The following is a 72,089-nucleotide window of genomic DNA, read 5'->3' as shown; positions in this document are numbered from 1 at the left end:
AGACCAAAATAAATCATGGGTTTTATTTGGTTTAGCTTAACTAATACACTAACCTGTAAAAAAAATGATCAAAAAGTTCAAAACTCCATGAAAAATTTGAAAAACAAGACAAAATAAATAATGGGTTTTTTTTTGGGGTTTTGCATAAGTAATCAACACAAACCTGTAATCTTTATCTGAATAAGATGCAGAGTTCAGAAAAAGCTGAGGGGTAGAACTGGAAGAGGAGGAAGAATAAGGATAATTAAGGAAAGGGTAGAGAGATGAATTTGACTGGTGGGTTTGTTGAGTGGAGATTGATGAGGAGAGTGGAGTGAGAGTGTAGGAAGAAGAGGAGGTTTTGCAGAGGTTTCTGTGGAGGGAAGATGATGGTGAGGTGGCAGAAGGAGAAGAAAGGTGCTCAGCTGTTGCTGTGGATGCTGCAGTAGGAGATGATAATGCAGAAGAAGAAGAGGAAACTTCCACAGGCTTTCTTGAACGGTTTCTGCCTCTGTGCATGTGCCTCTCGCAGTACTTGGAATCCGGATATGCTTCCTTTGAACACCTCCATTTTTTGCCATCTGTTCTTCTGCACCTCCCTGGCTCTGGGTCTACTTTTCTGCCAAATCCCATCTCATAACACCCCCATCCCACTGCACACACCCACACAGTTACCTTAGACACCCAAAATTACAAAAAAAATGTAATATAAATTACAAGAGTCAACTTTTTATTTAAAAATCAAGTAAAAAACTTACTGGGGTGATGGGGGAAGAGTCTTGAGGAAATGGAGGAGTCCAACCTTCTTTTGAAAGAGTAGACAAGGTCATTGGGGATGGGGACTCCTGAGGCCATGTACTTGAAGATTAGGGCTTGATGTTCTAGCTCTTGCCACTGAGTTGCTGTGAAGGGATACCTATTTCTTGCTGCACTACTTGGATTTCCATTCATCATTTTCACTTTTTGAAAAGGAAAAAAACCAACAAAAATAAAGGACTAAACCCCTAAAATGTTACCAAGATGAAGAAAAACAAGGCAAAAAAGGCAGAGTAATAACAAAGGTTTGGAGATTTTGGAGACAAAGTAAAAATTGTGTGTTTATGTAGAGTTGAAGATTTTGGTTAATCCATTGGTTTTTGCAGGGTGTTTATATGCATGGGGCGAAAGTAATCCAATGGCTGTGATGATGTGTGATGACACACTTTCTCTCTCTTCTTTCTCTCTCTACCCTCTGAGTGTTCTGACGGAGTTTTCTGCTCTTTATTATGACTGCAACTCTGTTGCTGCTACTGGCTCTGCAGCTCTACAGAAGCTGCCTCTGCGCAATACTCACATGAGTGTGGGCCCACGTATGACCTCTATATGGTCCCACGTGCGTAGTGTAGGCCTAACGGGGGAAGGACCTCACTGTGTCTCCACTGGGGTCCGTATAGCTGCTCCTTCTTGCCGCTCCTGTCTCTCAATCTCTACCCGACAGAAAAATTCATTAAAACAAAAACATGAGTAATAGACTAAATTTATGAAATAAATTTGCAAATTAAATAATATCACAAATAAAATGTAAAGACGTCAATTAACATTTATATAATAATCTAATTAAATTTAATCTACGAACTTTTATGTTAATTAATTTACAAAATTTCATTTATCAATATTATTCCATATATACAGAAACAAAAAAGTCAGAAAAAAAAATTTAAAATTTAAGAAAGATGCAGCTTTGGATTTGCTGTCTCCACAATATATGATACGTTTTCCTAGAAAAGTGTGCCTTTTTTTTTTTTTTTTTAATATGTGAGGCTGCAAAATTAAATATCAAATCAGTTTTGTAATGTGCCTATGTGTGTTTACAGGGACTCACATCCTCTCCTGAGCAGTTGCCAACGGGGCCTAGGGATCAATTGATCTCAACCCTTCAAATTCATCCTGCGGCCAAATAGGAGACAGGGTTGGAAATAGAGAGAGAGAGAGAGAGAGAGAGGCAGTGGGAGGTGGAAGAAGATAAGCGAAAGCTGAGATCTTTGGGTGTGGGAATAACCTTGTGAGAGAGATTGTCGTTGACGGGATTGGGAGTCAGAGCATGCAAATCCGGCCCGGCGGGTTTGACTAAATTTTCCGGCAAATTATGGTGGGTTTCCGGTGATGAGATATGGGATTAGAGTCGTGTGTGTAGTGTAGCTGATTTGTTTGCAGTTAATATTAGTAGATATGGATTCGTCGGAAGCTGGAGATTAGAGGTTAGGGGAGCGGGAACTGTAGGGAAGGCAAACAAAATTGCCTTGGGTTGCGTGAAAAAAATTTGAAAGCTGCTTGGCCGTTCTTGGCCGCAGGATGAATTTGAAGGGCTGGGATCAATTGATCCTTAGGCCCCGTTGGCAACGGCTCAGGAGAGGATCTGAGTCCTTTGTTAATGGCATTGAGTAGTAAGAGAAGGTGTTTTTGTTTACATGTCATTGTCTCAGTGGGGGACATAGTGGCCATGGCCTTTAGCTTCGGGAGCTGCCTCGTGGTACGGATGGGTGATTTTTCCTCTTCTACTTTTCTTGTTTTCCCCTGCATCTTTCTTCCTTACCATATTTACTTCATTTGACTTTCAATGTGAGAATTAGGGGGAGAACTACAACTTTTGGTTGAGGAAGAAATCTGTGTTATGCATTATCATGCAACAATAGGATGCCTTTGAGATACACTCACAACATCTTGTTACAAAGGACCCGCAGTTAAATTTAGGAGATTACCTTCCTAGTTTGTATTGTATAGGTGACTGTTCCTTCTACACTTTAGATTTTTCTTTTGGGTGTATTGATTACCTTTCTTTTTGGTGTCCGTTCTTATTAGATCTGACAATTCCTAATACGACCCGATAACCCGACACGACATGACACGAAATTAACAGGTGTTCGGATCAACACGATAACGAATCGAGTGTTATCGGGTAACCCGATAAGCACCTGTTAAAATAACGGGTTGATTCAGGTATACACGTGGATAACACGATAAGCAGAATATTAATTTAATAATTTTATAACCCTAAAAAATACTATAATAATTATATATATTAATCTAACAATTTTATACCCCTAAAAAGTTTAAAACTATAATAATTATATATATATATATATATTAAATTAACTATAATAATTATATATACTATAATAATTATACCCCCAAAATATTAACTAAAATAATTATACCCCCAGAATATTAACTAAAATAATTATAATAATTATATATACTATAATAATTATACCCCCAAAATATTAACTATAATATATATATATATATATATATATATATATATATATATTAAGTTTTAAATTAAATTTATACCCCTTAAAACTAGAATAATTATACATACAAAATAAATAGATTTGAATCTACATAATATATATGTATATATACACACACCATTGAACTTGATGGGATACATGAAACTAATTTCAATGATCTAACCGTTAAACTTGTTTGTATATGCTTCGAGATTGCATCAGCAAAAAATCGCAAAAAAAAAAAAATTCAGAGATTAAGTAACGGGACAAAACTTTTCGACAGTTATAAAACAAAAAATCACGATTTAATGGTTATTTTAACTCCGATTTTGATGCTTTTTTACAGCTACACTCGTTGACCCTATATGAATACAATGAATGAATTCGATTTTCAATTTAAAATATTTACACTAGTGGATACCACAAAATCTTATGTTATACTTAATGAAAGTATAAATAAACTCTAAATGTTAGTGAATCTTTCCTTTTGATGAGATACAAATTCTAACGATCCAACCGTCAAACTTGTTTGTATATGCTTCGAGATTGCATATGCCAAAAATCACAAAAAACAAACATTCAGAGATCAAGTAATGAGACAAAACTTTTCGACGGTTATAAAACAAAATATCACGATTTAACGGTTATTTTAACTCCGATTTTGATGATTGTTTACAATTACACTCCTTGACCCTATACGAATACAATGAATGAATTTGATCGTCAATTTAAAATATTTACACAAGTGGATACCACAAAATATTATGTTATACTTAATGAAAGTATAAATAAACTCTAAGTGTTAGTGAATCTATCGTTTTGATGGGATACGAATTCTATGAAACTAATTTTAACGATCAAACCGTCAAACTTGTTTGTATATACTTCGAGATCGCATACACCAAAAATCACAAAAACAAACATTCAGAGATAGAGAAATGAGACAAAACTTTTCGACGGTTATAAAACAAAAAATCACGATTTTACGGTTATTTTAACTCCGATTTTGATGATGTTTTACAACTACACTCCTTGACCCTATACGAATACAATGAATGAATTTGATCATCAATTTAAAATATTTACACAAGTGGATACCACAAAATCTTATGTTATACTTAATGAAAGTATAAATAAACTCTAAGTGTTAGTGAATCTATCGTTTTGATGGGATACGAATTCTATGAAACTAATTTTAATGATCCAACCGTCAAACTTGTTTGTATATGCTTCAAGATCACATATGCCAAAAATCACAAAAAACAAATATTCAGAAATCAAGAAATGAGACAAAACTTTTCGACAGTTATAAAACAAAAAATCACGATTTAACGGTTATTTTAACTCCGATTTTGATGATTTTTTACAACTACACTCTTTGACCCTATACAAATACAATGAATGAATTTGATCATTAATTTAAAATATTTACACAAGTGGATACCACAAAATCTTATGTTATACTTAATGAAAGTATAAATAAACTCCAAGTGTTAGTGAATTTATCGTTTTGATGAGATACGAATTCTATGAAACTAATTCTAATGATCCAACCGTCAAACTTGTTTGTATATGATTCAAGATCGCATACGCCAAAAATCACAAAAAACAAACATTCAAAGATCAAGAATGAGACAAAACTTTTCGACGGTTATAAAACAAAATATCACGATTTAACAGTTATTTTAACTCCGATTTTGATGATTTTTTACAACTACACTCCTTGACAATATACGAATACAATGAATGAATTTGATCGTCAATTTAAAATATTTACATAAGTGGATACCACAAAATCTTATGTTATACTTAATGAAAGTATAAATAAACTTTAAGTGTTAGTGAATCTATCATTTTGATGGGATACGAATTCTATGAAACTAATTTTAACGATCCAACCGTCAAACTTGTTTTTTATTAGGCTCTTATTTTCGAGTGTAGATGTAGTACTTAAATGACAAATATGTTTTACTGTTTGGAAGTAATATTTATGTGGTAATGTGTGGTATGTGCAAATTTAAGAAAAAAAAATATTTTTCTTAACGGGTCATAACGGGTCGGGTCACTTTACCTGTTGGGTAAAGTGACCAGACCTGTTAAGGACCCGTTAAGATAACAGGTGTGACACGACACGACCTGTTAAGATAACAGCTGTTTCACGAAAACGACACGAACATGACAGACACGATCCGTTTGCCAGACCTAACTTCTTATCTTATTTAACTCTTATTCAAACGCTTTAAGTTTTATACCTTATAAACAAATTTCGTTGTGATTTCTAATTCAAAGAATTCCGTTGAGATTTCTAATTCAGATGATTCGTTGCATTGTGATTTCTAATTTATCTAATTTAGAGGATTATTTTGCATTGTGATTTCTAATTCAAATAATTATGTTGCGATTTCTAAATCAAAAGAAAATTCCTAATCCAAAGAAAACGCGTACACGAACTCTTTCTCACAAAAGATTTTCATCACTAGGAATGAAAATTTGTTTCTTATTCAAAGAAAACTCTTATTGGAGGATAAAGTCTCATATCGAAAATATAACAAAATAATACACAATTTATATGTGGGAGGTTAACTTCTAATATCACCAACGACTTTTATTATAAAACTCCAAATCTAGTAATATGTGGTTAAGTTGGAGACAACATAGATAATGTTAGTGGTGGGTCATGTTGAGCTTAAAAGCAGGTTATTCTTTGGTACATCATGGCCCTAATTTACAAAGCTTGAATATGCTTCCGTAAGTTGAAAAGTTACGCTAACTTCAGTTTAGGGGGTTGAATAATGATTGGACCTTCAAAAAGTTGTGTTCGATCTAGTGAATGACCAGACTCTTGAAAAGTTATGTTAGCTTTGTATAATGAATTAAGTAGTTCCTGATGTGGGAACATGTTTCGGTGTGACCCTGTGTTGGATCATTCATGAGGGGGTGTTGGAGTATAGAGTCCCACATTAAAAATATAATAAAATAATATACAACTTACATTTAGGAGGTTAAATTTTAAAAAACCCAAGTCTAGTAATATATGGTTAAATTGAGAACAATATCAGTGATGTTGGTAGTGGTTCATATTGAGAAATTTGAAACGTTTCCTTCTGAGAGGTTCAAAATTTTAGAATTTAAAATTTTTTTACATGTGAAAATGACTTAGTTGGCCCTATATAGCTATTTGCATTCAAGCTCCATGGTTGCTCGAGAACAACTCGAGCTCGCCTTGTGAACCACTCGAGCCGATATCGAGTGTTTGTCGAGCAATCTCTTTCATCTAAAGTGTTATATTTGATTGCTGCCATATTTATTTGAGGGGTGCCGAGATGAGTTCGAGCTGTTCTTGATGAGATCTCGAACAATAAGAATTACGCAATCCAATTAAACTATAACGTCATTTAAATCTTCTTATAAGTAAAGAATAAACAATTCTAGACTTTTAAAAAATGGGTAAATTCTTTTTAAGCCTTTAAAACATGCAGCCTTCAAAGAAAATTTGATTTAAGTCAAATTTGTAAGTTATTATTAGGAAATGCCTCTTTTATTGAAATAGGTCTAATCTCTTAAGTTTCTAAAGCACTTCTTTAAGTTTCAATTTTTGAAAGATACAAGGATAAATAAAAAGACCAACCAATTGAAAGGATAAGTTCAATTGAAAATATTTGATTCATCAATATTATAGACAATGCTAACAAAAATAGAGTAACATAAGTAAGAAATCAATTCATCATTTGTGAAATTTACCCATCCCATGGTTTTAAATCAATAGATTCATCGGTCAACTCAATAGTTGACAGAATTAATATTTGTATATATAGAATATTAGAAATTATAAATAAAGCTCTAAACCTCATGCATAGAATTTTTATTTATTTTTATTTTTTATTTTTTATAATCAACCTTTAGTTTCTTTGTTGAAAATAAGCCAGTGTTCAAATATTGAAAAAAAAAGAAAAAAAAATACAAATAGAAAGATGCATAAAATTTGAAAATTTTAATTTATCTATAATATATTTAAAAACATGTAAAATGAATATTAAAAAAAATACTAGTCTAAAAAGGTAAAACTGGACTGAACCTAATAGCACGTTGATTTTTTTACTCAAATCTATATGGCCATTTTCCAAAATTTCCATTGTGTGTTGTGATAAACTGTATGCTTTTGTTTTGTTTTCGACTCAAGTCACGTCGAATTTTTTTTATTTTATCGTAAATGGAATGGATGATAAAGGATTAACCAAATTTAGCTATACAGATGGCTTGATCATTGGTCTACCATAGTAGACTTACTCTCTAAACTCGCACAAGATGGTTAGAAAAAATCAAGACCCCAAGATTTAGCCATCAATTACAAAGTAGGCTACTTCCTTCCCACTTAGAGCAATTAGAGAGTGTTTACTCCTCGATAGAACAACCCCATGTCCCCTATCTATGTAATTTTATTAAATAAAAAGAGCTATTAAAATAAATGTGAAGTCTAGATTTATTGTTTAGCTTCTTTTGTCAAAGGTTGTAAATTGTATGACCATGCTTTAGTTAGATTTAGGGTAAAATGCTAATTTGGGATCTTGCTGATGGAAATATCACTTCAAGAGCTTAGCTTCATACATCAAAGGTTTGTTCATGAAAATGCATTTCATGCCATTATTTTTAATTCATTTTGTCTAGTGGTTCTGTCTAGTCAAAACTTCTCGCTACTTTCACGCGAGCTAGGCACACTTTAAGACAACCTACATAGGTCATCTGACTGTTTTTTCCCGAAAATGATTTTTTAACCTTAGATCTTTCCAGATTGATTTTGCACATGACACATGGCTTTTCTGGTCACCTTTCTTGTATGAACATCAAGCCTCTTTATAAAGATCAAGCTAGGGTTCATTTGGTTTTTGGGGTTTAAGATTGAAAAGTTTTTAAAGCTTTATTTTTCATCTACATCTCAAACCTCCTAGGAGTATCAAGCTATTTTATGGGTAATGTTTTTCATCGAATATTTCTAAATCTATCTGAAATTTGTTTTATATGCTCACTTGTTTGGCTAGGAGTTTTACATTTTTCAAAAAAGAGTTGATTTTAGCTTTGAGCTACCTCTTGTGTTCTTCATTGAAACCCTAGCCACAAAACCATGTTCATGCATCAAACACCAAATCACTGCATATTAAGGTAGCATTGACTTCATGGTTTTGTTTTAATTTGGTGGTCAAGTTCTTCAAGTTTCAAATCTTTAAATTGACCCCATTCTTTAGATTCTCGTCAATTTCTTCCTTTAACAGTTTGACTCGAGAAACTGACTAGACATTTGAATTTAGATCTGCATATCATTGCCTTATCATCATATGCATAGTTTGTGTGTTGGTCTCGGTGCCACAAGGTAAAGAGCTCTGGAGGAGCTACAAATTCATGAAGACCGAAGGATCCATTTCGTGTAAGGCAAGGTTGCACAAAAGGTAAAGCTGCTTCGTAGACTAGGTCTAGGAATTGAGCTTTGCATGGTACTTTGTAAGAATGTTGATTATACTAATCGATTGGACTCAGTGGAGAGTCATCGGTTTTTTAACCCATATGTGTGTTTTGCCGGCCAAAAACTTCTTGTGTTCTTTGTCACTTAAACTTGTCCACATATCTTATTTACTTGCATATGCTTCATGCATCTTATGAATTGTTATTTGATATGTGTTAAGAGACTAAGTTTATACTGCATATTATGAGCAATGAATTGAATTGTCGTTGACTAGGATAACTTATAGTGAACTAAGTTTGTTTTGCAGATTTGCGTTTGATTAATTGACGAATCTGTACTTAGTTGACTGGTGAGCTTGACTAGTCAATCCAACATAATCTAATTCATAATTGTTTTGTCATTGCTATTTGCATAATGAATTGATATGTAAATGTGTTCATGTTTATGAATTATTAATGTGAAACTAATATGGGTAGACTCTGACTAGTTGAACATATTGGTCAGTTAGGTTTTGTTCTTGCAACTGCAATTTTTGTGACTGACTAACTTGTAACTAGTTGACTAGCTCATTTGACTAGTCTAATGCGCAAAGTTAAATCTTTATTTGTAGGATATTCGGCCTAGGTATATAGTGATGCTCTTGATACAGATATAATGATCTATGAGATTTATTGGTATTGAGTGAAATCTCACCATGGATCGTGATCGTGTTACTAGCTCTTGTAAGTCTCCTTCATTCTTTGATGGGACGTATTATGCCACATGAATGAGAAGTTTCAAATCTTTCTAGATGCTTGGGATCCAATCACACTGTTGATTATCTCCTCACTGACATAGAAGATGTACACTAAAAAAAAAGGGGAGGATGTTGCTTTCCATGGGGTTCCAAAAGCTAAAGCTACTAAGAGATCAAATGATCTATCTCTTGAAGAGGATTTGGCTTTATTTGCCAAACAATTTAAAAGAATTCTCAAGAACAAAGGAAGTGATGTCAAAATGAGCGGTGACCTATTCTTCGGAAGGAAATGTTTTCAATCGAAGAAATACATCATAAGGAATGAAGTCTTTTGGCAAGAAACAAGGGAATGTTTTCAATCGTAGAAATACGTCATCTTGAGTATGCCTGGAATGTGTTTAAGTTGTTATGGAGTTGGTCATTGTGTTGTTACCTGTGCTAGTAACATGAAAAGACCAATTTACACAAGTGATAAAGCTAAGACAGAACCATCAAGTGATAGTGATATTGAGCACTCTCAACTATCGACTAGTCATCAGATGATGAAGTATAAGTGTTGCTCATATTGCTTCAAAGGAAAAAGGTCATCTCATTGATGATAAACTTGTGTTGGATAATTCTGAAGACTTAACTGATGAGAAACTGTGTCTTGAGTAGGGCTCATTCTTTGATATGACTTGTGTTGCACAATTGGATAATATTGGGTTAACTAAGAAGGTTTCTATGATGGAAGAAGAAAATGAGTCTCTCTGACCAGTCAGAGTGAAACTGAGTGAAAAAGTTGTTTCTCTTAAGGCTTAAGTCAAGATTCAAAATGAAAAGAGCTGTGTATATGTTGGTGAAGATGAAAGAAACAATCTTATTGCTACTTTTGAAGCTCATGTTTCAGATTTGATGATTTCTTAAGAAAATTTGTTAAATGAAATTCATATATTGGGGGCCGAAAATGAAATGTATTGTGAGACAATCTTGAAGCTATTGTTCGAGCTAAATAAGGCAACTGATATGGTAGATTGCCTATCTTTTGGTATTGGAAGATTTGTTGAAAATATGTTTGTTGGAAAACAAGTGTGTGACAAAATAGGCCTTGTGTGAAAAAGAAAAGGTTCGTGCTTTTTGGACACAACTGCACAAGTTATGATGAATCATTACATGAGACTCCTAAGGAAAGTCCTTTCTCAGATAGTAGTTTCGTTCCCATGTGTCATTACTGTGATGGACTTGATCATATTTAACTCAAGTGTAGGAAACCCTTCTCAGACAAGAATGATGACTCAAAGGATCAGGTAGATCGACTAGCCGTGGAAGTCAACAGAATGGCTCAAATTGTTAATTCCTTTAGAGTTAACAATATCAAGTCTTGTTTAAGATGGTTTCAAAAAGGCTCTGACAAATGTTTGATTGCTTATTGTGCTCCCTTGATCCTAAAACCAGATGTATGATACTTTGATAGTGGATGCTCCTATCATATGTCTAGGATCAAAGATACCTTCTTTCACTTGTACCTTCTAGTGGAGATGATATTATGCTTAGTGGTGGGTACAAGTCTCAAATTACTGAAAGACGGCTGTCAAGATGTTTGGTTTTCCTTAACTTGAAAATTTCATTTATGTGGAAGGTTTGAAGATAAATCTCATCAGTATTTAGTCAGTTATGTGATGACATGACTGAAGAATTTTGCTTCTTAAAAAGGGGTTGCAAGTTTGCTAATAAGGGTGGGAAGAACATTCTGGTTGTTCATAGGTCAGATGAAAATTGCTACATTAATGTTGGTCCTAAAGATGGTGAATGGTTCAGATTGAGCAATGAAACTAATAAACCAACGGTTCTAAGAAGGTAGCCACATCTCTACTTCTCTAAATGCTATATTTATGAATCTTGCAATATGGGAAATCACTCTGTAATGTCTCACATTAGAGTCTGCTTCACTAGAATTTTCAAAGCTCCTTATCTGGTAGAAATGATCTCAAATAGTCAAACTCTACTGTTATTTCATGGAAAAATATGACAATCTAGATTGTTGGATGCATTGAAGATTAAAGGTACGTTTTTCTCTCTTGTGCAAATGCAAATTGTGACCTTGTCTTAATTACTTATGATTTATTGGTGGGGGTGTTGTAGCTGCTAAACAACCTTGGTGTGAAACTATTGGCTATTCGTTTTTGTTATGACTTTGTGTGCGAAATTGACTTTTGGAAGAATCTTTTTCAGCAATTAACAACCAATTGTTTTGGAATGCAATCTCATCTCGTTAACGGGTGTAGGGAAAGAATTTGTATCTCAGTGCCTTTTGAGAAATAACTAGTTGACTATCTCACGAGTATTTTGGACAATCAAAGGCTTAAAAATCTTCAATGGTCTATTATACTCTATGCCGTCAGTAGAACAAGTTATGCTTCCAATTTCTTGTTACCTGTTTTAATGTATGTCGTGTCAAACATTTCATCAATTAATCCTATTTTTCTCTATATGCATATCTTAAATGTCATACTTTGCTAGTATTTTGTGGATTAACCTTGGATAATCTTTCCACTGTGATGTCAAAGGTTCTCCCTACTGTGGCTGATAGCCTTTGAAGAATCATCATTTCATTTAACAAAAACTTGTGTTGATTTAGAGGTTAGACTCACTTTGGTCTTAATTAAGGCGTAGTGGCACTACTTACTTTATAAATTGAACTTAGTATTAATTCCAGTGCAAAACACTACCTATTTATCTCTTAGTTTTGTGTCAGTGCTCCTTAAAATAAAATTATAAGTATGAGCCTCAAAATCGTCAATTATGAGCAACTTTCTAAAAAATTTCAAAAAAGGGAATCTCAATATCTCGTTCCTTCTAAAGTGTTATCCACTGCAATGTCATGGGTCGTCAAATTATTTCCACTTGCCATACAAGCTCAAAATGTTATTGGGATGATTCGAATACTTTTTGCACTAACCATGTCAAATGACTCGTGTACCTTATTGCCATATGCCATCTTAAAGTTTCATATGGCTTTGGCTTTTTCCCTTGTACGTACTTTTGTGTTTTGCTCCTTGTTCGATTTATGTGTAAGATTTATGTATAAGTGTTGTTTCTTAAACTCAATGGATTATTAAAAGTTTGGTTAACCACTGAATTAATATTGAGTTTAGTGGTTTAGAGTTTTGATTTAAAGATGGTTATCACCAATCCTATTCTCGTACCTTAACACATCATAGTTGCACTATGAGCTTGTGTTAATCTATGCTTTACTGTCCATGTGTGACCATAAAGACATGCTATTTGAGAATTGCATTGCATGTTTAATTTTAAGTCGATACTTATTTTTTTATTCCCTGTCATGGAAGCTTAGATATTGGAATTGTTCATTCACTTCTCTTCTTTGTGGATTGTTTGGTTAGCTGCAGCTTATTGGTGCTAAAATCATGTTGTTCTCCTATGATCTATCATGGTTTTTGTGTGGTGTCTGAATTAATTGATTTTATTGTTGTAAGATCTTGCACTATCTGTTTTCAAAATGGACACTTTCCTCTTCTGACGAGTTATTGGTTCTTGTTAGAAAAGTGAAGATTTTTAAGGGCATGTACGTCATTGCATTTTATGTTTTTAATCTCCTCATCCCAACCGTTCATGTCCCTTCTACAATTCAAATTTCTTCTTGGTATCTTAGGCATTTACCTTCTCTAACATATCTAGGGTTTCACTTTCATCTCCACTGCTAGTATGCACCCTTATGAGTTGTTCACTTGTCGCTATGACATATAAGCCTGCCACAAATCCTATCGGGACCCCACTGTTTTTTTGTCCAAAGGTGTCATCATGTTCTCCATCTTTTTATGTGTTTGCACAAATATGTTTAGGTACATTGTTTTTTGCTTTTGCACAAAACTGTTTGTAATTGGACATCTCCCTCTTCTGCTGAGTCACTGTCCCTCGTAAAAAAATGTGAAATCTTTTAAGGTTTTCACTATTAATGTTTGTTTCAAGTCATGGTCTTGGTTTCTGGGGAAGTTTATTTGTATCACATGCATCCTTTATGGGGGAGTTGGTTCACTTACCTGTGCTTAATCATTTCTTCACTTTGCTTTGATATGCTTATATGATCTATTGCTAATTCTTTATCTGCTGTGCTTTTGCTATCCTTGCATTGTGTATTTTTTGCAAATTTTGATATTTTCGATCTGTTGCCACCACTTAGTATGTAGACTTCTAGGTTTATGGGGGAGTTATTGTCTAGGAGAGTACAAATTATGGGGGAGTTCAAATTTTCATTAGGCAAACTTGATTATTTTGGCTTTATTATTTTTGAACCTCTCTTATGATGTACCTTGATTGAGTTATTCCTAATGTAAGGCTTTGTTGTGGTTGTTTTTGAACAATTTACTTGCTTTAAATGTCTTGGCACCGAGAATTGTACCTTTATGGTTTGCGTTGTCTATCTTGCTCATATTGTACTTATGTTCTTGGATTGTTCTAATTATTATTGCAAAATCATCTATTAGTCTTGCTTGTGTTGCCATGCTATATTTTAAATCCTTTGTCTTTGCCATGACAAAATGGGGAAAAAAAAATCATGTCGCAATCAATTTACATTCCTTGCAATTTCTGTAACCTTGATAACTTTCACTTGTTCTTGTCAAGAGTACTTATTTGTAGGATTCGTTCTTTGGGTTCTCTTGAGTGTGGGGGAGTGAATTTAGTTATAGGTTTGAGTTATTTTGTCAAGGAAAGCCAAAGGGGGAGATTGTGAAGTCTAGTTTTATTGTTTGGCTTCCCTTGTCAAAGGTTGTAAATTGGACTACCATGCTCTAGTTAGATTTAGGATTAAAATGCTACTTTGGGATTCTACTGCTGGAAATATCACTTCAAGAGCTTAACTTCGTACATCAAAGTTTTGTTCATATTGTTTATACCATACTTGACCAATCCCGAAACTACTGAGCACCGGTCAACGTTATACCGTCAAGGACCCAGAAGAGTTTCCCTCCAACCAGGAGGCCAATCATAGCGCGACACGTGTCGACATCAGAAGCTAATCATAGTGCAACACGTGTCAACATCAGAAGCCAATCACAACATGACACGTGTCAATGTTAGAATGAAACTAGAAACTCTCTTTTATAAATAGAGATCATTCTCTCACAATATTTCCGAATGTCATTTGTACTAAATCATTCACTAGTACTCATTAAAGGAGAGCTTGAACCTATGTACTTGTGTAAACCCTTCACAATTAATGAGAACTCATCTACTCCGTGGACGTAGCCAATCTGGGTGAACCACGTACATCTTGTGTTTGATTCCCTGTCTCTATCCATTTGCATACTTATCCACACTAGTGACCGGAGCAATCTAGCGAAGGTCACAAACTTAACACTTTCTGTTGTACCAAAGTCCTCACTGATTTTGTGCATCAACATTTGGCGCCATCTGTGGGAACGACACTTATTCCCACTCTCTTCAGCTTTGTTATGTTGGTTTCCACCATTCGTACACTCTCTTTTGACCAGGCATCATTCTCCAACATGGGGAGCGAAGGAAGCCACATCACACAGAATGACACCCATCTTGCATCTAGTACAAAACAACGAAAGAAGGAAAAAAGAAGGGTTGCTTTTCAAGCTAAAGTCGATGAGCTAGAAGCTCAGAACAACAAGATAGCAATGAAGAATGAGGTCCTCCAAGAGTAGTATGAGAAGCTCTTTGAGATGCTCCACGAAACTAGGCGTACTCAAACACGCGAGCTCGTTGCCCTTGTGGACATCAACCATCATCTGAGTGCCCCCCAACACAGAGGGTCACCTTTCTTCGACATGGGTATCCCTGATGAGGAGCGAGCTAATCATGAAAACATTGATCAACATGAGACTTCTCTCAACCCAGCTGCTTCGACCCGAAGTATGAGAAGTGGAGGAAGACACCTCCTTACAGAAGGAGTGGAAGGATCGAAAGCCGTCTTTCGCTAATGTCGAGATTTCCTAAAGCAACGTCGAGACAATCCCATCCATGTAAGCTTGAAGATTAATAACCCAAGGGTCTCTGAAAGACTTGGTCCTCTCCTGTTTCACAGGCCGATTACCAATTTGGAGAATGGGCGACAGGTCCCAGAAGAACATGAAGGTACAAGGGACTCTGAGGTATTCTGACAGACTCGCCCTAAAAGTTAGTACGGCGAGTCCAAGGAAAAATCACACGCCTTTGCTCAAACTTTCCTACTTCCAAGAGGCAATGGAGACTTACGAAAGAAAATCCCAGTGGTACATGACTCTACTCAGGACCCCCTTGTCCTACAACTCCTTGAGGAAGTAAACAAGTTGAAGGCCGAACATCAGGCCGAGATACCTGACTGGAACCAACCCAGGCCTGGCCCTCTCACAAGGAGGATCCTCGACACCCCCTTCAAGCGAAGACAAAACAAAAGCTTGGTTTACAACTCTATACTAGAAGGGAGGACTCAATTGAACACTTTAACCTCTTTGAGTCCACCATGGCATATCGGATACACACCGACAAAGAGCGATGTCTTCTCTTCCCCTCCACCCTCTATGGTGGAGCTCTAAACTGGTATTGCCGTCTTCCACCTGAGACAGTAGACTCATTTGAGGAATTGAGGAAACTATTTGTTTCTCAACACATTTTCCAGACCGATCGCTTACACTCTGCGAATGACTTGTACACTATTCCCCAGAAGCCAGACGAGTCATTACGTATGTATGTTGGCCACTTCAGCCATGAGTATTCCCGTTGTGCCGAGGCAGATGACAAGATTGCCCTCAAAGCCTTCACGGTAAGCCTACGTGATTGTTTCTTCAAGTACATGATCAATACCAACACTTGGAAGACTTACTCTGAGGTGATGGCACAGGCTTACAACCATGCCTCCGCCGAGGTAAGGACATATCAAGGGAAACCCCCAACAGCCACCCCTTATCAACAAGTAGGGAGTGGAAGCCAGATCCAACCAAATGAGAATACCTCGACCTTCCAAATGGCAGCGGTGCCTCCCCCTGCCTTACTTAATACTTCGCTAAGTCAACATACATATCAACCTCAGGGCAAAAGGAAAGATTTCCATCATCACCAGTCTTATTTTAGTAGAAGGAGTAAGGGACATTACCACGATAACCAAGGGTATCACCATGATAATCCCCAACCCCAGGCAGTCAACACAATGGGTTAAACACGTGTCAAGACAACCCATATCCCGAGGTATGAGGCATACACACCTTTGAACGCCACATGCATGGCTATTTACCCCAGCATAGCACACCTGATATTGAAGCCAAAGCTGAGGCACCCGGATTATAAGCCCACGAAGAACACGGCACGTTTTACTGCTACCACGAGCATAACGGCCATGATGGCGAGAAATGTATCACTCTTCATGATCTTATTGAAGCTTTGGCACATGAAGGAAAAATTGATCAATTCATCATCCACCCTCCAAGTGGTAACCGTAACCAACGGCAGGTGAATGTGATATATTCCATAAGTGGTGGCACACCCATATCTAAATCTTCCAACAAGGCCATGAAAAATAGTGAACGAGCTTTAAGGTCTGGCCACTAAGTGTTTCACATGGAAGACGTCGGGGGAGGTAAGTATCAAAAGCCTAACTGGGATCTAATATGTTTCTACCCTGAGGAAGAAAGAGGTATCATTTACCCTCACAACGACCCACTGATCGTGGAAGCTCACATAGCCAACTTTGAAGTACGACGAATCCTGGTAAACACGGGGGTTTCGGTCAATATCATGTTTGCTAAAGCTTTCAGGGCACTTAATGTAGCTGAACACTTGCTTAATCGCTCGATTTCCCCTCTGATAAGCTTCTCCGGTGATATCGTGCAACCTTTGGGGAGCATACACTTACCTTTCACCATTGGTACAGACCCTTACACAGCTACCATTACCATTAACTTCTTGGTGGTTGAGTGCCCAAGAAAACCCTTTCTATACATGACTAAGTCATAAAGACCAGCCTAGACGAAGCCAACTTGGATCTTCACGGTAGCAATAGTCAACCCGACGATCCTCGAGATGACTCTTTCACCCAACAAGCACAACTCGCTGAAGAGTTGGAAAAAGTCTTTATCTCAAAAGATTATCCGGATCGCATGGTGAAGATTGTCACCACCTTGTCACCACCCATTCGGTTGACATTGATTTCTTTTTTGCAAGAGAACACTGAGGTCTTCGCCTGGTTATACGAGGACATGCCAGGCATCTCTCCCGATATCATCTGTCATCGCTTAAGTATTGACCCCAAGACCAAGCTAGTGAGAAAGAAGCGAAGATCTTATAACGCTGAACGGTACGAGGTAACGAAGGCTGAAGTTGAAAAACTCAAAGGCATAGGCTTCGTCCGCGAAGTCAATTATCTAACGTGGGTAGCAAATGTTGTCTTTGTTAAGAAGAATCCGACCAAGGAAAGTCTCATACTCCAAAAGGTCTTGTGGAGGGTGTGTTGATTACACCGACCTAAACAAAGGATGCCCGAAAGTTAGCTTTCCTCTTCCTCTCATAGACAGACTTATAGACTTTACGGCAGGGTGTGAACTTCTAAGCTTCATGGATGCTTACTCAGGATATAACCAAATCCTCATGAACCCTCCGGACCAAGAGCACACAACCTTTACTACTGATAGGTGACTATATTGCTATAAAGTCATGCCCTTCGGCCAAAAAAATGCAGGAGTAACTTATTAGAGACTTGTCAATTCAATGTTCGCCGAACAGATTAGGAAGAGCATGAAAGTTTACGTTGATGATTGCTAGTCAAGAGCAAACATGCTGACCAACACATCACCAACCTATCTAAAACTTTCATTATTCTGAAGAGGTATCGAATGAGGTTGAACCCCAACAAATGTGCCTTCGGCGTAGGCTTTGGAAAATTCTTAGGCTTCATGATAAGCCAACGAGGCATTGAGGCTAATCCGCAGAAGATCAAAGCAATTTTCGACATGAAGGAACCGGTAACTTCAAAAGACATCCAGAGCCTTACTGGCAAGGTGGCAGCTTTAACTAGGTTCATCTCTAAGGCCACAGACAGATGTTTTCCTTTTTTCAAAGCATTTAAGGGAAGTAAGAAATACATTACATAGACTGATGAATGTGCTGAGGCATTCAACAACCTCAAAGACTACATGAGTAAAGCTCATCTGCTCTCCAAACTTGAGGTTGGTGACACTCTCATTATCTATCTGTCAGTATCGGCTTCAGCAGTAAGTTCCATTCTCATTCGAAATGATAGTAATGTCGAACGGCCTGTCTACTACGCTAGCAAGGCCTTACAAGATGCAAAGACACGATACTCCAACATTGAGAAATTGGCTCTAGCATTTGTCATGTCTGCTCGAAAACTTTGCCCTTACTTCCAAGCACACTCCATCATCGTGCTTACCAATCATCATCTTCAACAGATACTCTAAAGTTTTGATACTTTCGGGTGAATGATCAAATGGGCGATAGCATTGGGTAAGTTTGACATCTCCTACCAACCAAAGCCAGCGGAGAAGGGCCAAGCAGTGGCAGACTTCATCGCCGACTTCACATATCCTGTTGACATTGTTTCTACGCCTAAAGAAGTGGTTTCATTACCCTCGGAAGCTTAGAAAATAGAACCAACAACCCCAGCATAGAGTCTATATGTTGATGGCTCGTCAAACTAACAGGGTTGTGGAGCAGGACTAGTCCTTACGACCCTTGACAAAGTGGCTACAGAGTATGCTCTTAAATTCAAGGTGTCGAACAATGAGGCTGAATATGAAGCCCTCCTAGTAGGCTTACGTTTGGCCAAACACCTTGGGGTTAAACAAATTGATATCTTCAGTGACTCCCAATTGGTGGTTAACGAGGTCACTAAAAACTTTGACGCTAAAGATAGCTCCATAGCAACATATCTGCCATAAACACAATTGTTGCTCAAGCACTTCCACTACCAGATCAACCAAATTCCTCGAGTTGCAAACAATCATGCAGATGCTTTGACTCGCCTCGCCTCAGCGGTGGAAGACAAGATTGGGAGACAAATTCAGGTCGAATTGTTGGCAGCACTAAGCACCATGGCTGCTGAAGTGTGCAACTTACAACAGGGGATAGTTTGATTACCCCGATTTATAGATTCCTTGCTCATAGCACCCTTCAAAATGACAAAGTCCAAGCTAAGCAAATTCGATACAAGGCTACCTGTTACTTGATCATTAATGACCAACTCTACAAGCGGGGTTTTAACCTACCATACCTAAGATGCTTTATGCCCGCAGAGGATGAAACTGTCATTCGAGAAATACATGAAGGAGTCTGCGAAGATCATGCTAGATCTTAATCCCGAGCACACAAGGCTTTTCGCCAAGGATATTACTGGTCAACACTCTACCAAGATGCCATTAGAATATCCCGCTCATGTGATAAGTGTCAACGCTACGTAACTATTCCTCACTCCCATCCCGAGCCGCTCACTCCTATGATCAACCCTTAGCCCTTGGCCCAATGAGGACTTAATTTGATTGGCCCAATGCCTGCAGGGAAGGGCAAGGTTCGCTATGCAATCGTTGCAGTTGACTACCTCACAAAGTAGGCCGAAGTAGAACCCTTGGCAACCATTACTGAGGTAAAAATAGAAGACTTCGTATGAAAGAACATCCTTTGCAGATTCGACATTCCCAATGCGATAGTCACTGACAATGAGCAACAGTTCGACAACAATAAGTTCAGAATGTTCTGCTCTAAGTTCAACATCAACTTATGTTTTGCCTCCCCAGCTCATCCCCAATCTAATGGACAAGTTGAAGCCATCAACAAAATAATCAAGCGAACTTTGAAAACTAGCTTGGACAAGGCTAAAGGTTGTTGGCCAGAATTTGTACCCTAAGTTCTTTGGTTATACCGTACTTCGTATCGGACATCAACAGGAGAAACCCCATTCTCACTTGCCTTTGGTACAAAGGTAGTTGTCCCAGTTGAGATTGAGCAAGCAACGTTGCGAGTCCAGAACTACGTGCAAAGTGAAAATGATAAACAACTTACCCTCAACTTATATCTAGTCGAGGAACACAGAAACCAGGCTCACTTAAGGAATGTCACCTATAAGAAGCGCATCTCCAACTACTATGACTCAAGGGTCAAACATCGTTCTTTCAAAGTTGGGGACTGGGTATTGAAGAAAAGATTACTCTGCGACAGAGTCCTAAGTGAAGGAACACTTAGTCTAAGCTGGGATGGACTCTTTGAAGTTGTTGGCATCAGTTGCCCTGGCTCTTACAAGCTTAGGAGCTCCGATGGCAAGACCTTTAGCCATCTATGAAATGCTAATCACTTGAAGTACTATTACAAGTAAACTCACATTGTACAAGTGTTAAGCTTCAACCGTTCGGCATCCTATGTAACAAAGACTATTTGGCATGAATTGAATAAAAAGGTGATTTAGACAACTCAGTCCTAATCCTCTTACATTCCTATAAATGAAACATTCGGGTTCAAAGCTTTAACATGAATGCTTCCAACATGAAACAAAGTCTAAGTATATGTCAACAAGACTATACAAATAAACGAATAACTTCACAGTATATTCGTTCAATCATACATTCCAACACATTCATACATAAGCCAACTGTGCTTTGAAAGGGTTCAACATACTTTGTGTCATTCGACACTTGTTACAATGTGCCTAGACACCTTGCCTTTATTCTCACAAACCAGGTGATAAAATGTGAAGAAGGAACTCATCTTCATGCCACCAACCAGGTGATGAAATGTACGACCCATACCCTTCTTCATGCCACTAACCAGGTGATGAAATGTATAGCCCGTACTCTCATTCATGCCACCAACCAGGTGATGAAATGTACAACTCGTACTCTAATATCATTTGGCAACTTGCCATTCATGCCACCAACTAGGTGATGAAATGTATAACCCGTACTCTCTTTCATGCCACCAACCAGGTGATGAATTGTACAACCCGTATTTTAATATCATTTGGCAACTTGCCACTCATGCCACTAACCAGGTGATGAAATGTACAACCCGTACTCTAATATCATTTGGCAAATTGCCATTCATGCCACCAACCAGGTGAAGAAGGAACTCATCCTCGTGTCACCAACCAGGTGATGAAATATGATGAAAGGTGATGAAGGAACTCACCTTCGTACCACCAACCAAGTGATGAGAACAACTTACCATTCATTCCACCTACCAGAAGACGAGTGGTACAACTTGTACATGTGAACTCCTAGCATTCACAAATAATGAAAAACCCTCAAGCTTGACAACTCAACTAGGGGAGCACTTATGCCCAACAAGAGTTATAGTCACCAACAAAGTCTTATTGCAAGCCAACAACAACTTCAGTGCATGGCATACGAAGATCAAGCTATTCAGCCCTCTTGCATCTGCTTTAGACATTTCCCCTTTGTAACAATGCAAACACTACAATTCGTAGAAAGCTTCACACACTCTTGATCAAGACAGTGTGAAGTAAAACCAATTTATGGTGCAAACAAGAGCTTCATCAAAGGAGTTCACTGATAGGAGCATATTTATACGACTTAGTTAGCCTGTTTCTTGGCATTTATGTTGTTAGTTCGTAGTTATTTTAGTATTTTAAGCTATTTTCGTGTGTTTGTAGGTCCAAAGGGTTAATGTGGCAAAGAAGTGCATTTTGGAGCATTTTTGAGCATTTTTGGGCATGAAATGGATAGCATATGCTTAGAGCAAAAGGAATGGGCGAAATTTGAAGTTTATGCATCATCCTCTCCCTATAAATAACCATTTTAGCACACTCATTTCACCCAACACATCCACTCATTACAACCACCCAAGACATTCACCTACCACTACATCCACTCATTTCACCCAACACATCCACTCATTACAACCACCCAAGACATTCACCTACCACTACATCCACTCATTTCACCCAACACATCCACTCATTTCAACCACCCAACACATTTACCTACCACTACATCCACTCATTACCACCACCCACTGCATCCTCTCCCTAGCCTATAAATATATCCATCCAAAGACACATTCGGGGGGACAGTTTAGGGAGACGGGAGGAAGACACATTCTGCCGCAAGGCAGAGTCTTTTCTTCTTAACCATTCTTCACATTCCCACAACAAAAACACAATTCCATGCACCTTCATTTCCCTTTCCTTGTCGTGACCTCCATCCAACCTAAACACATTCAGCCATTCCCTTCCATATATCCATATGCATCCATCAAACCACACCTTGTGCCGCAACAAAGAGAAGAAGGAAGACCATTGGATGTGCTTGCCATTCAAGTTGGATTGTTGGAGCGTTTTTAGGTGTTTTCATTCTTTTGTTTTCAATGTCTAGATTTGTTTATCTTTGCTTTGTGAGTATGAGGAACTAAACCCCCCTTAGCTATGGGGGAATTCAAAGCCATGAACATACTTGCAATATGAATTGATTACCCTTAGTTGTGATTTCATAAGTTGTGAATTCAATTTGTTTAACTGCTTGATTGATAACTTATTCGTGTATGTTTATTAAGAGTGCACACTTAGTTTGCATGCATGAATATGATGCTAGAGTATAAGGGAGTTTCACCTAATAGTTACAAACTTATATTCACAAGTAGTGGAGGTCGCTTATAAACGATCACGTTAAATGAATTCTTGGCAGGAGTTTCATGCTCATCATAGTAACGAATGCCTCGTCAATACTTATAGTTTTCATAATGCTTAATGATCTTTGATTGTATCTTTATTGTGCTGTTCACGAAAAGGACCTTTGAAGAATGCTTGAAATGTTGTATGCGTTTTCCCATCCAATTCAATAACTTAAGGAGAACTTAAAGGTTAATTTAAGCGGACTTAATTAACCTGGGATGTTGAGTTTCATGATTTATCGAAAGAACAACTGAAAATTGGTTTATGTGCAAGTGTGTCATGTGTGGAGAAGAACCCTCTAGCTAGCCCATCATCCATAGTTTACCCAAATTCGTCCAAAATCTGTTTTAGTTTACAATCTGTTTGTTTTGTTTTCAAATTCGTCAAAATCAAATCCCCATTCACTTTAAAGTGTTTTATTAGTCAAAATCTGTTTTGATTTGTGTTTTTAAATGTCTTGAGTCAAGTTAGAACCTAATTTCGTCCAAAACCATCCCTAGAGTCAGTTTAGAGTCTAATTCATTATTTTAAGCTGTTTTGAGTGTTTTAAACTAGTTTTGAGTCTTTTTAGTTTGTATTGCATCTTTTGAGTCTAGTTTGGTGTTTTAAACTTAATTTTAAGTTTTTAAGTCAGTTTAGAGGTTATTAGCAAGCCCTCCTAATCCTCAGTCCAGAACGATCCCTACTTACATTCTTTACTACAATTGATACAAGAGGGTTTAATTTGTGTGTAAAGTAATTTTCGCATCATTCACCCACAATTCTCAAAAGCTTCACATACTCTTGATCAAGACAGTGTGAAGCAAAACCAATTTATGGTGCCAACAAATGCTTCATCAATGGAAAGCAACCATAATTCTCAAAAGCTTCACACACTCTTGATCAAGACAATGTGAAGCAAAACCAATTTTTGGTGCCAATAAAAGCTTCATCAAAGGAGTTGAACCACAATTATCAAAAGCTTCACACACTCTTGATCAAGACAGTGTGAAGCAAAACCAATTTATGGTGCCAACAAGAGCTTCATCAATGGAGGGCAACCACAATTCTCAAAAGCTTCACACACTCTTTATCAAGACAGTGTGAAGCAAAACCAATTTATGGTGCCAACAAAAGCTTCATCAAAGTAGTTCAACCACAATTCTCAAAAGCTTTACACACTCTTGATTAAGACAGTGCGAAACAAAACCAATTTATGGTGCCAACAAGAGCTTCATCAATGAAGGGCAACCACAATTCTCAAAAGCTTCACACACTCTTGATCAAGACAGTGTGAAGCAAAACCAATTTATGGTGCCAACAAAGGCTTCATCAAAGTAGTTCAACCACAATTCTCAAAAGCTTCACACACTCTTGATTAAGACAGTGCGAAGCAAAACCAATTTATGGTGCCAACAAGAGCTTCATCAATGAAGGGCAACCACAATTCTCAAAAGCTTCACACACTCTTGATCAAGACAGTATGAAGCAAAACCAATTTATGGTGCCAACAAGAGCTGCATCAATGGAGGGCAACTACAATTCTCAAACCTTCGAAGCAAATTCAAGACTGTTCGAAGCAAATTCAATTTATATGGTTCATCCAAACCTTCGACTACTACAAGGTGTAGCTTGCATCACAATCTCTTGCTCAACAGTGTGGAAGCAAAATTTGTATATGTTGTCTTTCCCACATTTTCAAATTTCTAGTTTCCCAAAAAAAAAAAAAAAAAAAAGGAAATTCAACAAAGCTTTATCAATAGAGGACAACTACAAATTCTCAAAAGCTTCACACTATCTTGATCAAGATAGTGTGAAGCAAAATCAATTCGTGGTACCCAACAAAACTTCACCACAAAAGCTTCACCAACAAAAGCTTCATCAATGGAGGACAACTACAAACTCTCAAAAGCTTCACACTATCTTAATCAAGATAGTGTGAAGTAAAATCAATTCATGGTACCCAACAAAAGCTTCAATTCCAAAGTTTCACCTACAAAAGCTTCACCCACAATAGCTTCACCTACAAAAGCTTTATCAATGGAGGACAATTACAAATTCTCAAAAGCTTCACACTATCTTGATCAAGATAGTGTGAAGCAAAATCAATTCATGGTACCCAACAAAAGATTCAACTCCAAAGTTTCACCTACAAAGCTTCAACTCCAAAGCTTCACTTACAAAATCTTCACCCACAATAGCTTCACCTATAAAAGCTTCACCCAGAAAAGCTTCACCAACAAAAGTTTCACCTGCAAAAGCTTCACGTACCACAAAAGCTTCACCCACAAAAGTTTTCCCTACCACAAAAACTTCACCCACAAAAGCTTCACCTACCACAAAAGCTTTACCCACAAAAGCTTCCCCCACCACAAAAGCTTCACCCACTACAAAGCTTCACCTACAAAGCTTCAACACAAAAACTTCATCTACAAAGCTTCAACACAAAAGCTTCACCTACAAAAGCTTCACACTATCTTGATCAAGATAGTGTGAAGCAAAATCAATTCATGGTACCCAACAAAGCTTCAACCTCAAAGCTTCACCTACAAAGCTTCACCTATAAAGCTTAAAATATATATATATATATTTCAGAAATTCGAAAATTCAAAAATTCGAAAATTCAGAAATTCGAAAATTTGAAAATTCGAAAATTAAAAAAAAAAAATTGCCTAGGCCTCCTCTTCTTTGGGTCTAACAACTTTTATAACAAATATATATGAATGAGGAGTTTTGGGCTACCACTTAGAAAGGAAAATGGTGAAGTTTTGTTACTTTGGAAACTTGGCTACTAGCAAGACACCTCCTTCGTCAACTCCCTCGACCAGAGACTTGGGAGACTCCTACCATATGCTACTGCACCTTGATACTCGGAAGTCTCACGACCACTCAGTGACTTGGATTTTTTCAAGTCTCCAATTGAGAAGTTTTCCTCACTCGGGAAATTAAGGGAGCACTACCTCAACCTACATGCTTCACTCATAAAGCTTTAACATACAAGCTTCAACAAAAGGAAAAAAGAACTTAGTGAAGAAGGCCTTGGTGTATTTAACATAATACGTTGAAATGAAGTAAAGTTTGCTTATTGATATCTCTGATAAGTTACAAATATGTACATATACATGAATCAAAATAAACAAACAAGATGGAGCTTTCACAAAGGTTGTTCGGGAGAAGTCTTAGCAGTCGGCAAAGCCCCAGAAAGAGGAGGCACCAGAGGGTGATTATTCGGAACCTCAGTACTAGGCAGAACCCTAGAAGGATGAGGCACTGAAGGTTGATCATTTGGAGCTTCATTACGTAGTACAGTCTCAGAAGATGAAGGCAATAAATGCCTTTGGAACAAACCCACAAATCTCTGATGGTCAAGTAAAATCTGACCATTAGATTCCTGTAGCTGGTTGAGCTTTTTCTTCATGTTTGTAGCATAGTCATGTGCGAGCATGTGCAACTGTTTATTCTCATGTTTGAGCCCTCTTATCTCCTGTTTGAGACTTATCACTTCAGCCGCCAATGATTCAACTTGACGGGTTCGAGCAAATAGGCGTTGGCCCATATTAGACACAAAACCTGCACACTGAACACTAAGAGCCAGAGAATCCTTAACAACCAACTCATCAGACCGTTTGGAAAGTACTATGTTATCTTTGGGAGTGAAAAGGTTTCTGACCACCACTGCAGCGGTCATATTCATCACAAAGTCCCCAACGGTAAGAGGACCAGTAGGAGATAAGAAGGATGGGCGCCATATGTTGTCTTGAGAAGGCATAGCTGCCTCATCACCAAAGTTCAAGTCAAAACGACGATCGGATGGGCCAGACATTCTCAGAAATGATGAAGGAGAAATGAGGTGCAATAAATCTCTAAAGTAAGGGGAAAATTCCTACAAGCAATAACTATCTGAATGTATTTCTTGCACACAATTGGTGCCCTTATAAAAGAAAGGGCAACAGGACCGTTGGTTCAAAAATCGAAGAGGCACCACTATCCGGATCCGAAGAGGCACCACTTTCCACACGCAACAGCAGTTCCTCGGGTACCACAGATAAATTTGCCAAAGATCTCTGACAAAATTTAGACACATAAATTTTGAAGGTCCAGCTACCCTACTATTACCCACAAAGGTAAAGGAACAGCACCACTGCTTGATAACTAGAAATTCCCTATGTGTGTCAACCTCCGTGCTCCATGGCAAGGCAGACTGGCAAAAATGCCCAACCTTTACTTACATTCGAGAAAACACTCCCAATAAGATTACTTGCTCAAAAATCGAAGAGGCACCACTCTCCGAATCTCAAGAGCCAAACTCCTAACAGGATTACTTGTTAAAAAATCGAAGAGGCACCGCCCTCCGAATCTCGAGAGCCAGACTCCCAACATGATTGCTTTCTCAAAAATCGAAGAGGCACCGTTCTTCAAATCTCAAAAGCCAGATTCACGACAAGATTGCTTGTTTGAAAACCGAAGAGGCACCGCTCTCGGAACATTAAGAGCTATATTTCCTTGGATAAAGCTTGTCTGCAAGCTTCACACGCAACATCAACTTTCCAGATACCACAGACCACTTTTTCAAAGTGCTCTGACAAAGTTAAAACACGTGAATCTTGCAGCTTCTACTACATTGCTATGACCGAGAAGGGTAAAGGAACAGCGTTACCACTCGTTGTTGGGATAATTCCTATATATGTCGACCTTCATCCTCCATAGCCAAGCAGACCTGCAAATAGAAAAAATGCTCAACTTTTCTTCACATATGAGAGGTCACTCTCAGCAAAGTCTCTCGAAATACTCAGCTTCTTTCCCCCCGATAATACCTCTGCAAACAAGCCACACCAGAGAAAAAGTATCTCATATTATCAGGGTTAAAAGCAAGAGTATCCCATATCATGCTTTTTCCCTATCTTTTCCTTTGGCTTTGTTCTTACCTGTAAGACAATGAGAAAGAAAGCAATCAGTCAGCACTTGGAATCAAGCTTCATGTCCGGAACTGACTGCTTGGAACCCCTTGCCTGATTACTTACCTGGCATTGCTCTCGAGTACTCATCGTCAACATCTTATGCTTCCAAAGAAGATACCACATCTGCCTGAGGAACAGATAGGGCAAGTGAGAAGGATACAAGGAAGCATGTGGAGACAAGCGTAACAGAACACGTGCCGATGCATCCACTACTTTGTCAACAACAAAAGTATCCCATATCATCAGGGTCGAACGTACTCTAGATTTAATGGATTTTTTTTTACCCTCAAATTCTTGAGTCGGCCTCATACTCTAGAGGAAACCAAAAAACCCTCCAGCCCAGTTCAAGAATAAGTATGTGGAAAGTTACTTCTTCAAAAGCAAAAGTATCTCATATCATCTCTTCTCCATTTGCTTCTCCTTATCCTTGTTGCTATTTAGGACACAAGGAGAAGGAGAACAATCAACCGGAAGCCGAAGTCGAACCTTCGATCCAGGTTGCTTGCTTAGAAATCTGATTGCTTACCTTGTCTGTTACCTCATTCGGCAAATCTCGTAGCTCGACGACTTGGGGGACTCCTACTATAGGGTTTGTATCGCACTTGACCAAGCCCGAAACTACAAGTAAGCTTCTAGTGAAATTGATACATTACCTTGTCCATCTTTATCAGTTAAAGATACCACCTCTAGATGAAGGAAAAGTACTTCCAGAAAAGATGCCACATCTACGTATAAGACAGATAAGGCAAGTGAAAATGATACCATATTTCGTTATTTAAAAGTTTCGTGATTACTCAATGGCTTGGATCTTGCAAGTCCCTAACCCAGGAGCTTCCCTCACTCGGGAACTTAGGAGAGCACTGTTTATACCATACTTGACCAATCCCGAAACTACTGAGCACCGGTCAACGTTATACTGTCAAGGACCCAGAAGAGTTTCCCTCCAACCAGGAGGCCAATCATAGCGCGACGCGTGTCGACATCAAAAGCCAATCATAATGTGACACGTGTCAACATCAAAAGCCAATCATAACATGACACGTGTCAATGTTAGAATGAAACTAGAAACTCACTTCTATAAATAAAGATCATTCTCTCACAATATTTCCGAATGTCATTTGTACTAAATCATTCACTAGTACTCACTAAAGGAGAGCTTGAACCTATGTACTTGTGTAAACCCTTCACCATTAATGAGAACTCCTCTACTCCGTGGACGTAGCCAATCTAGGTGAACCACGTACATCTTGTGTTTGCTTCCCTGTCTCTATCCATTTGCATACTTATCCACACTAGTGACCGGAGCAATCTAGCGAAGGTCACAAACTTAACACTTTCTGTTGTACCAAAGTCCTCACTGATTTTGTGCATCAACATTTGGCGCCATCTATGGGAACGACACTTATTCTCACTCTCTTCAGCTTTGTTAAGTTGGTTTCCACCATTCGTACACTCTCTTTTGACCAGGCATCCTTCTCATGGGGAGCAAAGGAAGCCACAATACACAGAATGACACCCCTCTTGCACCTAGTGCGAATCAACGAAAGAATAAGGAAATATGGTTGCTTTTCAAGCTAAAGTTGATGAGCTAGAAGCTCAGAACAACAAGACGAGCAAAAGAACCCTATAAAGTAGAAGATAGTAAAACATCCAATCAAAATTAAGCAAAGCCGTCATGTTCAAGGCAGCTAAATCACGAAGGTTAAGACATTTTAAGCGTGCACACCATATTCCATTTAGCAGTTACCAATTTATGGAAAGCAAAACCTCCAGACCAAATAAAGTTCTTTGCACAAGTAGAAATATGCTTCAAAAGGTAAGTCGGCCATTGACATACTGAGAAACTACACAAAAAATAACTTTGATAAACAAATTGCACCAATTGAACTCGTCCTGTCATGCCCCGATCCCGACATACGTCCAAGATCGACATGTAACGTCATCAAGTATCCATATATCTAATATACCCCACCTTCGGAATATGCACAAAGTACATCTCAAGATTTGAATTGCGTACAAATTTTGTATACTTTATGGCTACATCTAGCCTCATCGTTAGACTGCATACGTACCCTAAAAAGGGATTAAGCCATTCGTAGTTCACCATTTGTTAAACTCTAAACTTTTCATAAAATACTTCTAGCAGAAAACATAAAGTACCACACTACACATCAACCATAAGCCAAATAACAATTGTCATCTTGCCATGCACATAGGTACGTCATTCACACACATATGCTTTCCAACACTATTCCACCATCCTATTAATCAATAACATATACTATACAATGCACCAAAATGCAGGACTAAAACGACAAAGTTCGGTCGAAGCCTACATCTCTGAAGAATGGGGTTTCAGACCACTCAACGAATTCCAATAACATCAAGTTCCAGACCACTCAACGGAACTAAAATACCAAGCAGGATTCCGAATCACTTAACGAAATCCAAACCAGGATACAATTCCGGACCACTCAACGGAATCGCGGAGTAGAAGGGATTTCGGACCTCTTAACGGAATCTGAGTAGATACGATTTCGAACCACTTAACAGAATCGTGGAGTACAATTGGTATCAACCACTCAACGAAATCCAGATGGAGCAGGGAACCAGACCACTTAACGGAACCCCAATGGAACCCAGTTCCGGATCACTCAATGGAACCGAGCAAAAGTCCAAGGAATATAATAACGGCTCGAAGAAACAAAACATGAATCAAGTGTTCAATTACAAAGGCTCAATGAAATGAAACAAAGCACATGTACTAAATTTAGAATGGTTCAACGAAACGATAAATGATACAATGAAACTGGATATGAAACAAGCTCCGAAGCAACAAACCCCATGGCAATGGGTTAACGGTCCACTATTAGCCCTCACATTTCATTGCATCATACCAATCATGCAAATCAAACCGCATATCAAATATGCACGTCAATCACATTTCACAAATGTTTTCAATACACAGTCAAATCACATTTAATAAAATCAAGTGATAACCACAAAGAATGCTAAATACAATAGTAGGTAGTAACCATATCACATATATTCAAGCACTTACTAACCAATGTAGGTACATTAGACTTCACTTAGTCTTCCGTAGTACTAATTTTAGTATTTAAAATGATTCAAGACATGTTGACCAAAAGTCAACTCTTAGTTAACAGTGGGGCCCACAACCTTACTTAATTAGATCCAGAAGATTCGCACATCTAATTCCAGATCCGTAACTTTCTTAGGTTCTCATTATGCTCATAGAACAATATACAAAAATTTCATCACAATCCGACGGTCAGATCTCTACCAATCACAAATTCAAGTGGCGATCAACGTTTGGTTTTACAAACTTAAAAATTCAATTCGGGAAGATCTGTATGTTGGATTCCCAATCCGTCAGTTTCTAATGTCCTCAAATATTACATACTATAATACATAAAAGTTTGCTGACGATCCAACGGTCGGATCATCGATTCAAATAATGATCAAGTGGCGTATTATAATAAAAATAGGTTCAAACAATCAAATCACATCAAGCGGATATCGAATCTGAAATGAGGACATCTAATTTATCTTAAAATAGCATTGTCGGTCCACATGCCACGTGTCGCCGCCGGTGGCAGTTTCCTATGAATGAAGGCCCAATTTTCTGACTAACTCTAAAAATTACCAAATTTTATAAAAATGTACAACTCGATGATAGAAATATTTTTCATACCTAGGCCGAAGTCCAGTTCGGTCGGGAATTGGCCGAAACATCCCTTGAACAGTCAGAAACCCCGAAAAGGGGTGAACCTCGATCTGTCGAATTCAAAGCTCCGCTGCCCCTAAACTTGTTTGGGGTTTGTTCCTGGGTTCAAGAGACACCTGAGGGTGGTGGTGGTGGTTGACAGAGAACATTTCAAAAATGGTGGATCAAAGGCTAGGATTTCACGGCACCCGTACGGGTGTCCTTCGTGAAATCAAGATGAAAACTTGTTAATTTTGTCTCTAATTGGATGTTGGGATGTCGTGGTGAGGTTTGGTGGTGATGGGAGGTTGAAGAAAGTTGGAAAAATTGATGGAAAACCCGCTAGAACAGTCATAGGGAACCGGGTTTGTGTTCGGGTTGTCGGGTTAAAACCAGGTCAAAACTTGAGATCTGGTTGGGTGGTTTTTCTCTCCCTCCTTTCCCCTCCTCATTCTCCTTTCTGATTGGGTAGTTTCCCCCCCTCTCTTCTCTCCTTTCTCTACTATTTTTTCCATCACAGCCACACAAGTGGCTTCATCCCAGCAATTCATGCTCCAACAAATCTGGAGCTTTCCAGATTAATAACTAAATGACCATTTTGTCATCAACTTCAATCGTTTATAACTCCTTCGTTATAACTTCAAATTAAGTTCCGTTTGCGTCTACGCGTTCGTATTGCCACGTACTATCCAAATATGTGAAGAAATCCTAGAAAATCATGTAAGGATCAAATACATCCGCGAAGAATCTGTTTAATACAATAAGGGCAATTTTGTCCTTTTGCTTATCGAAAAAAATATACTACGTAAATATGAAAGCGTCGAAATTATGAATATGAATACGAAATACGAGATACATAATTTTAAATAGTAAAATCCGGGGACGAGATTTCACATGTTCAGCCATCAAAAGAAATTTTCCTTTTCGACCTAAGAGATGTGCCTTAGTTTTGTCAACCAAATATTAAAAGTGAATTTTCCTTGTCTTACTACAAAAAATTAGGATACCAAGAAACGTGAGGGGAACAACACCCAAACGAAACACAAGATGTCTAGAGACAGAAGTCATACGATGTGAAATGGTGACCCAATATAAAAGGTGCTTTTATTTGCATTAACAAATTGTCCAGAAGCATGACCATACATGTTTAGGAAATCCCGAAGAGAACAAAGAGATCAAACACCCATGTAACAAAAAATAAGAAGGTTCTCTGCACATAACACATGAGTGAGAGGACAGCAACCCTGCATAACTGGGATAGAAGTTATTTGTCCAACAGAATAAAGCAAATTTAAATTCCTATTGAAAGCTTCCTCTGTAATACAAAGAAGTGGAGAAAGAAGGTTTTCCTGACAAACACCCTATGAGCAAGAGAAAAACTCATGTAGAGTACAATTCAGCAAAATTGAAAGCCGAGTTGACTATAATAGAACATGCACCCAATCTACAAAAGTAAGAGAAAATCTAAAGCGAAAAAGCACATAAAGAAGAAAATTGCAGTTTAAAATATCAAAAGGCCTTAGTAATATCTACATTAATACCCACATTACCACTCAAAGATTTTTTGTCCATAAAATTGAACTGTTCTGAAACCAAACCATGCAATAAAAAATACGTTTTTTTTCTTTCAAAAACGGTGTCTGTTGGGGAGAGATAATATGTGTGACAATAGGACTGAGCCGATCAGCAAGAATCTTTGGAATAATCCTTGACAAAAAGTGAGCAAGTGCAATGAGTCGATACTGAAAGATAGTGGTGGTCCTTTCGACTTTAAGGATAAGTACCACAAAGTTGCAATTAGCATTCAGATATAATCATCCATGCTTAAAGGAATCTTGTACAAAAACATTAGTATCCAATCCAATAATATCCCAACATAACTGATAAAAAGAACTAGGAACATTGTCAAGTCCCAGATCATTTGAATGATTCATAGAAAAATAGCATTTCTAATTTCATCAACTGAAGGCAAATAAGAAAGAGCAGAATTTTCATGTTCACTAACCATAGGTGGAATCCACCACAAACATCCTCAATTCTACTTAGAGTGAATGAAGAATTATATAAAGATCGATAAAAGTTTACCACATGATCAACAATCTTAACAAGAGAAGAGAGCGCACTATCACCATCTAAAAGAATAGTAATTCTAGAAAAGGAATGCCTACTCGGCATAAGCATGAAAATAGCAGTATTACGATCACCCTCAGTTAGCTATATAACCAGAGCACGATCTCACCAAAAAGCTTCTTGCATACAAAGAGTATCAAGGACAACCGCCTTGGCCACAATTTCTTCATTAAACTTAGAGTTCCCATCAGAAGAAATAATATTTTAAAGTGCTCATAGAGATGAAAATTGTTGTTTTTCCTACAACAAATGGTGTATGGAGAAGTTTGAGGTAAGGCTTTGTTGATTGATAGATTCCATGTCTCCAGGGTTGATGACACGATTAAAAATACGGGATGCCGTATAAAATGCCTTTTATGGTGGATTTGTTGTCCCAAATCTACGATTTGGACAAGAAGGCGTTCACGATGAAACAAGACGGAAGGAGATCACCGTAGTCCTCCCAACAGAAAACATCCATATGATGTTGATTATTTCCGGACGGGGATCAATCAAATTTCGGGTTAATATATTTCTTGCCGATCCTAAATTTGATCGAGTCAGTGGTAAGATTTTGCGTAAGGAATCGAAATCGGATCTCGACAGTAGTTTTACCTATGTTCGTCGTGATGCACATAAAAAATTGACTATAAATGCTCTTGTAAAGTGAATGCAATCGACAAGGTATATGCAATATTCTGCATTGGCTTCTACAGTTCGTTATTTTCTTTTGTGGTCATGAAGTAGTGTTTTCTTTGTTGCTAACTTGCTATGTCCCAAGACCGTTTCCATGAGTATGAAAATTATGGTTAATACAATTCTATCCTAGCGGAGGTTTTTACTTATAATTCTCACGCTTTACTTTGAGGTGACTTGGTAGGCCATCTCATCTATGGTTGAGCAGAAAGTTTTGGAGAAGCAAAATTATGCATTCGGGTGACAAAGAAAAAGAAATGGAGAAGAAATAGACAAAGATGGATAATAATATTTCGAGAAGAGAGAAGTAAAAAAAAATTGTTAACTATAATAATTGAGGAAAAGGAAAATGAAGATTTTGTTATAAAAGTGGATGATCCACATGAAGAATTAGTCACCGTACCGCTTCTTGTCATCCAATAAATGTTGTAGCTCTTGTCATCCAATAAATGTTGAAGGTGTGCTACTGCTCTCATGTAGCATGTGCTACTTTTAGATTTTTTGGTCTTAGCAGAGAATTATATGTTTTCCTGTATAAATGCCTATTAGCTCATAAATGATCTAGAGAAGAAGATATACAATCTATTGTTTCTATTACTTTGTAATTTCAGTATGATAAGGAGAGAGATCACTATACTGCACCGATGACATAAACACACTTGCTGAACCTCATAAAAATTATGTTTTATTTACTTTACATTTCACTGCATAAGTATCCTCAAGTTCACAATAGATCTTAATTGTCAATGTCATAGTCGTTGACCATGTTATCTCGGTGAAGTTCGAAATACAATATCACGATGGATGATGTGAATTTAAGGAGGTATTTCTAGTTTGGGATTTCAGGGGGTTTCGTGCGAGAGAGAAAAAGGGCCTTTAACTTCAAGTACGTATCCCGGTAATATAATACTTCTTAATCTACTATTAGTTTTTCTTTTCCTCTTAAAAGGTTAGTCATTTGTTGTAAATGAATCAAATCAAACTTGTGAAGTCAATATATTGAACTCAACAATCAGAATTATTCTCATAATAAAACTCAAAATTTTTTAATCTATTGTAGGAGTTTGATTCTTATAAAATTGAAATCAAACTTAAATTTTTGGCCTACCCTAAAAGGCCTAATTTAATTATTTTTTTTTTCTTTTTGGTAGAAGCCTAGTATAACACTAAAATGTGCAGTTGAGAATTGCTGACATTTTGCAAAAACCCCACAAGACAACAAAACAATCTTCTCTTCTGTGTGATTACTGTTCACACCTGTTACTCTGCGGCAAAACACATGCCTCCGTCTTATTCTGCTTTATCATGCATCAAAGAGTCAGCCTTTGGTCGATGAATCCAATATTTCCTTAATTACATCTCTTTGAACACACCTCTTTCCATATTTCAGAGTGACTAGAGCTCCTGTTCAGGATGCTTTTGACTTCAACTGAGTTACAGAGACTTTGTGGGTCCATGAACCACATTTATACGACATCGTCGGCTTTGGCATAAGAAATAAGAATACGAACAACGATGTGTTCAGTGGTTTATGCACGATTAGTCGTTCATGCATGTTTGCACGTTGATCTTGCTGAGTTCACATTTTACTAGTGGTGAGAAATTACGCATGCACGATGACTGATCTTACTAGAATCTTAACATTAATTAGACAAATTCAAACATTTATTTGTAGTTAAAAAAAATTGAAAAATATATTCTACAAAGAAACTCTAAATCCTTAATTTAACAGTCATATGATTTTAGATTTGGGTGATTTTTTTGATAAACATAACATTTGAGGGAATACTTAAAATTTTGACAATTCGAATCGTTAATGAGCTAAAAAAATGTGTCTAAAGTTGTATAAAAAAGTTGTGTAACGAACCCGCCTCTTATATCCGGGCCTACTGTTTTTGGATGCCTAATTTGTCTAGGTAGGATTTGCTACGTTTTCTGCAGGTTCGCTTTCATCTTTATACCTATGTGTACCCTATCTCACCATCTAGAAGAAACCAGAGAGAGTAGTTCAAACTGAAACGCCACCACTTTAATATTTCTAGTTGCATGTAAATTTTCATACCCACCACAAGTGTACGCTGGCGTATTTCCTGCACTTTCTAATTAATTTCAGTGCAATTGCAATGTCGGAAGTTGTACCAACCAGACAACCAGTGGACCAACTTTGGATGATTTGGCTTTATGTTTAGCCGCTCCAATATTTATTACGGAATTAACAACCCAGATAAATTGTAGAAGACAATAACTTCGTGAACCTTCTGGAGAGATTCGCGAGAAAAAAAGGAAGCAGGGTTGAAGAAGAAGTTATGGCACGTTTTACCGTTTTAGGAGGTTGATTAATTTTCACCGTCTGCTATTTTCTTGTTTATTAATTGTTATTAATTCTCTTCGTCTGCATTTTTCTTGTTTATTAATTGTTATTGAAGTTAAGCTGAAAACAAAATCTTGAATTACAAATGGGTTTAGGGTTTCAGACTGATAGGACTGATCTTTCTGCAGCTGCTACACTATTTTTGTTTCTTTAGGATCATCATCAGCTGCAGCTTTGGTTTTGCTTAGATATGGTATCGGGTGGTCTGACATATTCCACTGCGAATCTGCAATTAAGGGAACTCCCAGAATCTCTATAGCCCAATAAATCCAAGACCCTTTCCAGTTTCCACTCAGAAGGGAGGTACAAATTTGGAAATATAATTAAAGATGGCACAGCTTTTTGCCTAGTATCCTGCCATAGACAGACTAATTGAAATATCAAATAGGATTCTTTGTTGATAATGTTTATGTTTATGTTATGTTCAGAACAATTTCATTTTGTAATTTAATATAGTGATAATTTTTAATAATGTTTTAAATTCGAATCTTGTTAAGACCATCTCCAACATTTGAAGTAAAATTTAAAATATTTAGGTTTTAACAAAAAAAAATAGTTTTTCTACTCCGACCTTCTAGCTTAAAATTTTAGCCCCAGATTATAAAAGAATAAATTTAGACTATTTTTTTTTAAATTAACTTAAAAAAATTATGTAGACTATCCTAAATTAATTTTATGAACATTTTAACCTAAAAATATTTAATTCCGATAAATATTGAAAAATCACTAAATCGACATATGAAACTCGTGAAATATTATGGAAGATTATGAAACACACGATAGAGATGTATAAACACAAAATACATGAAACACACAAGACACAAAACACATATAAAACACAAACAAAACACATGATAGAGATGTATAACACATCAAAAATCTGAAACACATGACACACACGAAACACATACTAAATACATACAAAACACATGAAACGCATGAAACACAAACCTACACACATGAAACGCAAACCTTCAATCATCCTCTATATAAGCATAGGTTGAATATCTAACCATCACACAACATATTCACCAATCATCCAACTTTCATAGTTTTTTGTTTCCCCAAAATCATCAATATCTCATCAATGGGTGATAGAAGAAGGTGTAGCTTGGCAATGCAGATGGCACAATATCAAGCAAGCCTTGCAACTGGGGATACATAAATGAACAATGAAGAAGCTAAATTTGCAAACTCGCTTATACAATATGAGCACCATGCCGAATTTAGCTATCTTGGTTCTGTCACGGGGCATTCATTTGTGCAGTGTGATAGAGAAAAGTGTCATGACTGGATGATGAAAGATTATTTCATCGAACGTCCAAGATATCATCCTCATGATTTTTGGAGGAGGTATCGGATGAGGAGAGCTTTTTGAAAGCATCTTGAACACAGTTGTTCATCATGACCACTACTTTGCAAGGAAGATAAATGTCGTAGGTCGACAAAGTCTATCACCTCATCAGAAGCTCACATTTGCATTTCGGATGCTACCTAATGGGTGCTCTGTAGACTCAACTGACGAATATTGTCGATTTGCTGAAAGTACTGCTATTGAGAACCTCAAGCGCTTTTGTAAGGCAATTGAAGCTATATATGGAGCCACATACCTCCGAAAGCCAAATAGTGAAGACTTGAAGAGGCTTCTACGCAAGGCAAACAAACAGCCTAGTTGATTCAAGCCATTAGATCAACCAACGACCCAGTTGATTCAAGCCGTTGGATTAGAAAACTAGCCATTAGGGCCATGCCGGATGCCGGGCTTCGCGCGTGGGTCGAGTGTGCGCGTATGGGCCTAGCGTCTGGCCTTCATGCGCCGACTTCCACTCTCACTTATGTGGCCTATCGATTTCTTTGGCCTTTTTTTTTTTTTTTTTTTTGGTCAGAATCTGGCCTTGGTTTGAGTTCTAGCACTTAACTACATTTTAGAACTAGGGTTGGAATGGAATGAGGGGGGAAGAATATGAGGAAAATTATAGGACTTACTCTAAAGATTGGAGTTGATCTAATGACGAAATGGGAGCATTTTTGCTCACCACCATAAACTATGGTGTATGCTCACCATACATTTAATCAATTGACACGTATTCTTTCACCTAACTCTAGTTAACTTTCACATCAAATGTTAGTTTTTCAATTTTGAAAAAAATTAACCAAGATTAAGTGAAATGACAATTGTCAATTGATTAGGTGTATGGTGAGCATACACCATAGTTTATGATGGTGAGCAAAAATGATCCCATGACGAAATTGATAAAAAAAAAACTTCTTACCATTGAATGTAAATATCATTGTATTAAAAGAAACAAAATAAAAACCTCAATGTAGTTTTAAAAGTTTACACAAATACAGCAACATAGGAGAAACCAATAGTTAAACACTGAGGGCGTGTTTGTTTACCCTCGCTAACTTGGACTAAATTGGATTGGACAACTTATTAAAGTAGTCTCGTGTTCGTTATAAGGTCTTAGTGAGAGCCCCGAAAAGCACTGGACTAGCTAAGACCGTGCTTTACTTCGACCTGGGATTCGTCTGCTTCACTTCAGCCTCATCACCTCAATTCATCTGTTTCGCTTCGACCTCGACTCATCTACTTCGTTTTGACCTCGACTCGTCTACTTCGCACGATTGACAACAAACATGCATCACCACTGTTGAAACCCATATCCCCAAAGGACGGGATCTTTGTGAACCCAGTGGTAGGTGAGGAAGGAATATGGAGACGAGAACGCCATCTAAGATGCTGGGATGCCGGCGATGAAAACGGGAGCAGTGGCTGAGACGCTTGGACAAGTTGCCTTCAAAAGAGAGGAAGAGATTTTTAGAATTGGCTTTGATTTGGGAGATCTACAATTGTTGCTTTCGGTGGAATTAAGAGTTGATTGTGATATTTATCTCAAATTGTTGAATTAGTTTTCGAGAAAGGCGAAGAGTTTTAAGAAAAAATGAAAAGGAAAGAATTAATAAAATAAATAAATAAATATATATATATATATATATTAAATAATATAATATTAGAATTTGTTAGTTATCTTGTTTTTTAATCCGACACTGTACCAAACGCTTCACTAAGTTAGTCTAGCTTAGTCTATTTTAAGCTAGTCCAGCTTAATCTATAAAGTTAGTCCAGTTTGAGATAGTTTGGTGCAATAAACGCACCCTGAATGAATATCTTGTTTTCTGTGTATTGTTTAATTTCTTTTTATAGAATAGTTGATGGTGGACAACCATATAATAGGCTAGCAATAACTTAATATCAAACTCGTCATTGAACTTAAGATCTCATACTCACGAGTAGAGAAGCTCACCACAAGACCATAATACTAGCAGCAACATTGTTCAATATTATATTTCTTTTACAGATACTATTTAGACCACTTTATACACCATGTATGAACTATAAGTTGAAAATAAAATGTTTAGGATAAATTTAAGAATTCTCTATAATCTCACAATTCTCAAACAGAACTTCAATACTTTATTCTTCTCCATAATGAGGTACTTATAAGAATACAATGGAGCAATGCTAGAAAATAAATCAAAACAATTCTTTGTCCACAAAACAAGAAAACCTAGACCAAGTCAAATAAAACCAACTCCCTAATTAAGTCAATCTCTAAAACATTTTCCTTTATATTTTTCAATACTATATAAAGGAGAGTATAGTTTTGCCGGACAATGAATTTGAACTACACATTCGAGACATAATTCGACCTAATTAATGTCCTTAATTCACAGTCTAACTACATAACTTGCATTGACACCAAACGGTTCAATCTCTTAAATTCTACATTTTATTAATTAAACATTAGTTGGTTTATAGTTTTTTATTAAAGCACTCTAAATTTTGATTAAATTAGTTTAGTTTTATCCATGTTCTTTTCTTAAGTTCCAACTCAATATATGATATGAATTTTAAAGAAAATAAGAGCTTTATTATTATTAATACTGAAATCTAAAGTTTGAATCGTATTTTGCGAGTCTATTGTGAAGTTTAACCCATTCCACACCTCTTTAGTGTAAATAATATCGTTTGTTAAAAACGAAAAGTCCCTAATTTCATGAAAATTGTTTTCTAAGACTTCAATTTTTTTTCTTTTCAGAAACATGAACTAAATTCGATTCATGGAAAAAGATCTAGTCAGTCTCGTTTTTCTTTTCTTAAAATAAGTACGAGTGATTATTTCAATAATTAATTTAGGGTTAATCTTAGTTTACTTGTCACATCCCGGTCCGGACCCCCACCACATCTCGGGCTCGACTCCACCGTAGCATGATATTGTCTGCTTTGGGCCCTGACCATGCCCTCATGGTTTTGTTTTTGGGAACTCACACGAAAACTTCTCAGTGGATCACCCATCCTGGGATTGCTCTTGCGCGAACTCGCTTAACTTCAGAGTTCCTAAGGAACCCGAAGCCAGTGAGCTCCCAAAAAGCCTCATGCTAGGTAGAGATGGGAATATACATATAAGGCTTAGAGGATCCACTCTCCTGGGCGATGTGGGATGTTACATTACTACCCTCAAGTTTCATGGTTTTCAACATTTAGTTCATGAAGTTTATTTCGTCCCAGAGTCATACCTAAAGTGTTAATATTGGGAATGTCTCATACATCCGTTAGCTTGGCTATTAAGTCTCCCATTAACCAATGACGTGGCGCCCACGTGGACAATGACTGGACATCACGTGTCAATAAGGGCCCCACGTGGATATTAAAAACAAAAAAAATTAAACATTAAAAAATTAAAAAATTACAAAAAAAAAGTATCTTCTTCCTCAACCATCGACCCTCCTCCCCTTCTCCTTCCATTCTCAGCCTCCACCCATATGTGCAAATCCAAAATGTCAGTTGACATCGCTCATCCAGTCTTCACCCCTCACTACACCCCACGCACCCAGCAATCCGCTCAATCCACCCACCCAACTTCCGTCGCATCCTCCTCCTTTGAACAGCCTTCCACCTCTACCCCCTCTTAGCGCTGCAAACTATGTGGAAAAGATGCCATCATTTTCCAACGCAAGTTCCGCGTCAAGCTCTCCGTCACCAAACTCAAAAACCAACTCTCCACCCTCTGTCGCAGCCACCACACTTCCATAATCAAGCTCCTCGGCCCGAGCATCTCCACCGACCATACATTCCTTGTCTACGAATTCGTCCACGGCACCAGCCTGGCTGCTTGCCTGCGGAACCCCAACAACCTGAATTTCATGGTTCTGTCCACGGACCTCATGTATGCAGATTGCCACCGATCTCGGTCCTATCCTCGATCCGTTGCTTTTCTCCAAATTTGTGCTCGATTTCTTGAGATTTTCTGTCAAACCTAGTAGGTGGGGCACTCTCATTCAAGCTCACAGGGCCGTCAAAGAGGATGAGGGTTGAATGGATGGAGTCGAAGAAGGAGTGGGAATGTGGATGTGCATAGGTTGGGTAGGTGCATAAGAGAGAAAGAAGGGATAAGGGAATGAGGGTCGAGGGTTGAGGAAGAACCAAAGAAGACATTTTTTTTTTGTAATTTTTTTAATGTTTAATTTTTAATTATTTTTATTTTTAATATCCACATGGGACTCTTATTGACATGTGGCGCCAATCATTGTCCACGTAAACACCACGTCATCAGTTAACGGGAGACTTAACAGCCAGAATAACGGATGTATGAGACTGTCTCGAAATTAATACTTTAGGTATGACTCTAAGACAAAAAAAAAACTTCATGTGCTAAATGTTGAAAACCACGAAACTTGAGGGTAGTAACTTGAGATTAACCTATTAATTTAAGTACCTACAACCCCCCAATCATTTAGTGTCATTTCAAACTTTTCTCAACCTTTTTAAACATTCTAAACAAGTACTCTACCTGTTGACAATGTCATATCCACTAAGCTCCAATTAAAAATCTGTTAAATTAACAAGGGCTTACTTTATCTCCAAAATCAATAGAAGGTCAAGAAAGCATAGCCTTCACCAACTAATGGTCACCACCACCCCCATCATGCCATCACCTCCAAACACAATACTAAACCATTAACTTCGCCCTACAACTCAAGCGGCCAACGTCGAGAAGAAAGTCATGGTGGTTGCTGAAATAATATAGACTGTCATGATGCGGCCACCGCCATGTTCACCACCCACAAAGAAGAATTGAAAGCTTACCAGCCGAGAATCGATGAATGAGGAAATCACATGAGCAGAAACAAGTTCTTTGAAACCCTATATGAATTCTTAACCTTCTTCTTTGTGAGAAGATTGCCCTCCTATTGTAATTTCAATTTGGATCCATTTTAGATTCATTTGAATACCCATTTGATCATTGGATTCCATATTATATAATCTATTTTTTGAAATTCATATTTTGAGGCAACTAATATTAATGTTGACCATAATATACTTAATTGGTTAGTTTTGAATATAATCTATGTAGAGAAAATTAACTGGGACCAACGGATGTGACATTTTCAATAGGTTGAGTACTTGTTTGAAATGTTTAAAAATATTTAGACCAATTTGGAATGACACCAAAAGATTACGAGATTTTATATACTTAATTTCTTTTAGGCTTACACATAATGTGCAGTTAGCTTTTTACATACCATAGGATTTTTGTTTTTATAGAAATTTTATTGGTTTTTCTTTTCTCTTTTGAAATATATTGAATTAATAATACATAAATTAACAAAATTTTCTTTTGCAAGATTTTAAGAGTCTGTTATCTTTTTTTTAGACTTAATTAAGAAATTAAATAAATTTGTAAAAAATAGGTATTCTTTTTTACTTTGAAGTGATAGGTTTTAGGTTCAAATCTCGTGGATGGCAAATTTGATACCAAATTAGGCTGCCCATTGTGTGGCTTAGCCAAACTTTCCCTCCCATTTATGTAAAAATATCGATGTACTAAAAAAAAAGAAACCAAATATCTACATCAAAATGCCCCATAATTAAGCTGTAGTACTAGCGTCCGTTAAACATCAACTGAATAATTGTAGTACGCAATTTCATTTTGGGGTATCGTTTGTTTTTTTTTTTGGGCCTTTGTTCCTTTGAAATATTGGGCTATAAGTGGGATGGTCTTGTTGATTGAGACCAATTCTTTGTTTTATTTTCGATTAGTATTTTGATATTTTTCCACAGAAAACTAAAAATGCAAATATTCTATAAGAAAATAAATCAGTCAAAGAGAGAAATTTGTCATTTAATATTGCGGCCTAGTGTTTTTTTTCTTTTCTATTTATAAATGATAGATCTTAATTTTGGATCTCGTGGATAGTGATTTGAACCAATTTATCCCCCTAATGTAAATATATCCAAAAATTAAAATTAAAATTAAAGAGAGAAGCCTCTTATGGTTCCTTATTTATTTCAATTGAAGAGAGAATGTTCCAAGCAACACTAGGATAGTTCTATCCCAAATATGAACTCCAATCACGGGATGTCCAGAATTTGTAATACCAAATGCAAAAAAAATTTGTTTTCCTAAAAATGTACGTCCAGAAAATAAATTTGAAGGTTCTTCTAATGTCTCTAATGTTTTCAGTAAGTATCTTGACTTTCTAAGGAGTCACCGTCAATGCGAATGTTTGAATGTTTTTCCAATATCCTTAGTGTTTTCAATATTGTTTTCAGTGTAATTCCTCTTAAAATCTCCTTGAACTTTCCAGTTCTTAAAAATCTCGATGAAATCTTAGCTTGAAGGCAAATGAGTATAGTCCACACAAGAAATCCATGGTAGCCATTTGAAGGAGAGAGTTGAGAGTGTATACCCCAAGATTTGCATGGGTGTACACTTGAATATTTTAGCTGTCAAACTGTCTGCTTATGCACTTTCCTTCTCTCTTCCCATGTGCTATTCTAAGGCCATTGGGACCACAACAAGAAAGTTCCTCATTCCTCACCAATATCTTCAACTCTACTAATGCATGCTTAGTGATTTTAGCCCGCCGATAACTTCTCAATTAAGCCTTCAAATTGATAATGAAAGCTTGCTTCGTATTGGTTGTTTATATATGATCAAGGAATATTGGTCTAATATTTAAGACATTGTGCTATGAAAGGTCAAAATCTATTGATGTACCTCTCAGAACGTGAGATTCTTTCATGTCATTAATTTACCACATGTCAATTGCTGATTGGACTGATAATGCACATTTTGAAGACGTTGCAAGCTCTTATTGGACAGTGATGTCACCGTACCAAATCATAGTTGCATGAGAGAATTTCTCTTAACAAAAACCAACTTTTAAGAAACCAACTACTGCGACACTGTTTTATTTATTTATTGTTAAACATGAACCATTACGAAACTAAATAAGAAAATTTCGCATCCACTGATGTAATAAGTTGATATCCCTTATATTATTGAATCTTTAAACGTGAATGTAAATTGGTCAATAGACAAAAGGTGTGGCCCTGCTCTAAATTATCACCTTTATCAATAGTCCCTTGTTGTGATGGTTAATGGAACATGCCAAATAAATTTCTTTTTGTGGCAACTTTAGCTAATATGCTACTCATGTTTAGGTTTCTAATTCTCCATTATCTACTATGTAGTTGTGCATGCAAGTTGTTGTTTGACAGAGAGGAAAAATAAATGCCTACTCCAAAAGTCACCCTCTATTGCTAACCGCCAAAAGTGACATCCTGTTTTATTGTTGCCCATGCAATGAAAAAGGGAGTCTCATCACCAAGAACCCTATCAGCCCAACAAAAGTATGGCTCTCTTTTCTTCATCAGTCAATTGTGTCCTGCATGGGCATGCCCAATCCCTTTATGCACAAACCTGTATAAAACCCTAACCAAACCATAAAAAATTCCACACAATCACTCATCACTTCCCTGAACTGTTTCTGAAAATGCCTCGTTGGCAAATCCTCTTCCTCTTTTCTCTCATTTTCCTCTCATCCTCCACCTCCAATGCCTCTGTCAATGACTTCTGTGTGGCAGATCTGAAAGGCCCAGACAGCCCTTCAGGCTACACCTGCAAGACTCCTGCTATGGTCACTGTCAGTGACTTTGTGTTCTCTGGCCTGGCCAAAGGTGGGAACACCACCAACATAATAAGCGCCGCTGTGACCCCGGCATTTGTTGCCCAGTTCCCAGGAGTCAATGGCCTTGGAATCTCTATCGCAAGGCTAGATTTAGCACCAGGTGGTGTTATCCCATTCCATACACACCCCGGAGCTTCGGAGATTCTCGTTGTGACGAGGGGTATTATCAAAGCCGGGTTTGTTTCGTCTGCCAACACGGTTTACTTGAAAACTCTTCACAAAGGAGAGGTCATGGTTTTCCCACAAGGGTTGCTGCATTTCCAAGTGAATGTTGCAAAAATACATTCCAATGCTTTTGTTAGCTTCAGTAGCGCAAGCCCTGGCCTCCAAATCCTTGACTTTGCCCTTTTCGCCAACGACTTGCCTTCGGAATTGGTGGCGCAGACCACTTTCCTCGACCTTGCTACAATCAAGAAGCTCAAGGGCGTTCTTGGTGGCACTGGTTAATTAATTACTTTAGGTTTTTTCTATTCTTCATTGTAACATTTTAATTTTTGTTTTGCATCCATAAGCTTTTGTTTTGTTCAATTTTTATCGTTTGTGTTGTTTCCTAATAATAATGAAGCTTTCAGGAGCAATGATAACTTGGCCAACAAGACAAGCAATTCTTCTCAAAAAAGATAACTAGTAGTTAGAGTACTACTTGTCTGATTTTTTACTTGAGTGATTTTTTAAAAGGAAAACTAATGAAAATGGTTTAAAAACTTTGAGTTTTAACGATAATGACAAAATAAAGGGTAAAGTGAATAGTACCAGGATTGACTTTTTAGTGTAAAAATGTGGTTTTTCGTTAAAGTGAACAGTACCGTGAGCTTTTCGTTAAAGTTCCCTTTTTTATAAGTGTAGCGATTTGAGACTTCTCTTTCAGCCATTTACATTTTGAACAGAATATTTTACAATTTTTTTTGTGCATGAGGAGTGTTAAAATCGCTGGTGTTTTCGTAAATATAATGATATTTGAATGAGGACTCGCAAAATTAATAAGGGTTAAATTAAGATATTTAAATGTGGACTACGCCCAAACGTGTGGAGCTGTGAAACTTTCATTACCCCATAACATGCTCTTGCTAACAAATGAAAGTTGTAAATCAACAATCTTATGCTCCAAAAAATTTTAAAAAAAAAATTACTTAAAGATCATCACTTGCACAGCTCCAAGGCTATCGAGGCATGGGTTTTCATCTTTTCGAATTTTTTTTAAATTTTTTTAAAATTTTTTTTTACCGGAAAACGTCGAAATCACAGGCTACAAGCATGGATAGAGTTGAACATTACACAAACCAATAATCAAAGTACTTTTTCTAATATACAACCAACCAAGAACAAAATGTCCTCAACGGCAACATAAAAAATCAATCATCATCCTCAAGGACGCTCCGACGCCTCGGAATAGTGACTTTGGTCTGCTTGTTTGTTTGGTTGTTGATCTGCTCCAACAACGAAATGAGCCTCTCCTCAGATACCTTCTCAACTATCTGGCCCATTTGAGCAGCTCTCAGTATAACATCTTCAACACCCCTTGCCTTCTCAGGTTTCACCAAAGCAATTCTAGCAATTCTTTCACGAGCTTCGCCTGACACAATCTGACTAAGCATCATCTGCCTCCGTTCTTCGGCCTCCCTCTTGGCATCTTCATTTGCCTTGTGCTGCTCTGGTTTTGTTGTTGCCCTCCAGACCCTCCTACACCATGTTGAGCCATAAGCTCCTGCATTCTTCTTTGTCTAATTGCTTCCAGTTCAGGATCAGCCATTGATTCGACTTCCGGATGAGCGATCGAGTCTCCGAAACAGGTTGCGTTTCATCTTTTCGAAAAATTACCTCCGTAAATAATGTGTTTGTGGAGGGAACACTGGACAACCAATTTTACAACTGCACTCTTGTTTGCAACACAATGGTGCTACAATCAATGGTTCAGCAGCATGAAAAACCAAAACGGGAAATTATATATTTATAATTTAAAAAAACACACTCGGACAACTATAAGTTTTATCTATCAGCATTTTAAAATTAAGTATTCAACATTTATAGTGACATCTTAAACAAAAAAGAAAGGTAGATCAGTGCTAGATGTGAGGCATTTGACTTTCCCAGAAGTCATCATCTAAAAGATACTAAAGTTCATAACATGAAGGTCAGGACAGTGCTAGATCAAATTCATACAGCGGGCGGGTGGAGATGCTTGCTTGTGCAGCAAATCATTGTGCATGGAAGCGGCATGGTGTGCTGCTTGGACAAGGCGGAGAATTGCTCAAACATGCCCAGCTTCTTATCAAGATGTTCCAACTTTAATGCTTTCTTAAGCCTAAGAACACCCAAATCTACCAGAATGAAAGGGACTCCTGAGTTTTATTCCATCTCCATTGCTTCTCTTACAAGTATTATGGGTTTTATTCTCATCGGTCCAACCTTGGGCCCGGCAAGATAAGCGAGTAAATCCGTTAATGTAGGCCTCGAGAGAGCCTTCTTGGGAGACATGAGAAAATGACATGTTGAAGTTCAATTGGTCGCCAGGCCCAAAACGTTGTAGGAGGCATTTCGGTAAATGTGGCCCATGACGCGTACCCGACGTGTAACTTACACCATTTGAATCACATAGACGCATCGCCGCTGAGATTGAGGCCAGCTACTGTGACACGGCTGTTGGTGTCGACGCAGTGGTAATCCAACTACTCATACGCCAGAGCTAACCAACTCTAAGGATCGTCGTCGGAAAATCGAATCATATATTTGGGCCCATTTGAAATGGATGGTGCACCAGTAAAAGTGGAGGGAAAACTATATAGGTGGAGGTTAGGAGCGGAAGGTGGTGGTGGATGTTGAAAACTGAGGTGACACTTGAAGATGGCATGTAAATGGCGGAAGGGAATAAGGTATTGGTGGAGATCTGGAGAGCTGAGAGCCCTAGGTAAGACAAGGTGGTACGGGTCAGGCACTAAGGCACAGAGAGATCAGGTTGGTGTGAGAAGAGTGACAGCGGAGTGGACGCCGATTCAATAAGAAGCTGAAGAGTACCTGTCAAAATCTGGAGAATATGATTCGTTGTGGACGACGGATGGAACGAACAAATCTTCTCCATCAAGGCTTTTTTTTTTAAGATTCCATTTAGCCCACCATTGAAGATGGGTTTTTGGTCAAAAGTGGGCTAGATTGAGTGGCTCAATCTAGTACCGTTTGTGCAATGATGTTAGTTTGCGTACTAGCATGCTTTAGTTTAAGTGACCCTAATTAGTGGTTTATCATGATTTCAGGTAACATCGGTCGATGCAATTGGCGCATTGAGAACTTGACAACAGCCTTATCCATGTTGCAACTCAACATGGATGATGTTAGAGAATAAATTCCATTTTGATGGGAGAAAGAACTTTGTATCAATTTATAAGTAAGTTTGATTACTCTTCATATTGTCAATTAGTTTTATGGTGGAATCTAAGGGCTTGTTTGATATCCTATTTGAATTTTTTTTATAATTTCTCAAAATATTTTTTAAGAATTTTTCTTGAAAATAATTTTCTTTAAGACTCAAAAATTTGTTTGCTATGTGATTTAAATTTTTTAAATCTTACAACTAAAACTAGACAAAAAGATTCATAAAAAAGGGGTCGAGAGAGAGAGAGGAGAGATGAGGAAAGAAAGTAAAAGATGATTGGAGGAAAGAGAAAGAAGTGAGAAGATCAGAGGAGATAGATAGGAAGAGGAGTGAGAGAAATAATCAAGAGAATGAAGAGAGCAGATTGGAGGAGAGACGAAAAATGTTAAAAAAAAAGAGAAGGGGGAGAGAGAAAGAAGAAAAGAGAGATAGATTTAGAATGAGAGGGGAGGAGGAAGAGAAAAGAAAGAAGTAAATTTAAGTTTAAAAACTCTAAAAACTCACTTTTTGTATTTTTAAATAATAGACTATATTTTTTAGTTAGTCTTGAGTTCAGTTTTTTAAAATAATCCTACCAAACAAGTTTTTAAGGCCTAAAACTTAAAAATTGTTTTTGAATTTAAAATTTTAGATTCAAGTAAAATACCAAACATGCTCTAAACTTTCTTCAGATAATGCAATTGGAAGTTTGTTAAAAAGTGGTTTAAAAGCTCTCCTCTCTTAAATAATGAAAGGAATGAAGGGGAAGCTTGGTGAAAGATTCCGAATAGAAAAACATGAATAAAGAGAACATGGAAAAATTCAATGAAGACGTGTGCACTTTCCACAAATTTTCTACAATGACAACACTTTGTCTTCACTAAATAAAAAATTAAAATAAAATAAAACCAACAAACTAATAAAAACAATAAACTATAAAGGTCAAAGTCAATAACAAAGTATTAGCTAATAATAAACTTGTTGCTGATCAAAAGAAATAAAAAAAACAATAAACTTGTTATCTATTTTGATATATTGCTGATATTTTCTAGTGGTTTTTTTTATTAGTGTGACTTTTTAAAGAGTATTTATTGGGTAGTTTTACTAACACTGCACAATCTTATGAATACACTCCACATTTTCATTTTCTTCCATGAACTTCCTCTTTTATTGGGTAGTTTTACTAACACCCCACATTTATTGGTTAGTTTTACTAACACCCCACATCTCAAACTAAATTGAGATGGACAAAAAAAAAAAAAAAAAAAGCACATCCAATCCCCATATTCAACATGTTGGCACCCAACCAACAAAGAAATTCTGGGCTCCCTCTCTCTCTCTATGTGATGGGGTGGGCAGGTTAGGGTGTTGGACGACAGACTTTCGCGCCAAAGACAGGTTGAATGGTGCTAACTGACAACTTTCGCAACGAATGTGATAGGGTTGAAGGGTTATCCAGTTGGATGAGTTGAGGTGATGTGTTGTTACCAACGATATGAGAGTTGCCGGTTGTGCCGATGTCGATGATGGAGGCATTCGGAGATAGGTTGATGTCTTATTGGGGCTTGTTTGCCATTAACTTCTTTATGGGTTGGGGGGTGTCTCCAAAAAAAAGAGGGACAAAGTTAGAATTTTTGAGGAATCTTTTGGATCTGGAGTGTTTTGATAAAAATATAGGGTGTCAATAAAACAACTCTATTTATTTTATAACTACAATGGACGAGATTAACTCCTCAGTAACAATCAAATAGTAGACCTAGTTAAAGTACAGAAGAGGTGGTTGAGTACTGAACATGACTAAAACCAACTTACCAAGAACTCCCCCCTCATCCTCATTTCATCTTCCTATTGAAGACTGGTTTTGGTATTCTCTAGTTTTTTCTCTCTGTCTTCCATGGTGTACAAGAAAATTAGAGAATTATTAAGTACCAATCATAAGTCTGGATTAAACTAATCATACGTAGTTACTAGCAAATCGTACGCATCCTCACACGTGTGCTTGAGAGAGGTATAGAATAAAAAAATTTCATTACATAATTTTTTATTTTTTTTAATAAGACTTGCTTTGTTTACATGGTTGTGAACTTGTGAGGGTGGTGTAAGAGACAACAAGATTCATGCTTCATGCAATGGCGAAGCCAGGATTTGCTGAAGGGAGGGGTGAAATTCAAAAAACTGCAAGGTTCAATCGAAGCGGTTGCTTTCACATTGGAGAGTGCAAAGTTTTGAGTCAATATTCATAACAGAAAACAATCTCTTCACCAAAGCGGTTGTAAATGGTAATATCAAAGCCATGTAAGAAGCTTAGATTGGTTAGGATTATATTCTAAAAAACGTTAAGCGCTAGTCAGGCAACGGACTGGGGCCTAGCAGCTAGGCGCCTAGGCGAGATTTAGGCCAAGAGCCTAGATGGATTTAAATAAATTTCTTTTATCGTAAAATAAGCATTAAACAATATTTACATTATTTTTTAAAAATTAATACAATATTTATAGATAATGTGAGAGTTTAGGATAAATACGATGGGGATCTTAAAAAGAGGGGGAAAAAATACATACAAGAATAATAAAAAAAAAGAAAAGAAAAAGAGAGAAATGGGTTAACAAACCACACAAAAAAAAGGTGGGTTAGAAGAGAAAAAAAAAAGGACAATACTAGTCAGTACTCGATTTACTCACTATAACATGTGGCCTAATAACATTATAACACCTGTCTATTTAATATTTTCCAAACCTTTTGCTATGTTCATAACCAAACACCTCCTACCATTACCCCTGCTATGGCAAATCTACAAACTCGAAGCCCTTCATCGATCCCATCGCAGCCTTCTCCTCCAACCTCGCTCTTCCGTCGAATCCACCCTCGTTCCCTTCACCCAACCTTCTCCCTCATCACCCTTCCTCTGAAAATCCGACGCCTTCATCTGCAAATCCTAACCGAACCAGCACCTAACCCTAGATTTCGACGAAAGCGGATGGGCAGAACTAGCGCTCATAGGCATGTTTTCCGACGAAGGGAGGGGCGGCCGCCACTCCTCACCCTCATGTAGCTTCACCACTGGCTCCATGTAATTATTAAATTGCCTATGATTTTTTTATTTTTGTTCAGTTTCAGTGAGAGGGTAAGAATGGTAACTTAATGAAGTTGTTTGTATCATATTTAGGGTATCCGTATTTAGACATCGTATAGATACTCGGGGGACTCAAATACAGTTATGTAATAAATGAAGGGACAAATATGTAATAACTGAGGAGCCCTTATTCTATAAAAGGACTCTTCACTCTCCTCATTAAAGGAGGTCAAGGTTTAGGCCGTGGGAAGAGAGAAAACATCTCAGAGAGAGCAAACACAGAAAATAGGCTAGAGAGCACACTGCCTCTAACCTTCTTGTATATTCACCATTCAGAGTGAAACAATATCAACATCAGTGTGGACGTAGCCCAAACATTGGGGTGAACCACGATACATCTTGTGTTCTTTACTTTCTTGCAGATTCACGGTCGGATTTATGTTGTTCCAAGACCCCTCTGGTTTTGTGCATCAACATTTGACGCCGTCTGTGAGAAACGACACAAAAAGTTATGTCGGTTCTCTTTCATTTTTCATCTCACCACCATGAAACCTCACCACAATATCCACCGTGAATCTGTAGAAACCCAAAAACCTCACTCTTTGAGCTTTTCCAGAAAAACATTCACTAAACTCCTAAACTCAACCACAGTTTCTTCTTTCTCTCTCATCTGAAAGTTTTTTCAAGATGAAAAAGAAAACACATGTTGGGTTCAAGTTTTTGGCCATTTTGCTTGCTAGGTTTTCATTGTTCTTGTTATGTGCCAACTCCTAACCGAGTTCAAGCAACGAAGCTGCAGTAATGCTGGCTCTGAAGAAAACCCTTAAACCATTTGAATCTCTCGGATGGTCAGACCCAGACCCCTGCACATGGACCCATATGGGCTGCTTAGACGACAAAAGGGTGACCAGGATCTAACTGGGTCACCTCAATATAGAAGGTACGCTTTCTCTAAGCCTCCACAACCCTTCTCCGGCCAGTTTCGGGCCCCCATGTCCAGGTTCCGACCCGGTCCATTCACAGTCCAAATGTCTCTCTAAAAGACTGGTCCATCACTCGCCGTGGTCGGCGTCACTGGCGTAGTCGGTCAGGAGTTCTTCTCCATCCTCCAAGACCGCGACTTTCCTTTCCGTTCAATAAAGATGCTCACCTCCAAGCTTTCCGTGGGTCAGAATTTGAACTTCCTCGGCCAAGACTACGTCGTTGAGGAGCTCACCTACGACAACTTTGACGGACATAAACAAGACTGATATCCCCAAGTTCAGGAGCTTTTTCGAGTCAGGTTTTCGATTGGATGAAAAATACTAAAAGACACCCAGCAAGGAATTAAGGATAGAGAGGAGCCGAAAATGTTCTCCGATTTCTCGTTCTAACCGGAAGAGACCCCTCCGGTTTTGTGCATCAACAGAAGTTGTGGTTGACAAATAATATTCTATTAATAAGTAACTAGCAGGCAGGGGTGCAACTCAAATGGGTTGGATGGGTTGGAAGGTCAACCCAATCCTAACCTAACTTTTACAATTCGGGCTCGTGTTCGAGTTAGGTTTCACTCGGGTTCATTTGGGCTCGTGTTTAATTGGGTTAGGATTTACTTGGGTTGGGTTCGGGTTGCCCAACTTTTTCAAGTTTAATCTTGTAACAATTTAGTTTCCAAGAATTCCTAAAAAAATTAAGCCAAGTAGCATCAAAGCTAACTAACTTTAATTTCATAAATCAATCTACTATGAAGCTTTAGGATTTAAAAACTACGAATATGGGCTGATTAATCAAAGCCTTTTATTCCCTAAAAGCTTAAGTAATTATAAAGGGTAATTTATTAAAAAAAATATTAGAAAAGGCGTTGGTTTTTGGACTTGGGTGTAGTATAAGCATTAATTGATATGGGTTACAATCTGGTTAGATTGAGTTTGGTTAGTCGAGTTGGGTTGGGTTGGGGATGGACGGGCAAATGATCAACCTAACTCATCCCAATCAATGAACGGGTTGAAATTGAGGTAGGTTCAAGTGGGTTATAACTATAAAAAAACCTACTTGTTCGGGTTTAAAGTTGGGTTGGATATAGCCGGGTTCGGATTGGTCCAACCCAAGTTGCACCCCTATTACAGGTGCCCACACACACTAGTGAGGGTGGTGTAAGAGACAAAAAAATTCATGCTCCATGTAATTATTTAATTGCCTATGATTTTTATTTTTGTTCAGTTTCAGTGAAAGGGTTAGAATGGTAACTTAATGAAGTTTTGGTTGACAAATAGTATTCTATTAATAAGTAACTAGCAGGTAAGGATGCAACTCGAATGGGTTGGACGGGTTGGAAGGTCAACCCAATCCTAACCTGACTTTTACAATTTGGGCTTAGGTTCAGGTTGAGTTTCATTCGGATTCATTTGGGCTCGCGTTTAATTGGGTTAGGGTTGGATTTGGGTTGCCCAACTTTTTCAAGTTTAATCTTGAAACAACTTAGTTTCCAAGAATTTCTAAAAAAATTAAGCCAAGTAGTATCAAAGCTAATTAACTTTAATTTCATAAATCAATTTACTATAAAGCTTTAGGATTTAGAGACTACGAATATGGGTTGACTAATCAAAGCCTTTTATTCCCTAAAAGCTTAAGTAATTATAAAGGGTAATTTATTAAAAAAAATATATTAGAAAGGGTGTTGGTTTTTGGACTTGGCTCACTTGGGTGTAGTATAAGCATTAATTGATATGGGTTACAATCTGGTTAGATTGAGTTTGGTTAGTCAGGTTGGGTTGGGTTAGGGATGGACGAGCAAATGATCAACCCAACTTAACCCAATCAATAAATGGGTTGAAATTGAGTTGAGTTCAGGCGGGTTATAACTATAAAAAAAAAACCCACTTGTTCGGGTTTAAAGTTGGGTTGGACATGACCGGGTTATGATTGGCCAAACCCAAGTTGCACCCTACTATCAGGTGCCCACACACTATGAGGCCAGGGATTCGAATTCACCACTACAAAACCAATTCCATGTTTATAAAGTTATGCCATATTCAACTACCAACCTGTTTCCTGAGTTTGTTTTACATATATATGATCAGCCATATGATTTGTGCTTTTGATCAAATTCTCATAATCTACAACCTAATTGGGATGTTCAACTTCGGTTCCTAATTAAGAGTATTTAGCATGCAAGAAAAAATTAAAGAACCAAAGAAAATACATGGCTGGATGTTTGCATAGCATTCTCTACCAAGATTAAGCATGATGTTTACTATAATCTTGATTAAATGATCTGTAGTTAACCCTAATGGTGATCAAACATTAAAATCAACAAACAAATTTAATAATATATTCAATGAACGAAACAAGAAGCAAATTGATGAACTGAATACTTTAACTTAAAAACATGGATTAATTTTGCAAGGCTACATCAAAATCCCTAGCTATGAACTTAGTTACACATCATGTTCACAGAAATTAAAACTAAAATGCACAACATGAGTGAAAATAAATTCAAGAGAAGAAACCCTTGAAGCAATTTTGATGTAGAACTTCTCCAAGAACAACCTTCTACGATGAGTCTTCAGTAGTGGTGAAAGTGTATGGAACGACTAGGGTTTTTTTTAAAGTGAATGAAAAGAGAGGAAAAATAGATTATCAGAATTGTGTAATTCGTCCAGAATAAAAAAGGCATGTAAAAGTGGCTAAAAGACAAGTTTTTATGGGGTAAAAGAGGTTGCAAGATATTCCAAAGTGATCCCAGCAACTTAGCCTTTATTTTGCATGTTTTTACCTTATTTGGCACCTCCAAATCAAGCTAGATATCCCAATTCCTTTCCCATTATGTTCCTGGTCTTTAACAAGCCAGATTCATCTTGGATTCTTTATTTGGACTTCAAAACAAGTAAAAACTTTATTTAGGCTCCAAAATAGGCCACTAAACTTCTCTCCCCGTTTAAATAAGGCTCAGCTCCAAAAATGATATGTTTTCACTTCTTTTCCCTTTAAATTGATCCTAAAGTACATGTAATTGCACACTAACACAAAATAAGGTAAAATGCAACCAATTTAACTCAAAAACATCATAAAGAGACTAGAAATGGATGATATAAATGTATGAAATATATGAGTTATCATTCTTTCTTATATGGACTTGTTTTCCTTGAGGATGAAGGATTTCTTCACTCCTTTATTACTATAAATAAAGACATTACGTAGGGGGAATAATATATATTCCTCTACACATCCCTACAAATACATATCTCTCTACAATCTCTATCCTTGCTGCCGGCCCCCTTCCCTATCAGTTAAATATAGGCCACAACATAATGGACGTTATTTTTTTATTTATTTTTTTGGATTTTAAAAACAAAGACCATATGACATTTTTATTGGGCCAAATAAGAAAGTGAGTACATAAAATATTCACTAGTAAATACCAAAGTATTATTATTTTTGAATCAGTTGTCACAAATAATCATAAATGTGTAGAAAGAAAAAAGAAAAAAGTGGAAATCACACCTCTTAATGATACGCCTAAAAATATGGTTAAGAAAATAAAGATGATTAAATAAAGACTTGTTTTGTTTTAAGGAGCTTTTCGTATCAAGTGTTTATTAAAAACGTTTACTAATTTAATTTAAGATTTAAACAAAAAGCTTATTCTATCGGAAGAAAGAAAAGAAAGACTTTTCAGTCGTTGGGTTACGTGGTCTGTCCGTCTGAGTGCAAATAATTAAAGCCATTCATGATCTTATGCCCCACCACAAACAAGCTACTAGAAGCTTGGACTATTATTTTGTTTTCTTTACAAGAAATGTTAAAAAGATTTCATTAAAAATGAATTTTTTTATAAATTTTCAGTTACTTTATATTTTTGATATAATTTTTAAATAAATATTATAAAATATTATATCAAAAACATGTGGTAGCAGATAATTCAAGAAAAGAGTTACTTTAAAAAAAATGTTTTTAATATTTCTCTTTTCTTTACAGTAATATATTGCTTGGGAACGCAAGTATTTGAGGGTCTTTTTTTTTTTTCTAACGTGAAAATTTTAATATTATAGTGATTGTTCTCTTGAAAATGTAAATTTGAAACAATAATCTTAGACCTCGTCACTATAAACAATTTGTTTCAAATTGAATGTTCACATTTTAGTAGGAAGTCACCGTCATGTGCTCGAGGAGTCTCACGCAGCAGATGAATAGGAAATCTAACAAACCACCCCACCACTATGATCTACTTTACAAATAAGTTGAAGTTCATCATTGACTTGGAATCTATCATATAATAAAGACAACTTAGAAGTTTTATTGAATAATAAAAAGATTACAAATTAAAGGTCAAGATGACCTATTTATAATGTAAAATAGCCATAAAACCCCTATAAGTCGTAATAGTAAAGGAAATAAACAACTAAAAAAATAACAAAATTGTACTTAAATAATAAAATCGAATTAAACATGGTAAACAACATAGTTTGCTCAAATTCTGACTGCAAAGCAAAAGTCTTGTAGTTCTCTCATTTTCTTCGAATTCATATATTATGGGTCTGAAATAGATATGTCCAACCAAAGTTATGTTAATCTGAATAACACGAAAAGTCCAAAACATCTAAGTTTGGAATATGATAGAAACAAATAGCCTACTAGCACAAGAATGATCAATTCTCCAATCACTTTCCTTGATTGCTCGCCACTTCTTTTAATTTTATTGCATGGCCTAATTTTTGTCCTACATCAAATTCGTATCAAAGGGAGCTTTGCTTCACTACTAAATTTTAATCAGACTTTAACAGTAGGAATACCTTCTTTTGAAAAGCACTAAACTCGTCACAGCCAAATCCACTCAATGGAAGCAGAAGAGTAATGGCCGCTTCATCACTAGTAAGTAGGAATTGTTCTGTTTGATAAGGTGGTTGGGATAAGTTATGACCAATTAAAACAGATTTAGATTCAGTCAATTGTATGTTGTATCAAAATATGAAATGGACAAGATTAAACATGATGAGTTGTGAATTCAAATTAGAGTGAGTTATCAATCCTAAGGCTCAATACTATAAATTCCACCAAATGAGCCGGTGGAGCTAATCTTTTGAGCAGCTTGGTGGACCTACAAACTTTAGATTTGAAGCGTACTAGTGTTCAAGCACTTCCTGGTTGAATATGGAAATCAAAGCAACTTCGGCATCTCTACTTGAACCAGAATTGCCAATTGCCTAAACCAACTGGCATTTCCTTGACGAATCTGCAGATACTATCAGATGTGTTTGTGGATAAGGGTAAGTCCCTCGAAGGATGGGCTTTCCAAGTTGAACAACCTTCGGAAATTGAGATTGTCATTCCAGCTCGAAGAGAAAGAAAAAAGGTATTGGTAACATCGATTCTGCAGCTGACCAGCTTACAATCTTTAAAGTTGAGATCAATTGATGATCAGAACGGGTACCTCTGATTATCATATTAGAAGGTATCTGAGCCCTTTCAAAGCTAACCAGTCTCCATTTGTTTTGAAAACTTGCAGGAGAATCCATCATCAATGAACTCCCACAAAGCCTCACCCATCTAAACTTATCAGCCTCTGGAATTGGAGCCAATCAATGCAAAAGTTAGGGAAGCTTCAGAAACTCAAATCGCTGTCTTTGTGCTCCGGTTCTTACCAAGAAGAAAGCATGGATTTCCTGACAAAGGGATTTCCGGTGCTTCTTTTGAAGCTTTCAGAGCTAGATAACCTGAAGAAATTGGATGTGCCTGAAATATCAAGTTAACTAATTTTTCCTGCAAAATATACAGCCTCTGGAATTGGCCTTGATCCCATTTGTTAGGTATGCCTTTTTTCTCTCTTCAGTATTTCGCCTTTGATTTTGTTTGTTATCCTTTGAGAAAATTGTGTTGGGAGTTGTAAGATGTAGTGTTTGTAATGCTTTCGTGTGATTCTACATTTCGACTCTTTCCGTGTATGAACTGTTTTGTTTCATGAGGTCACAAGAAACTCCAAATGATCTGATGCCTAAAGCAGAGAAGCTCCCTCCACTCTGAATTGCTTCCTTTTAACATAAATCTTACTCCGAATCCTGAATATCACGCTCCAACACCCCTCTCAAGTTGAACTGTTGAAGTACCAATGTCGTAAAAGTTGACCCATAAAAGTTTAAATTTAAGCTTGTGTAGTTGAGTTAAAGAAAATGTATTATGTTTCTTCAAATAAGAGGGGAACCAAAAGAGTTTGAATGAACATTGAAAAAAAAAGGACCGATAGCTGCTACGAAAATTTCCAAGCTCTTTCGTTAATGTAACATGTGATTTTATTTTCTGGAAAACGTTAATTTAAAAATCTTAAATTATCATTTATCTAAGCACACGTCCCTTCTTTGCTTAAACAAATTTAATCGAGTCAACTTGGCAAGGCGTTCAGAATATGTGAATGCAAACTAATCTAGTTAACTTAAATTTTGACCTAACCCTTGAGGCTCTTATAGTTTCAACACTAGAAAGTATTTAAACTCAATCAACAGGTCATACTTCACAAAATGTACGTGGATCATTGTAAGAAAACACTTTTATATGCTAGATTTATATAGATATTCTCAGTTTAAAAATGAAAATAAGGAAATTAATATTGATTTAAAACAAAGAAGACTGTAATATTTTAATTTTATTTTCTCTATCCAAGTAAACCGAAGCAATAAACAAACGAAAGAAAAGAAGGAAAAAAAAGTAAACATACTAAAATTTGAGTAAAAATGCAACTTCAGAGGTGTGACTGACAATTTACAATTGTAGCAGATGTCAAGTTAAATCCAGACCATTGAAAACCCTTTTTCTTGAATTACGGTAGACTAGTTCAATAGAGCTTAATACCAATTAGTCAAAGCCACTAATTTTCATCCATCAAGCTTCAATCCGCACCTCACTGTTACAGGAGCAACAATTTTGGTGATCCACATTTCCCACTGCAAATTGAAAATAGCCAGTGCCATCTCCATCACGACGAAGCTTTGAGAATGGAAGAAAGGGCCTCTTAATCTCACCTGTGAGCAATTTGATCTGGTTAGAGTTGCAGGCTTGCGGCTACATTTTGGCAACTTGAAAGGAGGAGAGCATCGGCCGAGGAAGAGGAGAGAAACCCATGGACATTGTAGTAATCACCTCTTGCGTGCTGCTTGTCTTTTACCTTCTATGCAGTGTCGTAATGGCAGTTGCTTATACATACTCAAACGCAAAGTACAAGTGGATTGAAAGAGAATCCAGGTTCTTGGGTGCTCTTCTGAAAGATTATGATGAAGTTTTGAGTTCAGAGGATCAAATAACACAGAAAGCCAGTCAGTTTTTGAATCCGGATCAACTCATCCAGGCGGGAATCACTCTGCGACTCAATGAAAGGGAGAAAAGCTGGATAACCAATGCACGAAATGTGGTTTCTGAGGCAACGCGGTGCCTTCAAATCTTCGAAGACCTGAGAAAGAGAAGCAACTCTTCCGAGTGGTTTGTTTTTCTGTTAATAACTGATCATCTGCTACCCATGATTGATGTTGCCCGCGGGATGAAGTGGATCGAGGAGAGGATCAACAATAACCTTGGGATGATGGCGAGTAACAAGGGAAAGAAGGAAACTGTATGTGCAAGAGATATATATGCAGCACTGGAGCAGTCAAGGTTCAAGGTTAGAAGCCTGCTGGCCAGATCTATTGTTGATAAGATTGATGAATATCAATCTCTCGAGTCAGAACCGATGAGTGTTAGCTCACGAGCTACTGAATTGGTTTCCTCTCTAAATATGCTGATCGCTTTAAACACAGAATTGATGAATGGCATGGTAGAGAAAATGATACCCATCATGATGCATGTAGAGCTGCTTCCATCTTTCATGGAAGATTTACAATTGCTAAAGCTGGAAAGTGAAATGGAAAAGTCATGGTTGGTGGAAGCAAGCAAGATGGTGGAGGAAGCAATAAACGACATTGCCACCATCACAAGAACATCAAATCGGCAGAGACGGTGGCTAGATGTCAACCGTAATTGGAGGGCTAGGTGGAAGCTTGAGGGGGGAATCATGTCCATTGTCACCAGGATCTCTGGCCTCCTGGAAACAAAGGAAAGATATGGTTTTAAGTTTGTCACACGACGCTCATCAAGATTTGCCCGCAAATCTCCTCAACAGCAAACCCAAGAGTATCAGATTACAGATAAGTATTTGTCGGCAGCTGTAAACAACATTCGTAACAACCTCATTGACCTGCCAAAAAAAAGCAAAAAGTTATCATCACATGTCAGCGCCATGAGCAAGGAGTTGGAGTACGTGCATAAACTTTTCAAAGATACCAAAGCCACTGAAGATCATGCCATTGCATTTAGAAGTGCTTACTTGGAGACATTGAAGAGAATGACTCGCGAGGCAGAAGAGTGCTCGAACACCCACATCCAAGACTCAGAGTCGGAACTTAAAACCATCTCGGAAGTTAGAGGAATCACGCATGCAGTAAATCTTCTTCAAAGATGCATAAAAGTATATTCAATTGAGGTAAGGGAAGATTCATGTTCAGTAGTTGGTCTGGAAGAAAATGTATATGAACTGGTCTCGCACCTGACTGCTCCCAGAAAAGAGCGCTCGGTCATTTCCATTGTGGGGATGAAGGGCATTGGCAAGACAACTCTGGCGAAGGAAGTCTATAACCACCGTACCATAAAAAAAGCCTTTAAAATCCGATGTTGGGTCTCTGTCCCTGAAGTGTATACTAACAACTATGCACTTTTGGAAACTGTTGGAAACCAGGTCCTTAATACACAAGAGGAGGACACAGAAGACACCTGGATCGAGAAAATGAGCAATTTGTTGAAGCAGGAGAGATACCTTGTAGTTTTGGACAATGTCTCGTCAAAAGGAATCTGGGAAGCTCTTAAAGTAGCATTTCCAGAAATGAGAAACAGGAGCAGGATTGTCCTCACCACATGCAAGAAGGAAATCACTTCACATGCTGACCAAAATAGCACTTATCACCACCACCTTCGGTTACGAACCAAACATGAGAGCTGGGATCTTTTCACCCAGATAGTGCATCATTGTCCTGATAAACTGAAGAACGAAGCAAAGGAAGTTTTAGGGGCAGGTGGAGGCTTACCACTTGCTGTAATACGTGTTGGGTATCTACTATCGTGGAAGGGAGTATTGACACCTGAGGAATATTTGAAGGAGCTTGAACATTTCACTCAAGGACAGAACCAAACACCATGGTTAGATACCCTCCAAGTGAATAGTGCAGATTTGCAACTCCACCCTAAATGTTTGTCTTACTTCCAACTTTTCCCAAAGGACTTTGAAATTCCTGCTAGAAGAATTGTTGCTTCGTGGTCTGCACAAGGATTGGCACAAGGAAGAACAGATGGGAAAGAATTACTTCCAGAAGATATTGCATACAAGTATCTAGCAAAGCTGATTGGTTGTAATGTGATTCAAGTGGTTCAGAGAAAGCCAAATGGGAAGGTCAAGACATGTCGATTGCCTAGTGTTGTGCGCCATGTTCTGTTGCAAGATGACGAAGGCTACAGAAGCCAAATGGGCTCCCAAACTTCTACTGCAAGTAACGTGGATGGGAACCAAAACCTTCATGATCGTGATGATGGAAATAACTACAACACCAGTTCCCGTCAAATTGATTGTCTCAACTCAAATTGGCAAAATGTTTTGCTGAAGAAAAGCTGTCCCCAGTCGATTCTATTCTTCGATACTAGAGAAAAAATTAAACCGGGAGAGGAAGTAGGTGAAATTATCAGCAGGGGAATTGCTAGTGGTCTCTTCGGACAACTGCAGGCTCTTGACCTTGAACGTGTGTTCAGACCAAAATTGCCGGAGACAATTGGAAAATTGAAGCAGCTGGCATATCTGAGCTTAAGGCGAACTTGCCTATTGACAATCCCTGAATCTATCGGGGACTTGGTGAACCTCATAACTCTTGATTTGAAGCATACTCAAGTTCGAACACTCCCTAGTTCGATATGGAAACTGAAGAAAATTCGGCATCTCTACCTGAACGAGATTTGTCAAATTCCTCGACCAAATTCCATCTCCATGAAAAATCTGCAGATACTATCAGGTGTGTTTGTGGATAAGGGCCATCCTCTCAAGGATCGACTGGACAAGTTGACCAAACTTCGAAAATTGGCTTTGGCATTCCAGCTCGGGCTGGAAGAGCAAACGGTAGTGGCAAAATGGATTGAGAAGCTGATCGATCTAGAATCTTTGAGGTTGAGATCAATCGATGAGAAGAGGGAACCTCAGAGTCTGATATTAGAGAGTATCTCTCACCTCCACAAACTGTCCAGCCTACATTTGTTTGGAAGGCTAGAAAATCAGGTTATCATCTATCAACTCCCCCAAAGCCTCACCCATCTTACCTTATCAGGCTCTGGAATTAAAAATGATCCAATGGCAATGTTAGGGGAGCTTCGGAGGCTTAGATCACTTTCTTTCTACTATGGTTCTTATCTAGGAACAGACATGGTTTGCTACAGAGATGGATTTCCGTTTCTTCTACTTCTGAAGCTTTGGAATTTAGAGAACCTGAGGATTTTGGTCCTACAAAAAGGAGCAATGCCAAATCTTAGGAAGTTGGACATCAGATCATGCCAGAACTTGACGATAACTGATTGACGCTGCGATGTCCATCTATAAACTTTTATGGTTTGTGTGTGCTTCTTAGTTCTTGCTTGGTTTTTATATGTCCAATTCGTTCTGCGAAAGATGAGAATAAAATCACTGGTGGAGTGATGTGTTGCTTCTTAGTTCTTGCTTTGTTTGAATGTAAAGAAGTTGTGACCCTTTGGTGGAATTATACTTAGGTATATTAACAACCATATTAGGATCTCTTGATCATTCAATCTTCACATTGCATTTGAGTTATAATTATTTAGAATATCACTCTGTCATACTAAAAAATCACTGCGTAGATCAAACTATGTGATCGGGTTTACTTTCATGATAATAACTTCAAGTTTCAATTTGTTTTTTTTTTTTTTCATATTAAATGGTTTGTAATTAAGTGCTTAAAAAGCAATTGCCTTGCACTAGAGGTCGTATATTTGATTTCCCCTCTCGTAATACCACTTGTACTAAAAAGTGTGTGTGTGTTCCTTCACTAAAGAGGATGTCCAAGGACGGAGCCGCCACCGGCTCAATGGGTTCATGTGCCTCCTTGGACGGAATTCCTAATGAACAGCTCTTATTATGACGTTTGTATACATTAATCACAATTACACGTATAAGAAGGTACGCCCATGGGGTAGACGCAAGTATTATCCTCAAGGAAAACCTCAAAGGAAATCTTTTTCTTTTAACCTGCAAGTCAAAAGTCTAAACTTATAACCTGTAAGTCAACAGTGTAAACTCATAACCTGCAAGTCAATCTTTAATTTTATATATTGAAAAAGCAGACTTGTTATTTTGTGTTTTGCCTCTCTTTTAATTTCATGTGTTTTTAAGTTAGCAGTTTAATTTATACCGTTTCACAGAAGACAACGATGCAGATTTTCCCAGAAAGTCTGAGTAAATTATGGATCTTGTGGGAAATCCGTGTGATGGTGGCATTGAGCCTAATCTTACAGAGCATTCTCATCGTTTTCGGCAACAGGAGAAAGCACTCAAACAGCAGCTGGCTCCGATTGCTGTGGCTTGTCTACTTGTCTGCAGATTGGGTTGCAACAGTCTCACTCAGCATCCTCTCCAGCAATTCATCAACCAACAACGATGAGATTGATTACCAAGATCGCATCATCACAGCATTTTGGGCTCCGTTCCTTCTCCTTCACCTTGGTGGCCCGGACACCATTACTGCCTATGCTTTGGAAGACAATGAGTTGTGGTTAAGGCACCTGCTCTTGCTACTTGTCCAGGTCTCTCTGGCTGTCTATGTCTTTCTTAAAACCTGGAACGCTCGGCCGCTTGACTTTCTAGCCATTCCAATGTTTATTGCTGGGATGATCAAGTTTGCAGAGAGGACTTGGGCTTTGAGGTCTGCAAGCAGTAAGCAGTTTAGAGCTTCTATGTTCCGCCATCCTGATCCAGGGCCTGACTATGCCAGATACATGGACGAATTGCGCATAAAAAAGCGTGAAGGCTTCGAGGTTGACATAGAGAGAGTGCGTGAAGCTCCCACGATAGGTGATATCTCCTTTACAGCTCCAAGCATCTTTCCGAATACAGCCAATTTGCAGCACGCGAACTTCTTCTTCCATTTTTTCAAGAGGCTCTTTGCGGATCTCATCCTCAGCATCCATGACATTTTGGAAAGCCAATCCTTCTTCCAGAACAGATTCTACCATGAAGCTTTCAAAGTGGTTGAGATTGAGCTCGGGTTTATATACGATTTATTTTACACAAAGGCTGTCCTTTATACTTTCAACGGGGCCATTCTTCGTTTAATCAGCTCTGTTTCCGTCATCTCTGTCTCTGCTACCTTCTTGATCATCGTCGAGAAGCAAGATTATTCTGCTGCGAACGTAATGATCACTTATATGTTGCTGGCTGGTGCTATCATCCTTGATTTTTATGCTGTCATTTTATTTCTACGCTCGGATTGGGCAATGCTATGGCTTTGTAAGCACAAGAAAACAGCAGATTTATTGTATCCAGTGATTTCGCATATGCGGTTTGGTGAAAACAAAAGCTGGTCTAATGAAATTAGGCAATACAACTTAATTTCGTTCTGCTGCGAAGATAAGCCAGGAAAGTACAGGTTTCTTCGAAAGGTCATGGCGATATGCAGAAACTCAACGAAATCTGTCGAAGTTTCGGGACAGTTGAAAGAACTGATATTTCTGCAGCTCTTAAAGAAATCAAGGTGTGCCACAAAGTATGAGGATTACAAGGAATTATGTGCTCGTCGGGTTGAGTGGGTTCTTCAAAATGAGAACTGTATTGATAAACTTGTGATAGGATTTTTACTGCTCATGTGAATGCGATAAAAAACCTCCTATTTTACTTGCAAGAATTACAAGGATATTGTAGTATAAATGGATCTCGCAAGGTCATTCTCCACAGGGATTATTAATTAAACCGAAACAAATCAGATTTCAATTAATTATTGTAAAGTAGAAATTTAAGTGAGTGATTTTATAACCTAATTAAAATAAAAACGAATTTAATGAATTAAAATAAACAAACTGCAATATTAGGATTAGAGAGAAGAAAACAGTTTTGAGAAAATCAAATTAAGAAAGCACTAGGGTTCCACCATCACCTAGCAATCCTATGAATTTTTACCAATTACTTATGATCTACACATGCCACTTTGAAGGTTAGATTTTCCTAATTCATATTCTACTTGGAACCTCCAACATAGAACGTATATCTAACATGTAACCCGTCCGGACGTTCGGATCAAATCTAAACATGAAAGACTCATTATGCTTTATGAAAATCCTTTGAAAAACCATGCAATCCTTAAGACGTGATATTCATCTTAAGAGAAATTACAATTATTAATCACAAGAAGCCAGCGTCAATTTCAGGGAACCTTCCGACCAAAATTGCATCAAATTACTTTTCTAAAGATCCTAATGGTGATCAGGCATTAAGACAATTAGATAGTTTTTATCCCGGTGATTAACAATTCAAAATATGCATGCAATCAATCATAAGCAATTAAATAAAAATCACATATTCATGCTAAGGCTCAATGCTTCGCCCTAGCAAAAGAAATTAGTTCCGCATATTCATAATTGAAATCATAGAAAAAATATCCAAGAAAAGGATTGAAAGCACCTTCAAGTAGAAAATCTTCAAAATCCTAACCCTTCTCTCTGTCTCCAATCTTGCATAAAATAAAGCGTAGTCTAAAATTGTAGACGGCTAAGCAATATATCTGCTAAGCCCCCACACAAACCCTAGCAAACTAAAATTAATAAAAACCCTAAATAAAAATAGTAAAATTCGTCTAAAATCTGAACAGCCACGTTTTGGCCCAAAAGCTGCTCCAAAACTGGCCCAATATAGCTGGATTTGATGTTTGGAATATTCTGAACACTTTTCCAGAAGGCCACGAACCCATCCGAGGTCATCTTGGGCTCCAAAAACGTCATTTAAGCCCAAAAACGTCACTTTTCAGCACTGCGCACTGCTTCTTTATTTCATCGCCAGAAAATAACTGCTTGGTGGAAAAATCCCAAATTTTGATACGATCAAGCTAATTGACTCACGAACGTCCTTCAATTGGAATTACTCCAAAATTCGTCCATTTGGTCCTGTTTTGCTCCAGAGGAAGTCGAAAGTCCTATATTGAAAATACAATTCAAAGTATCAAAATTCTTCCAATATATTAACCAAAATATACTAAGATTAGGGTAAAATATATAATATAAAATCTACTCATCAAATACCCCCAAACTTAGCTTTTTGCTTGTCCTCAAGCAAAACAAGACTCAAACAAAAATAAAAACTTAACAAACTAACTAGCTAAAATTAACTGACAAAAATTTTCACCTTCAAAGTTGCAATCCATAGCAAATTTTAAAAACTAGAACATATTTTCAAAAGTTCCAACCAATCCCACCACAGAGTCTAAGCCATTTAGAATCAATTAGAAAAGAATTCACAAACTTCCTTTGGTGTAAAGTGAACCAACATAATTAAGGAGACTCGACTAAAACCCTTACCTCTCGTCCTTATTTATTTCACACATAGTAACTTTAAATATAACTCTCTTTCTTTTTCTTTTTTTTTTTCTTTTTCACTTTTTTTTTTTTTTCATATATAACATTTTTTTTTTTTTTCCAGTAACAGTAGTGGTCGTGCAATGTCGGTTTACTTAAGCTTTCGATCCAACCCATGTAGCGAGCTTTAGGTCAATGACTCCCAAACCACTAGGGCTTTAGGACACTAGGTGTAGAACACCCCTAAGGACTTATTAACCCGAGCTGAAAAGGCTACGAAACCAACTAACCACCCTGCCTCATGCCAAAACTCTACCGTTTGACGCGAGAATCACTGCTGATTAGGCAGGACTGGCCCGGTTACTAGGCAGAACCTCGGGTGAGACAATTATTACTTTATTTATTTATTTAATTTTTTTTTCACACTAATAACTGACTTTACTTAAAATAAAAAAAAAAAAATAAAAAAAAAAACTTAGACTAAAAGCAAGTATTTCAATCTCACTCCCCACAAACCATGTTGGTGTGATGTGCAAAGTTCAAAGTATAATTCATGAATTAGTGTCTAAGCAACGATAAATAGAAAAGACTCTAATGTGGGATTAACTTTCACCATGTCCATTTGTTCCAATGTTTAAAATAATCTATGGATATTAACTTAACAAGAATGAAAACTTTTAACCGACACAAAAATTTAAAACCTAAAATGTTATTTTCCCACCCCCAAACTTATTTCACACTTTGTCCTCAAGGTGTGGAAACAAACAGAAAACGAGACAATAAAATAAAATAAAATAAAAGGAATAAAGAAATAAATAAAAAAACACAACACAAAAACTGTGACACGAAGAAAATAAATAAATTAATAATAGACAAGACTATAAAAAGAAAATAAAATGAGAAAATATATAAATAGATAAAGATATATATATATATATAATGACATAAAATAAAAAGAAATGCAAGAAACTATAAAATAACATGTAAAGAAAGGAAAGAATAAAACCTGGCGTTGAAAATGAAAGACTGGATAAAGGGGTGGCCAAATAAGAGCCACGTTTTGCCTTTGCATGGAGAACCTACCAACACGCCAGAATGGGGTGTGCAGCATCAGGCTGCCTTGAATTTGAAACCAGCAGGGTATCACGTGGTCCATCATGGCCTGACAAGGCCTCGAACACCATACTCAAACATTGGATTCCTGGGAAATGAAAGGGTTCCGCGTGCAATTTGAAATTTTTTTTTTTTTTTTTTTTTTTTTTTTTTTTGACAGACCTTGAGCACCGCGCCCTCCTACTCTCTGCGTTTGATGAAACCAAGAGCCAAACGGCTCTTTATTTGCCTAGTTCAAAACCACGTTCTCGGACAGACAAGAGAAATGCCAGAATTGGACACGTGTCGCGCATCCGTGCGACCACTTCTTAGGATTCCAACTAAAAGGTTAAGATCAACCCACTTGCCCATATCTCTCTCTTCCTCGCAGATCTGAAAATGCTTTCTCTCCATTTCACAGCAAGTCCTTCTATTATTATTTTTTTAGTTCTCTCGGACCCCATTTCTCTGCTCCCTCTTCTTCATAGCGTCTCAGAAACGCAAAATCCTTTTGTCTTTTAGAAAATCAGCCACCTCCTCTCTCGGATCTCTTCCCTCGCAGCCCTTTCATGACTCAAATCTTCTCTCTCGGCAACTGAACCACGTACCTCCCAGCAGTGTTAACTAGCCCATCCGTGGTAGAAATCGGAACAACTGATAGCCAAAGGTAAAATCATCCTCCAATCTTTTGTTTTCATGTCTCAGATTTATTTGTTTTAGAGAAATAGAACTAAATCTAACACATGCATGTCGTTTTAGCTGTGGGAGGACCCCCCACATTTCGAATCCGAGACAACAACACCCTGAATCGCCGTCTCAACTCCACAAAATCATGTCTCCCAAGCCTCAAGACATCAGAAATTTGAGTACCATTTTGCACATGCCACGGTAATCACTCTTACAGGGATTTTATTTTTCTTTCTGTAGTAGGTGTCCGAGATGTACAAAGAGACGGAAGAGACAAAGTCAAAAAGCTTCCAAACTCACGGATCTGCAACTTGTGAGGTAGAAACCATGACCCTTTTGATTTATTGATCAAGATCTGATACCGGAATAATAACCACTACTGTGTGACTGAAAAAATTTCCCTCAACTCCAGCGTACAACCGAGAGCCAACAACCTTAAGCTGCCGGTCTAATAGTCCCAGAAAGCAAAATCAACAGCAACTGTCGCGGCCTCTGTATGTCATATAGGTACAGATCTCGTTCGTCTGCTTTTGCTAAGCTCAACATTTTCAAGTTCAACAACAGTTCATTTTGAATGCCATATGTAACCTGTATGTACTCATATTGTTGGTCTTTATGTAGGGGTATACGGATCCATGATAGAGCCAAGGAAACTGAAGGGTAGACAAATATCAGCTTAAATAAACAAACGGCACAAGCTTCCAAGAGCCCAGATCGGTGAATCTGGGAGGTAAAATTTCGTATCCTTGCAAGTGGAATTGTTGTAGATCTGGTAATAATAGCTGTACTCAGTTCTGTGGTGTATGGATCTGTGATTTAATTGCGCTTCCTCCATGCATCGCAAAACTGAGCTGCAGAAATTAACTGCTCTAAATTTTGTTTATGTGCTGGATCTGCAACAATCACCCCCAAACTTGCATCTGTGAATGACTTTTTATGTTGACTGCTTTCAATTTCCAGCATAGTGTAGATGTGGTTGATGTGAACGATAGACTTGCTGCTGGGTGCAGGATTCCAGCCTAGGACGCGCTTTATTTTCCATGTTCGCAACCTGCAAGTAACCAATACGCGTTAAAAAATGGAATCATAAAAATAAAAATAAAATGGGTAAATAAAATCAACTTGCCATCTTCCAAATTTATTTATTTATTTTTTTTTGAATTTTTCGTTTTTTTTTTCTTCCGAATTATTTTTACGTGTATGTTTTTTTTTCTTTTTTTTTTTATTAAAGAGAAAATCAAACAAAAATTAAAATTAGCAAAGAGTTTAGAAAAATTGGGTTGCCTCCCAATTAGCGCTTTATTTTAAGTCTGTAGCTAGACGTTGCGGAAGTTTGGTGGCTAGATCACTGGTGCCTTCAGAGTCAAAGACTCGTATTGTGTATCGAAGGGTGACTCCACGTATGGTTTCAGCCTGTGACCATTCACCTTGAATGTGTTGCCTTGAGCCTCATTAGATATTTCAACTGCCCCATGAGGAAAGATTTTTGTAACCACATACGGTCCAGTCCAACGAGATTTCAATTTCCCTGGAAACAACTTTAGCCTTGAACTGAATAGCAACACCTTTTGCCTTGGCTGGAATTCTTTCCGTAAAATTTGACTATCATGAAACGCTTTAGTTCTTTCCTTGTAGATGCGAGAACTTTCATAAGCACCCTGACGAATTTCATCCAGCTCATTGAGCTGCAATTTACGTTGTTCCCCAGCTGAGTCATAAGAAAAATTTAACTCTTTAATTGCCCAGTAAGCCTTATGCTCCAGCTCCATAGGTAGATGACATGCTTTCCCATAAACGAGTCGAAATGGCGACATCCCTATAGGAGTTTTATAAGCTGTCCTGTAGGCCCACAATGCATCATTTAGTTTTAAACTCCAATCTTTTCGTGTTGAACCAACTGTTTTCTCCAAAATGCGTTTTAATTCTCTGTTTGAAACTTCCACTTGACCAGATGTCTGTGGATGATAAGGTGTAGCCACACGATGATTAATGCCATATTTTGCCAACAAATTAGCAAATGGTTTATTAATAAAGTGCTTTCCCCCATCACTAAGAATAACGCGTGGAATTCCAAATCGCGGAAATATAACACCTTGGAGGAACTTCAGGACTACTGATCCTTGATTAGTTGGTGCTGCTATGGCCTTGACCCACTTAGACACTCCACAGCCACTAAAATATATTGATTCCCATGGGAAGATGGAAATGGTCCCATGAAATCAATACCCCAAACATCAAATAATTCAACAATCAAAATACTTTGCTGGGGCATCTCATTCCTTTTGGACTGGTTGCCGACTCTTTGACATCTATCACAAGCCTTGCACCAATTGTGTGCAT

At 37.5% G+C, this 72,089-nt stretch overlaps 4 protein-coding genes, 1 long non-coding RNA gene and 1 pseudogene across 5 annotated transcripts in view; 4 read left to right on the top strand and 2 right to left on the bottom strand.

Moving 5' to 3' along the window:
* The window catches only part of LOC126634143 (growth-regulating factor 5-like), a 2,115-nt gene extending 842 nt beyond the window's left edge, over window positions 1-1,273 (bottom strand). The window contains exons 1-2 of the mRNA XM_050304634.1: window positions 738-1,273; window positions 164-632 (exon numbers count right to left, since the gene is read on the bottom strand). Of these exons, the coding sequence (XP_050160591.1) occupies window positions 164-632; window positions 738-933 (665 nt within the window). The 5' untranslated portion in view covers window positions 934-1,273. The remainder of the gene's footprint in view (window positions 1-163; window positions 633-737) is intronic.
* Window positions 1,274-36,766: 35,493 nt separating this feature from the next.
* Window positions 36,767-37,393, top strand: LOC126583993 (uncharacterized). Its single transcript, XR_007609920.1, has 2 exons — window positions 36,767-36,872; window positions 37,041-37,393. It is a non-coding gene; the product is annotated as an uncharacterized LOC126583993 (long non-coding RNA).
* An 8,314-nt stretch (window positions 37,394-45,707) lies between these two features.
* LOC126634212 (auxin-binding protein ABP19a-like) lies at window positions 45,708-46,552 on the top strand. Its single transcript, XM_050304705.1, has one exon. The coding sequence runs from the start codon at window positions 45,757-45,759 to the stop codon at window positions 46,396-46,398; it is 642 nt and encodes a 213-aa protein (XP_050160662.1). The 5' UTR covers window positions 45,708-45,756; the 3' UTR covers window positions 46,399-46,552.
* Window positions 46,553-47,235: 683 nt separating this feature from the next.
* On the bottom strand, window positions 47,236-47,768 carry LOC126633693 (uncharacterized; annotated as a pseudogene).
* Window positions 47,769-60,519: 12,751 nt separating this feature from the next.
* Window positions 60,520-63,975, top strand: LOC126633833 (probable disease resistance RPP8-like protein 2). The gene has a single exon (XM_050304383.1). It carries the CDS (start codon window positions 60,520-60,522, stop codon window positions 63,973-63,975), a length of 3,456 nt encoding a protein of 1,151 aa, XP_050160340.1.
* Window positions 63,976-64,841: 866 nt separating this feature from the next.
* Window positions 64,842-70,772, top strand: LOC126633832 (uncharacterized). Its single transcript, XM_050304382.1, has 2 exons — window positions 64,842-66,248; window positions 70,710-70,772. Exons 1-2 carry the CDS (start codon window positions 64,842-64,844, stop codon window positions 70,770-70,772), a joined length of 1,470 nt encoding a protein of 489 aa, XP_050160339.1.
* The last annotated feature ends 1,317 nt before the right edge of the window (window positions 70,773-72,089 follow it).

Source organism: Malus sylvestris, chromosome 9 (assembly GCF_916048215.2).
Source record: "Malus sylvestris chromosome 9, drMalSylv7.2, whole genome shotgun sequence".
Classification (NCBI taxonomy): domain Eukaryota; kingdom Viridiplantae; phylum Streptophyta; class Magnoliopsida; order Rosales; family Rosaceae; genus Malus; species Malus sylvestris.
Note: the sequence above shows the minus strand (reverse complement) of the source record. Positions and strands in the feature narration are given on the sequence as shown.

Excerpts from the sequence above, each read along its gene's own strand:
- LOC126634212 (XM_050304705.1), top strand. The coding sequence starts at position 45,757 with ATGCCTCGTTGGCAAATCCTCTTCCTCTTTTCTCTCATTTTCCTCTCA.
- LOC126633833 (XM_050304383.1), top strand. The coding sequence starts at position 60,520 with ATGGCAGTTGCTTATACATACTCAAACGCAAAGTACAAGTGGATTGAA.
- LOC126633832 (XM_050304382.1), top strand. The coding sequence starts at position 64,842 with ATGCAGATTTTCCCAGAAAGTCTGAGTAAATTATGGATCTTGTGGGAA. Across the intron at positions 66,249-70,709 it reads AGAACTGTATTGATAAACTT|CATAGTGTAGATGTGGTTGA; the intron begins GTGATAGGATTT and ends TTCAATTTCCAG.